Source organism: Schistosoma mansoni, chromosome 1 (assembly GCF_000237925.1).
Source record: "Schistosoma mansoni strain Puerto Rico chromosome 1, complete genome".
In the NCBI taxonomy this organism is placed as follows: domain Eukaryota; kingdom Metazoa; phylum Platyhelminthes; class Trematoda; order Strigeidida; family Schistosomatidae; genus Schistosoma; species Schistosoma mansoni.
The window spans coordinates 14250575-14322663 of record NC_031495.1 but is presented as its reverse complement, the minus strand read 5'-3'; the positions used below and the strand labels follow the sequence as shown (position 1 = coordinate 14322663).

Here is a 72089-nt window from a genome sequence, read left to right as displayed (position 1 = left end):
GTATAGTTTCTTAAAACTATCTTTTAAAAGTAATTGCACTCCTCAGTAACCTCTGTCACTTGTGAATACCGACTTTTGTAGTTCTCCCTGATTTGCGTCTTATAGGATCTTACCACTTTTATAAAGACAATAGGTTCATATTGAATTTAGTTTTCGAATAAAAAGTGAACTTTTTAAGAGAGGAAAATGTATAAACTAATGTTCATTTGGAGATTTTTACTGTTCCCGTTAACCAGCTGACATTCGATTCCTTCCCATCAAATATCATTTGTTATGTGAAAATCCTCTTAGTAGATTTGAACTTCGTATATTTTATTAGGACAATTTTCTAATGTTTATAGACAAATTTTCCTAACGAACAACACATCATTCTAAACATGTCAATATCCCGTAGTATGCTTGTGTGTGATAAGAGTATAAAATCATATCGTCTGTAATAAGGAAGATAAGTATTTTATAAAAGCAAATAAACGTAATTCGTTTTATATTTTGGTATTTAAATTACATGACAGTATATGACTAGAATATCTCTATGGAAAAAAACATTTTCACGCTTCTAATGTGGGTCTTCAAGTTGATACTATGTAAATACATCCAACATCAACAAATCATTTTACAGATCTGTTCTATAACTTTTGAAAATGTGAAATTTTAAGTATTTATCTCCTCATCTTTAACCTAAGTCAGGATGAATAACATATTCTTTTGGTTGTCTTTCCAATAAATGTAAGTAATGTGATCCAGGGTAGTCGTATTTAGCCGTACTTGATATTTTATAAGGAGGTAAGTGATGCCAACTGCAATACATCCAATGGTTTCTTCTTTCTTGCTGAGACAGTAGATCTAAATACTTGAAATGCGTTGAACCATCACTTCGAGAAAATACAGGGTGTGATGTCTTGTTTTGATCCCAGTTAATGCTGCTCAAAATATTTAAATTTAAACGAAGAAGAGCATTATCTCTGTATTATGAAAATGTACCTAGTTAAAAATACTTGAATGTAAGGACTAAGAACCAAGTGAATATTTTGTATCCTGTAATGTGATTATCTTTTATCAGGCCTCAAAAATTCAAAATCTATGTTCTCTTGTCATGTAGATTAATGCCTTTATTCCCCATGTAATTACAATAGTTTCTGGTCAAACTTGAGTTGAAAAAATTCGTTTTGATTAACAAAAGTATTTTCAGTTTATTCTTAAACTAAATTTTCTTGAACTCGCTACAAAATATTAGATAATTAGAGCAGAAGTGATTTTCCTAGTGTGAAAAAGAGATTACTTTCCACAAAGAATAAAAACGAACTTCATATATAATGTGATTGGTGTGTAACAGTCTTACTAAACTGGGAAAGTAATAACAAATCATAAAAAACCACTGCTTTATCTTTATTAAGGAGGCGAAATTGAATAAGAATTGTTATTGAAGGAAAATCTGTTAAAGATCTATAGAAATTGACGTTCTTTTATAACGGTCCCATAAGTCATCAAATAAGTTTGTTTACAAGGTGGATTTTTAATTTGAACTTACCATTTTTATCTGGTTTTGTTGTTCTGACCATTCTGTTTGTTATAATTGTATTTTGCTAATAAACGACCCAGCTATTCCTATTGCTTAGTATTCTTATACAATGACACTCAACAAGACCCCAAATCAGAACACGTTGAACAGGAATGAAATTGTATTCACAATAATAATGGTATGTGAACAGCAATCACTAGTTTGAATAACGTTCATATATTTATAGAATATACATAAGAAGCTTCTAGATTTTTCTCCAATAATTTGCCCGGGCTGATCGGTTTAGAATTAGCCAATCAGCGCGCAGCAACACCATCATGCATGAAACATGCTTTAATCCAATCTATGTCCCTCTAACACTGTACTAACGACAATACTCACATTATTCAAGTGTATATCATATCAGTTCAGATCAACGTGGTAACCTGTAATACAGCAATATTACTGTTATGTTCGCAAGTCCGACTCAGCTACTAATCCACTATGCAATGAGAGAAGGCAATGACTGCAAGACGAACTTTGTTGCCAAAGATAAATAATATTTCTTGTAACTGTCGTAAACAATATGTCCGGACTGGCCCAAAGAGAGATATCTAGGTAAAAGCCCATATTTGGATCTCTTTCTTACCATATAGCCTCACGACAGTATATGATCTGTACGGCCTTGGCTAACATATCAATTATACTTAATTAGGATTTAAGGTATAGAGATTAAAATCACTCTGGAAATTAGTACTTGTGTATGAAGACTTAGAGAGTTAATAGAATCGCCGACCCATTCACAACATCGTGCGAGCACCTGTTTGCATTTTCGCTAATCACAACATATTGACAGATGTTTACTGTAAGTTACTTTTACGGTTTAATCTCTTACTAGTCATAACTGAGTTTTATCAGCCATCTTCATAGAAGTGTTTCTTTCAGACCCTTGCTCCGGGTTCTTAAGGTTAATTTGAAGTGTCATTTAGCCAATATATGTGGTATGTTATTGCATAAAATTATCAGATATGTTTGCCGGTGTTTTATTGTTTTGGGCTGTACATTATTCTACTCATCCTGTCTGGAACGAATCGATCAAGTCATTTTGTTTTTAAGGAACTGGATAAGATATATAAAGAAATATTAAGAAATCATTGTCATAACTGATAAGCACATATTAGCATTTGGTTAGATATTTGAGAGTATGAGGACGACAGTATTGAAATTGTTAAATTAATTGGACTCTAATTCAATCTCTTAACAACATTTCGGCTATCCATAAACCAATATATTATTTAACCTATAATTTGTTTAGGTTGAATGCTAGGAAGGTGTTTGCTGTTATTCACAATGACATTGTTAATGTATATATGTTACTTCTACTCTTTTGTTTTCTAGTCAAAAAATATCAGAAGCTAGCTCACTTCTTAACTCGTTTCATAACGTCTTGAAATTGAGTATCAGTTAGTTGATCTTGTTCGTTTGCCTCACGATAGAGCTTGTCTATTAATTCCAGTGCAGTTGTACGCTCTAAATTTAACAAAATATAGGTGAAATGTTAAAATTGAGTTAGAAATTAATAAGAATTATATGTTCAATTAGTGGAAAATTAAATAAGGGCAAACAGTTTTAGTAACCAAAAATTTCCCTCAACTCACAGGGAAACTTATCGCGTACCACTAAATAAGTCAATAATAGAGTGTTTCGAACATATTTAACTTTCACTACATAAAGAATTCTATATGACACATAAATGCTTACTATGACCGTTAAAAACTCCGATTTCAATAACACCTTTTTATTATCAGGTGTATATTTTGAACTAAAGATGTTAAGTTACATAAATACTGTTGACAAAACTCCGGTAATTTAATTATTGTTTTGATTCTATATGATATGGTATGTGACTCAGAAGTGCGCATCCACGACATTGGGTTTTTGTACCCAGGACCTTCGAGACTCGTAATGAGCCCTTAAACTTAAAATCACTGAGCCGACGTCCAATGGTTTACATGTCTAACTTCAGCCAATTCACAATGTTCTGCAACGGTGTTGCATTGCCGCTACTCGTGACGTGGTTGGTTCTATAGGTCACTGCTTCTCATTATACTCCGGGAACCACCTCTTGAAGCTAGTCACTACTGAACACATGGTTGCTGAAGTTGTATACATACGGACGCAGTGAATTATGGATCAACTCCGCATCAGCTTCCCGTTATACTGTTTTTCATAATCTCAGCAGCAGACAGTCTTTCAGAGTTAATATTACTCACATCTAACTAATGAGACATGAAGGACAGTGTTAGCAACCTGAGGATCTAACTCAGCTGTTACTATGTCATAATATATTTTATACTAAGCCTTTAATTATCCACGCCGCTCACTGGCATACTTATTTAAGTATTTTCCATTTTTGTACTGAACTAATAGATACTTAGAAACGTCCCATCAGGATACGAACGCGATACGGAGCGAAGACAACTTAAACATAGACTGATGAAAAGTTAAAGCAGTGATTTAAATGCTCTCCACCTACCCTTTAGTTGCGTACTTTTACCAAGAAACCTAAATAGGATATCGAAATAATTTCCCCGACTAAATGAAGTAGAAAAAGTCATATCTGATTTCGATCGAACGAAATCTGCAGGCTCTAATGGATTAACCACTAAACTGTTTTGGGAAGGTATATTAGGTTGACTGAGATATCACCTACAGCCTTGCGACTAAACTTTGTCCTATCTAATTGGTCTCGATCGTTGACGATTCCAGTCTACGAAAATGAGAAAAGTCCTTTCGTAGGAGTCAGTTTAAGTAACATTGTCTAAAACGCTGGACTCAATAATCATTCAACCCTTAACTAGAGCTCGTGAAGAGAAAACTTGGAGAAACCAAGCTGGTTTCATAACTGGACATAAATATGTAGGCCAAATATTCACCCTTTGGTGGTTTATGGGATAGAGATACACTCTCCGACGTCCAACTATAATTGTATTCCTTGACCTTAAGGCCGTGTTGCAGTGGCACAAGGGCATTGACTCTTTGTTTCTCTTTAGATCCTAAGTTTTGAGATAACTCAAGTGTTTCTTATTATTCCATCAGTCTATTTTTTCTTGAATTGTATCTTCGGTGTCTAATATTTTCCATTACCATTACTGTTTCCGCCTGAGATTTGCTCTGACTGACCATTCCATTTCGATGTACTATTAGGATGTAGCAACTTGAACTGATGTACACATGCCCCAGGTTCCACGACGCATATGAATGAATTTGTATCACAACTCTACATTTCTGGTAACTGTATAGTCTCGCAATTGAAAAAAATCGTTAAATATGAGAATATAAACATTTACTGTTCAATATACAAATAATTTCTAAATAATTCTTTAGGCTTGTAAACAGGCTCATGAATAACTGAGCTATGATTACTCAATGCATGCTTCAAGGTAATTTGCAAATTAAGACTGTTGTATTTAGTGATTTTTCGAACCATCTACATTGTTTTATAGAATAGATAGACTGTGACTAGCAGCCTAATTTAGGACGCAGGTTTCATCATACTTGAGATTCGTCAGCTGGATGTACTTGCTCTGGTGTTTGAAGAGAAGAGTGATGTGTTGGAGTCCATATGTGATCATCAATACTATGGTGCATGTGCATCTGTCTGACAAGTTCAAAAGAAGGCTGGACGAGCATCTGGGATTTGACTCCAAGCCATGACTTACCTATTCTGTAGAACTTTTAAAAGGATTGAAGTAATCCGCCCAGATTGCATGTATGCCAATAAAAATTCATCAAAATCCAGTCAAAAATACCAACATCAGAATAATTCAAACATTTACAAGTTAAAACATTTCTACCTTGGTTAAAATATAAATCATAATGAACCTGTGGAATATGTACTAGTATACTGCAAAGAATTACACTGAGCACTGACAAATATGTGTACGGATACATTTTCAGCTGAAATGATCTGCTTGCGTGGATTTCAGGTTCCTTATAAATATATTTGCTTTGTGCATCTATGAACAAATTCTGTTTAACATTAAATACAAATAATTAACCATGATTGTTACCACAGCTTCTGTTCTATCGCTAATTCACTATTTTGTATTCACAGATCAATCATTTTGACATAGATACGTTGATTGCAGATTTTTATTTTACGGAATCTATATTTTTTCTAGTTTGTAGAATTAATTTAAACTATCAACTTTACTATTAACAAAACGTTCAATGTTCTCTAAACGTAGTAAATTTCAGTCTTATTCGTTTTTTTTTGTTTCTCCAATCGATTATCTGTTTTCATATTTGAAATCGTTATTTTCCATTTCCTATAATTTTAGAGATAACTTGTAACCAGAATTGCCAATGAATTGCAATCACTTCATTGAACTATACTGAAAATTATTAAGCTTCACATTTACTACTCTCATACATTTACTGAAACATAATTATCCACTTACCTAATGGTGAAGCATCTGTTAACCATCTACGAACATATCGTTCCGCCTTTGGTGACATAATAGTGGATATTGGATCTTTGGAATCGAAATCATAACTGGATGTAGAAGTCATATTTTTCTGAGTTAGGTTCTCCTTCGAATTAGACTTCTATGAATTGGAAACATTTATTGCAATGTTACAGAAACTAGCTGATATAGAATACACTCTAGTTTAATCATCAAATGTAAGTTGGTGGAATATATATCTACAAAATGCCAACTATGAAGAACTCGAACCACATGATAATCGAAATGGAATCGAGTAACCGATTAAATTACAACTTGTTGGATAGAACCAGTTTAAGAATTTGATAAACTTTTATTTCTTTAGCACTGTACCAAAATACTGTTAAAATCCTTAGTTTCTTATCGTTCCTTCAAATAACATGTTTAAGTTAAAAATTTAATCACTATTATAAAATGCGATAACAATTAAATAATATTTATAATCATAGTGCGCATCCACGACCTCGCGCACTGCTGAGGAGTCCCACAATAGGACGAAACGTCAGTCCAGCGCTTCCAGGTTTTCCATGGTGGTCTAGCTTCAATTGACTCATGCTTTCAACTATGAAAATACTGAAATCTCCACGAAACCCCTTCTGATAATATTTATAAGATACCGAAATATTTCATTCTCCAAACTTAATGCATGTATTTAAATAGTAGTCGAAATACTTTTTCACAACAATTTGGATTTAAAAAGTGCTCATTTTTTCCAGATGGCTTCATATATGTTACATTGCCTTAAACATTTTTCTTTGCTCATCGTTTGAAGACCACTCTTTAGCTACAGAGATTGATATAAAAATATAGGTTATTGATTTCCGAATCTGGTAGTAATAAGTCTATCAATAATGAACCACACCACTGACCAACTAAATACAAAATAACTTCATTGAAAGTGTTGTTCGACTTATCTAATACGAAATTATAACTAATTTCTGAAAGTTATTTACCATTGTTTGTTGTTGTGACATTACTTTGTTTTGAAAATAACCACTGATATTGTATAGACTAATCATTTTCACCAACCAGTATGTAAGTGCTACACGAGAAAACAATTGATAAGTAAATTGTTTGAATGTAATACCTAAAAATATTTTAGAGGAAAACTCAACCTGTAGGTATCAAGTCTTTAAAAAAAAGAGGATTTAATTTCGGGAGGATGATAGTGTTCAAATTCTAGCCAAATTAGGCTGAGATACAGACCATGTCTTAACAATATTCATTTCCTTCTTAGATTAATCATTTAGCATAATTGGTCTAATAGAAGACAAAATATTTATTTAAACACATAAATATTGTTACAAAGGGGCACCGAATGCATATGCTCCGCGCAAATCTCATTTGACTCGTGTGAGGGCTGTGATACTGCCTAGGTGCCCAAACTGAAGCAGGTGGGTTTCTTAGGGGGACACACTCTGAGCCTTTGACCTAAAGGTTTGACCCAAAAGGCAGTGGAGCATCGTGAGAAGATGCAGTCCCATGGTAACCAGTGACCAACAATTGGGTCATGCGCCATTTGTTCCCTCAGGATACTGGAGCCCATGTACACCAGTGGTTTGGAATCAGAGTTTGCCAACTCCCCTAGGTGGACCTTCCGTGTCCACCGACCCGGACATTCGCTTTTCGTCCTCTCAGTTTTGTAAACAACACCCCCGCCACGAGAAGGCAGTGAGTAGGACTTCCCTGGCAGTGGCCGTATACGCGTGACCATGTGAGATCATTTCGAGAGGGAGAGCGGACTCTCGGCCGTACCTGGGCATCTGGGGGCAGAAGATAAATAGATTAATCAAAGAAAAATTTATGATCACTATATATATATATATATTGTACAGTAGTGACCATCTAACAATTCTTTTGAGATGATACACATTATTCTCAATTTTGAAATGAGCATTGTTTAAGTGCTGTGTTGATTATATCAACTGTCTTAGAGAATATAACACCTTTAAAAACAATTTTATTTTAATTAAACATATTAATAAATTGATAATCTAACCTTTTTCCCGATACGTTCTCCCAGTATCATCAAAGAATCATCCAATGTCTCCATACATTTTACAAGATCCTCTTTCTTTTGCATCGTTTTATTAGCTTCAACAACTGTAGAATTAGCTTGCAAATTATCACCTGTTTTCACCGTATGTTTATTGCATTCTTTGTCATGTATATACGTCATATGGAAATAGACCAGGAAATTACTTTCATTTTATCAATGTTAATTTTAAGAATTAAGCTGTGTACTAATTACCCTTTACACAATTGATAAAATGTCACTTCATATCAAGCTGACATAATAAAATATATTGTAAGACATTAACTAATAATTTGGATAATTTTTAAACTAATATTAATATTTATTTCCCTGAATTGGAGACATGGAAACAAGAGTACTAATTTTTTTTTAATCAGAAGGGGTTTTGTGGAGATTTCAGTATTTTCATAGTTGAAAGCATGAGTCAATTGAAGCTAGACCATAATGGAAAACCTGGAAGCACTGGACAGCTTTTTCGTCCTATTGTGGGACTCCTCAGCAGTGTGCATCAAACATTGAATATAATTTGCCATAAATGATGACAATTAAAGTAAACAATCAATTATTTTCGCAGAAAAATACCAATTTTTCTGAATCATTACTTTTGTTGTCGTATCTATTATTGATTCAAACGATTTAGAACATCTTTGTACTATAAAGAAATTCTAATCTCCACTTTAAGACAAAGAATGAGCTGTCACTATGATAAAAAAAATACAATGTTAAAAACACTAATAATTCACAGATAATTAAACCGAATGTAAAGTACTATTAAGCTCTAATGTGAAGAATGAGCATCATATAAATGAAGAACAAAAGTCAGCTAAATTTACAATTCTGTTATAATCTCCTTAATTCAAATATACATTGGACTAATCATAAATTCAAACTATAATAAATTCGTACTCAAATAAAATTACTCTCACCTCACTACTATTTTAACTTGAGAAAACTGATTTAATTAAACAATAAAAAGTCATTAGAGATTTGCTTAAATGAAAAATAAAGTTAATATCTCTTCTTGGTCTTTCTTAACTCTGGATTATTAAACAAATCATATCATTTTGTATAATGATTAATAATAGATAACCATTTATTGATGCCTATTTGCTCCAAATCTATACTATTAACTTGTGTATTCAGCATGAGAGTACATTCATGTGTTTTGAATATCCTCCTCATCCATCTGCTCATCAATTTAGCCAAATTTGTAATTCGTATGCGTTATTACATAAAAGTATAGTTTGTTTCAAAATTATTTTCTCTTCCCAGATGTAATTGATCTAAAGTTTTGTTTAAATTCTAATGATACCATACTCCAGTGTAGAATTTCTCATCATATTTGTTACTTGTTTCATAAATAATATCTTAAATTTTTACAAATGACATAGACAGTGATAAAATCTAACCAGTGTAAGGTCCTCCTTAAACTGGTTGTTGAAACTTTTTCTCTTAACTGTATTGTTTACTGTGCATGATAAGCGGTCGTTAGGTTTTTCCCAACTATCTTAACCTTTCATTGTGAATCCAGCAAATTGCTTAACAGGAAGCGATATAGTTATGAATCATGATTTTATTTAGATTTATTGTTATAGCATTGGTTTTTAGAGAAATCTTACCAACCTTGTTGCTCGTTTCTTATTTTTCAATCAGTATAAATATTAATTTTATCGTACTTCATTTTTTAATCTTCCACTTAGTACCCTATTTAATTTTAACAATGTTGAATGAATTTATCACTGTCTGCTCATATGTATGTATGTTTTTTTGAGCATTGATTTTAATATAAATGTTGTTAAATTTGTTCAATGCATCTGACTAAATGATTGAATGACGCTTAAAAGTCTGGAAATCAAAACATGATATTTGTCTACTACGTGGTAGAAATATTAATGGCAAAATAAGTAGTGCATTTATAAACCTCAATTCATGATTTAGTATTGGCATTTACACGCATCGATGTGTAATCCAAGAAGAAATGCTTTCAAAAATAACTACCCTGAGAAACACTGACAAAAATGTACAATAAGCTAGGTAAAAGCTTGTGGTTGTATCAATACAACAATGGTAATCAATGATTCGAAACGTGAACTAAAAACATAAAATATGGAAACTGTTAAAAATAAACAATTTTTCAGTGAACATATAAGAAATGGAGGCAACTGTTAAAAGTTTCAAGAGGATGTAGTCATAATAATAAACATATTAGATGTCACAGATTCATGTAAATACTTAGGAATATCACACAATCAGATGTCATACATTGTATTCTGAAAGATGGTCGACAACCACCAGTTACTGAATATTAGTAAGTAATATATTTAATACACTAAAAGAAATCGAATAACATGAAAACGAAAATAAAATGTCCATGTAGAATTCATTTGTGATGATTTTGACTTACTTGCACACTCATCACACTGTGCATCTGGTCGATCGATCTCTATAGTAATAAGAACCTGATTTGCTCACAAAATCAGAAAGTGTCGAAAAAATTTCCACTAAAATAATACAGATATCTGAATTCACTTATTGTATGTTTGAATCTTCCCATTGATGTTTTTAGGACTGCAACTGGTCAGTCTCTAATTGGCATATGTGCGTATTGCCTCGATATAGCCTAAATTCATCAACTCTAAAATGCAGGTACATCCAGCTGACGAGTCCCAAATAGGATAAAACGCGCGTCCTGGATTCCACTGCTAGCCACTATCCATCTTTGCTTACCATATAGATACCTATTATTATCGGCTTCGGTTAGATTAACGATAATAAGATGGATGACGTTTCCTAAAAATAGATACCTACAAAATTACACTACATTTCTTACCACAACTGTTAATCAAATTTGTGTAGTTTAGACTGATTATAAATGATACAATTTTAATTCTTCGCTTGAATATAGTATCCAACTCAATTTGTGTGGACCAAAATTATTAATGAATAATTCTGAGGATATTGTCACACAGACTTCCTATACATAAACAAAGATGCATAACTGCACAACTTGATCATTTTTAAGAATTCATGAGCGCCTATCTCACTGGATTTTAATGCTCATATTGGTTTTTAAAAAATACACACAGTTTTGCTAACTACCATATCATACAAAATCAATTTTGATATCACAAACAGACATAAGTTAGATATTTACTGAATCCCGGTTAGCATTCAATGGCTGTTTCGTCCTAGTACAAGACTCCTCAGCACTAAATTTTTAGTAACCTACTGGGGGTCAATCGCAGCTGGACTGAAGTTCCTGGTTCCTATACCAGGGTGAGACAGTTGTCCAGAGATTCCTAGTTTTCTGTGGATATCTAACTTGAGTCGGTTCGTGATATCGATAATCTCTACAGACCTCCTACACCGATACAAATAGCTTTAATCCTGCACGGATAAAGTACGGATATTTGCTTTCCGTCATCTAGTAGTTTTTTTGGAATTCGGATTCATTGTGAAAAGTTATTAGGAACAGTATTCAATAAATTGTTTAAAAACTCACCTTTATTCAACGATGTCCTAGTTTGTTCTTCCAATAAAGCAGCCGGAATACTCCATTTCATAAAGACCTAACAAAAAATGTTGAATCTTCGACACAAATATATCCAAGTATGATATCTGAGATACGTATATAGACACACTTTTAATCAATGATGATCACTCATTTTAATGGAAACTTGGGTACAGAAATAATATTTTGCTAAGATTTCGAATTAAATGAATTTGGTACTGTTCAACAATTTATCATGGTTAAATGTGTACATTCCAAGCGAATAATGACCTTACATTAGGAGAAATGTGTGACATAAATCTCACCTATAATATATGTAGGCGTATAGCTGGTTATACTTTAACACTGTATCACTGAATATCACCCTTTTATTTAGATTCTCATTTAGTTGGTAAATTCGTTAATATTCGATTCTGTGACAAATATCAAGATGCAAAGTCCTCAGAAAAGTTTTCTGAGTTATATACGAATAAGTTAAATGACGACTGTAAAGCGATACAGTGTGTATCTCACTAACTGCTTCTTATCTCCTTCATAAACCTGCTTAAATCTTCAGGCGGTTTATCATTTACATTAATGTAAATTAGTATTGATAGTGATTTTTAATATACACTGAATTCGTCTTTTTGAAAAAGCTTGAAAAATGTCACAACATAATAACCTGATAGATGAGCAGATAGTGTTTAGGGGCGTTGTTTGACTATTACAAGAGTGATGTTTTGAGTCCACCTTATTATGTAAATTTTATAGGGATTTCTGTCAAAACAATTTTGTTTTCGCAGTGACACAAGGATAGTGACTTCTGAAAACCTAGTATCACTGGACAGTTGTTCCACGAAAGTATGGGACTATTCAGTAATACAAACCCTTAAATCAACATAGAATTCGGTCTAGGACTTTCAGATTTCGCATTGTATACGATACTATTCAGCTATTGAGCTTAAAACTTATGGGCGTCATTTCTAACTTCAGTCAATTAGTGATATGTTGTCATCCATCGCTGATAATATAGCAGTCATTTTAAATTTGTGTTAGCGTGATGTAGATTGAATCAAAGCACGTTCCGCACAGGATTATGGTCAGCGCTAGTGACCACTTGCAAAAGACCCTATGATCTTATGTAAAAACTATAAATATACTAACGTTTCTCTTATTGTGATTCCTACTTCCATCTAACCATTTTATGTGGAATATAATTATGTTGCTGTTCAACCGTGTGCGAGTAGCTAGGTCGTAACAAAAGAAGCTATAACATTATGTAAACACAATATTTCTACTCACTTTATCATCATTTATTAATTTCAATTCCTTCACCTTAATATTAATAAAAAAAAATATGAATTTAGCTTTCAATTTATTCAGTGAAATATATTATTACTAATATTATTACATTATATCGATATACTTGAGTGATCTGAAACTAAATCGATGATCAATGAAAGCACAAAATAGTCTCTAAAATCGATCTATATCAGGTACATAAACTGTTGTTAGCTGTAGAGACCATCGGGTAGACCTAAAACATTCTGATTAGAAAAAGTCTATAAATGGCCACCCACTTCTATGTATAAACAAATAATGATTAGCATTAAAATAAAACTGTTCATCGGGATTTCGATAGAAATACAAGATTTTAACGGAAGAAAGTTTGTTGACGAAGAGTATTCCCACTTTATTTTCATTAGGCATATTACTTGGTTGAATTTACTCTTATTTATAACCCAATAGAACTTGTACATTATTTGATTAATTAAGTATAAAATAGGTTACTAATAAGTTTATATAATAATCATCTCTTAATGAATGAAATTTACATATACCTTTAAATTTGATGGAAATATCAGCATACTTGACCTTCCAGTAACTATCCTAATTCAAATTTATGTTTATAGAAATCCTGCTTATCTAAATTGACTGCAGTTTAGTGGACGTAAAAAGGATATTTCCCAACGTTATATACTAAAATTATTCTAATGAAAACGATCATAATAAAGTATGTAAATCACCATGACAATTTGGAAGAACAGTTTACTAAGACATTAATTTTAGAAATAGTATTACAGCATTACATGATACTCTCACGATAATCAATGGTAAATGGTATCTTGTACAAGAACTACCATTTTACTAAATATATGTAAACGAGTCAGTGAATTTTTGTAATCTTTATAACATTTTTAAGAACGAGGCATTTTTAACGTTATCACTTTATTTGACTGACATTGTATCACAAACATTGTCAAACAAAAACAAACAAGAATGATCTGTATACCATTTATCGACTGAATGTAAGTACTTGATAGTGATGTACAGGAAGTCCTAAATCTAGGCTTATTACAATCTGACACTCAACTGTAGCGATGATTAGGCTGAATATTTTGATTGAATAATTTTTATTATATTAAACAAACAAGCAATCAGTTTTATAAGCTCAAATAATTAGAAATAAAAAATGTTTGTCGACATGACTTGACAGAAATAATTTTCACCAAAATGTTGATAATCATTACGGACTATTTTAATGACATCACTTTAATCATTTAATGAGTAGATGATATTGTATAAAAAATAAACTTTGAGAAACATTTATTCACTTAGTATTGTTTGTTTGAATCTTCTCATTGATGTTTAGGACTGAAATTAATCAGTCTCTTATTGGTATATATGCATACTGTGCGTATTGCCGCTTAAGAATGATGTCTGATAGATTTATCTAATGACTTAATAATTTATGATTTTTTGCATAATACTCTTTGTACTGGAGTTATTAAGCTGAACTGTATTCAAAATACTTTAGTCATCAAATAGAATAGGCTACACTGTATTATCTACCCAAAAATTATTACTGAGTTGATCATATTGCATAGTTTCCATTTGAATAATAATAAAATCCGGTATCGTTAATATTATGCACTGGGTTTTTTTTATCTTGTAAAGTTAATACAAGAAATTCAAACATTTTTATACTAACTAACAAATCTAAAGCAATTAGTCCCCTTTGATAAATTAAGATAATGTAATAATAATAAGAAGATTATCAGAACTATATGATATATTAGTGATATATTACCATGGTAATGTTAGCTTATTATCCAGAGGGATTAGGTGTCATATTGTTTTCCCATTATTATTATCCTTGTCTATTCTTACCCCCTCCCATTTCCAGTCTAGTTAACCTTTTATTTTTATATATAAATGTTCTTCACAAGTGTATTATGTGTAATCAGATTGTTCGAAATGTATTGCACTAATATATCATCACATAGTTCTGATAATCTTCATCTTCTTATTACATTATCGTAACTAACAAATGATTAAAAATTATGAATAATGGTAACCTCTTACCATTTAGTTTCCTTTCTAATTTTAAATATCTAAAATATAAATATTTGCCATTTATACTTTCTGATTGAACCATATGATTCAATTGTGATATATATTACTTTTCTATTGGTTCTTTCATAATATTTGTACTTATTATTATTATTAGTCACATTATTGTTACTGTTATTATTATTACTATTGTCATTATTATTATTATAGATTACAATTTATCAAATATGTTTTGTTAATTGTGATTTGTAAGTTTAACTAACAAAGTGTAGAAAACAGAAAGTCCAAATGTTATATGGTTTCATTGTGAAACGCTTGCAAATATACCCGAAAAATTGTTTATTTTGAAACATTAATTTTGATAACAGTTTAAAAGTAATATTTTCATAGTTGAAAGCATGAGTCAATTGAAGCTAGACCACCAAAGAAACACCTGGAAGCACTGGATGGCGAGATCGTGGATGAGCACTGCTGAGGAGTCCTACAATAGAACGAAACGGTCGTCCAGTGCTTCCAGGTTTACCTTGGTGATTTAGCTTCAATTGACTCATGCTTTCAACTATGAAAATACTGAAATTTCCACAAAATCCCTTCTGATATTAAAAGTAATATTTATTTTTACCTTTTGAATATGACTCAATAATCTAGGTTTTTTTAATGAGTAGTGATAGTGATTTAACAGGTAATACATTCAATTTATTTATACTTTGAGACTTATCTATGCTAAATTTAGAATAAAACGGAAAGATTCGTTGGCAGAATTCAGTCAAAGAGCTAATTCATACAAAGACATCCGAAGAAGATCATCAATTACCTCTGAATTACAGTTGGAGCTGGCTGATGATTGTTAGCTTGAGTGTAATCTAAGGTCAGGGAGATTCGATCAAATGCATTCAACCTCATAACACTACAAGATGATGAATGTAAATAATAGCTACTGACGAATGGCAACCTAGGGTGAATCCTATTCTATGGTTTATTCTGGGTTTTCTACGATCGCCCGGCAGATTAGTATGCACTACCGATTATTTATTTAACCAGACTTTGAGCAATGAAATATCACTTCTTTCAGACACTTGGTACATGTAATAATATATAAATGCATAGTACGTAAAACTCAATGTATGCTAATATTGACGAGGATTTAAAAAAAAATCCTACTTGACCACCTGTAAAGTTGTGCGTGTATTGACCATAAGTACCAAATAAGAAAAGTGCTTTCCTCAATATTTGAGTCATGCAAAATTAACCTTCTCGATACTATGTACAAAGTACACTCATCTTTATACGGTGATAGAATATATTTGTTTTTCGTTTGATAACCTCGATGAATAAAACATCAGGGGTCGGTTACTGGAAGCTTGTACTAATACAAATACTTCTACTACTTTACTATCCTGGTATTTATCTTGATCATCTTATCATGCTTTACTAATTTGTTAAAATTAGTACGATCTTTCGCAAATTTTTATAATAAAGTTACGTATTAGGAAGACATTACAAGGGAGCACCATTTTGCACAACCCAATCGATTATAAAAGTCATTTGGCATTCACAAACTTAATATACTACTATTTTAAACATTGCACATGACGATCATGTCACTAACCGAAGGACACTTCATCATGAAATTGTAGATTACATCAGAATTAAGGTTGGGCATATACATACGTAGACAAGGCTGTGATAAAGTGATCGAGGATTCATATATTATATTCATCACTTAGATGATACGGCACAGGATTCGAACATGTGGATTTTCACCAAGACAGACAGACAAACAACATGGAAATTGAAATATTGTAGCAGGTAAGTAGGTTACTAGTAACTTCGTCGTTGAATTTGACCTCAACTTGACATCTTATTAACAGAAGATACTACCCACTAATTGTAAAATGCATCATCGAGTCACTCTATCTTGTTCTTATCCTTCGAATTCTGGATATAGTTTTTCACTCCTCATGCTACTCGTAAAATTCACATCCATTATTTACAGCTTGCTTCTGCAAAGCGTCACGAATTTGCTATGTATCAAACCTTTCTTCCTATTTCATACTATTAACAGATTGTTTATAATTATACTTTGAAATGAAAAACGAAGCCGTGTCTCCTTGTCAATCCTGTTTAATACTTCACCTACTGCAATTTTATTTCGTAACATAACAATCCAGCTTCAGCGACTTGTGAAATATCCAAAATATAAGTGAAAAATAACCAGTGCAGCTACATTGGTTCTTTAAGAATGGAAACCATCGAACGTCACTTTATCACGCCTGTTGAACACACGTGCATCATGACTTCCTCCACATCACAATTTTCTACTTAACAAAAACAAGTAGCTCAAGTAGTTGCTAACTTATTTTTGAGAAACCTAGTGAGCATGATTCACACTTGCAGTGATCCAATCGTAGACACTCGCGTTCGTGTCAGGTGCTTTAACACTTTCTTTCCTGTGATCATATTTATTCCTCTTTCTAGTATCTAGTCTTTACTACACGTGTTACTGATATTTTGTGCATTTCTAGTATCTCTTTGACAGCCGTACATTGATTTCTGTGCTGCAATTAATGGAAGGACGCGATCTACATCGGCTACGTTTTTGACATCACTTACAACCTTACGGCTAGAAGTTTACATACTTCATTAATGTTGCTTTCCTCGACAGGTCACATCTTCACGTTTCGCAATTTCACGCATGACCTGAGTGCCGATCAGAACCTGTTTGAGCACCACATATCACGTAAGTACCACTAGTGATATCTGATTTTCTTAAGTACAAATTTTTGATGTGCACGATATTTAGTAGGCTGTTTTCTTAGGACATTTTCTTCATGAATATTCACTAGGACTTTAAGCCGCTTGGAAAGGTATCAGTATCCTCGAATCAGGCGATCATTTTCGCTATCTACAGGAAGGAGCTACACAATTCAAGTATCAATTATTCAGGTGCCAGTTTGGTCCGGTTACTAAACTATTGACATCCGTTATACTCCGTAGGTTATGGAAAACTACAACCGACTTACATTTAGATCGCGGAATTATCAAGTATTTGTATTCAGAGAAATTATGCCACGCTTATTACAGGCAAACAATTCATTTTCATGTGAAGAATTGAATTTTCATACTACGCGTTATTTTCCCACGCCGAGACGGTCAAAGAGGATATTGTCAGTTAACATATATATATTTAATATGTTGTCACAACTACTCTGTCGGAGGTCGTGAACCCCTTTTGAACTCAGACGCTGTTAGATATAGATCCAAACAGAAACTAGTGTGGATCCCAGTATTCTTTTCTGATGCATTTCTCATAAAAGCTAGATGAATTTTCTTAACTAAATCAAACCTTTCTTGAATGCATATTCGACTGAACTGTATCTCGTATTAAATAATATTCTTAACCATTATTCTACTGATTACACGAACTTTCTCCACAATATTATTTTTGAATCAAACATTTTGGTGCCCTATGTACCAGGATTCGTTTTTTATAAATAGTAGAACCTTACGGAACTTCAGAATTTTACTGGTTATATGAACTGCTCACTTCTTGAAAATGACTATACATAAATTTTCTAATTCCGACGACCATTCCTTATCAGATGTGACTAATATACGAATGATTCCAAACATTTAACTTCCCACATATTAAGATTAATAATAATAGTTAATACAGAAAAATAATACTATTAAAAAGCAAAATTGTTTTGAAGATTAATTTTTGAAAAAAAAACAGATTACTAAATGAGAATTTACTTGAAATAAATAAAGAAAGAAATTGATAATAGCATCACAACTCCCCATTAGTATATGGATTTATACAAGTTAATCATACTGGGATAGAATTATAGCCTAATTACATCATAGAAACCTAATATAAAAGTATGTGAAAACTACTAATATCAAGATGCAAAAAAGTATGTATTTGACGTAGGCCGATTGAAGGTTGAGTGAGTGGGCATCTTGACGGTATTTCTTGGACATTGTAGACAAGTTGGATGCTCGAGAGTCCAAGGCTACAAACAATTTCAGATAAAATAGAAGTGTACCTAGAGTAACTCAGTAAAATACTTTTGACTGAGACAATTCAATTTCGAAATGATATGAAAACCATTGCCTTAGAAAATAATATATTTTTAACATTTCACAAAAAATAACGAGTGTGGTAGACGCTACTCACAAGAGTGCTCGTACGTAGTACTTAGCGGAACGCGGTCTCGAGGTTGTCAGTCACCAGGCAGAGAGAGAAGAATTAGTACATTAAAAGCACGAGGTAGGCGGAACACTTGAAGATCAGATAAGAAAATATTTTGGATTAGGGAACACACTGCAAGATGCAAATGGATGATCGGAGGCCATGTACACGTATTATGTAAACACTGTAATCTCTCACAATAATTTGGTACTTTCAATTTATTGAGTGAAATATATCATTATTAATATTATTACATTATATCGATATACTTGAATGATCTGAAACTAAATCGATGATCAATGAAAGCATAAAATAGTCCCTAAAATCGATCTATATCAGGCACATAAACTAATGTTAGCTATAGAGATCATGTACTCTAAGTAGTCTAACATTATTCAAGTGATTTCATCGTGTAGACCCATAACATTTTTTGTGCAAGTAGTTCTGATTAGAAAAAGTCTATAAATGACCACCCACTACTATATATAAATAACTAATGATTAGTATTAAAATAAAACTGTTCATCGGGATTTCGATAGAAATACACTCATTCCTTCTACCCAGTCTTGTTCTACGACAGTATTGAAATTATTCTTGAAAAAAATAGTTGCCGCCTCGATCCAACAAATCCCATCGCTAAGAGATTTATCATCACTACGGACATCCAATGGAATGGCGACTCCTTATAATGCTTTTCCTTCTGTTTATGACAAACGTGCCCCATCAAATCAAACATTCAAGAAAAAATGTTCGGTGGCAAAGGCCACCAAAATGTGAACATGATTTCAGTATAATTAAAATAACTGCTGAGAATGAGAAAAAATGTTCCTCACACCGTAAACGACTGTTACATAGTAATGTTACCTATCAACGTGAAACCACTTCTAAATCAAACTACTTAAACGTTTATATTCTCAATCACTAAACAAAACTTATCGCCAAGTTTAGAAGAATTCGATGATAAACTTAACTACGTAAAACAATTCGGTTTCCTGAAGCATTTAAAGGTCTAGTTTACCGAACAAGAACTCAAGCTACTCTGTATATGAAGCCAGATAGCACATTCATGTTTTGCTTGAAACACCTAGTACCTTGCATCATAACTGCCTTAGTTGACGTAGGAAACAAAACAGCAAGTAAATAACAATTTATATTATTTTAAAAAAATGGTGCTTTTTATACAGCCTCTCTTTTCGGTAACTAATGATCATACATAAATAATAATTATTGTAAAATCCTTTATTGCTGGATATATCTCGAAGTTGAGTGAAATACATAAAAAACTCAGAATATTGTATTAAAATAACTAAGAACAACATTTCAGTCATTTTATTTACTATAGGGTTGACAATTTTCAATTGTAAGAACAAGCACTAGTTACAACATAACCAAACTTATCAACTTTGACTGTACATACGATAACGACTATTTAGTCAACTAACTGAACAGGCTGCTTAGAAATATCTTTAAAACTAACTGTTATTGTGTGACTCAATGATGCTAAATCTTATTGTAACACTGATAACTATTTCTTGAAGCAAATACATAGAATTGCCAATGGTTTGATAAGATTAAATAAATGGTTGTATGAACTTCATGAAATGCAGTTTCCGAAAATTTTCTTTACTTTTTATTTACATGTTATGTATCTACGTTGAATAGTAATCTGTCCAGTTACCATACGACGTAGGTGAATAACCTTAAATAACTTTAGGAGTTAGAAGCGTACTTCATTAAATCTAAACTTACTTGAAAGTGCTTCACCACGTCACCACGTTGCAATACATCATCAATATTCTGTACCATGATTCTTTGTACGTCTTGTAATGCTACATTTAATTGACTAAGATTGGATGACCGACTATCACTATAGATTTTTTGAGTTTTGTGTATAATGTGATCTAATAAAATGAACAAAGTTAAGCAACAAATTTACCAAAATCAAGAAATGCGTAAGGTCTTGAAACTGTTTGTATTTGTTGGTAGTATTTGCCGTAAAATTCTGTTTGTATGGCCTCTAAAAATGCAAAGGCTTTTGTACGACTGAACTGTGAGTCTGTAAGAATAATGTAGCAAACACCACGATCTAGCAGATAATGAAACAAGTAAGGACCAGCAATAAGAGAGCATCTAGAAGGAGAAGTAGGAGTCATACGACAAACGAGTGCTTTTGCTTGATTTTGATACTGGAATATTTCACGATTTAGCTGAAATAAAAAGGGACAAAATCTAACAAAGTTGTTTTAAGAATAGCACAATAAAAATTATTTCCCACAAGTAATTTAAACTCAATGTGATACATAAAAAATAATTTTTGAATTGCTTTGTAACTAACTTATTTTCAAAACTCCAAGTCATCCGAAAACAATTGGTTGAAACTGGATTAAACACAACTTTACATTGTCACTACATAATAAAGAAAGGGGAGAGTATTATATCGATCGGATGCGTGCCCTGTTTGATATATGGGCGTGATAAGACCGTTAATTGGAGAACGGTGAATTTATTGATCGCCTAATGATACACAAAAGCTCTATGAGCAGTCTTGAGCAATTATCAGTCCTGCTTTCTCTGTAGCTCAGCCAGTTAAGTCCAGAACACCAATAACAGCCTCTGCAATATGAATCATTATTATTAAACATACTGGGTTTATATACCAACCAAACTGACCACATCGTACCATAAAATAGAAAATAACATTTGTACAAGATTTGGCCGAATGTGGCTGTGAATAGGGGGGACAGTAATTAATGGACTGGGCATAACTCAAGAATGGTAAATCATATAACAATAGTTCATAAGTCAAAATAAAGCTTATGGTAAAAGGAACACGAATATGAATAGTTTAGTTACTTAACAATTATACAATAGAATATATACATATCACATTGGTCCATAAATAGTCTTCAAAGTTACCATTCATAATTCTCCACGGGATATAACAGAGAGTTATAATGGGCAGAAGATTTTGATCAGATGTTTAAGTTTACTTTGACAACAAGTTGGATATAACATTGAAATTTACATCTACTTACACGATGAAATGAGCAACTAGTTGCATTGCTTTGGTAACAAAGACAGGACTAAAATTTCACACATAGTGCAAAGGAAATAAGAATCTCATACGAAAAGTGATAAATAGTCAAATGAATAAACATTTAGAATAAGAGTAAAAGTATCAGGAGCCAATATCATCACTAGTTAACTTATATTATTTAGCATTACAGTATAAAATCTACAATAACGATATCTGGTACTCTCTTTGGCGTTAGATGCTGCTACTAGGCTTTCCCACAGGTAAGATAACGGTGACCGGCTAATGCGGCTTTGTGTAGACTACAACTTGTTTCTGAGCAGCTCCGACTTTCAGTACGGTCATCATCGATAACCACTTGATGTCTTACCTCTGCAACTCAAGCCAGAACTCATATTGGCCATATCGTGATTATCTACAGGTGGCGTGACTGTGCACAAGACCGTTGCTTCCCTTAGAGTACCTATTTGGACTCAGATAATGGTTGGATTTTCGCAAAGCTTATCTTGAGTCTTAGTGGTCAGCAAATGTATAGTCCTGAATAAGTCTATATGAACGAATCGGCCGTAGCTTCCTCCGAAGTCAGGTTCAGAGCAATCGGCAAATCCATCAGAAAATGATGAGTATTAATTGCGTTTGAATAGTGGCATGAAAATAGCGGGTTACATCCTGTGGCTTTTTGAAACGTCTTGCTCATGGGCAATGAATTTCTGCAGATTAGTCACTATTTAAAGTATACCAGTATTCTCCAATGAATCAAGAGTTTGATGATAAATGTTAATTTTTAATTAAATGACCCAAAGTTTGCGTAAAGACAGAGATCAGCGACGACTGATACAAATAGCGAGATGGAGACCCTCAATGAAATGCTACTCTTGAAGCTCCAAAAAGCAATAGGACTTAAGACTTACTCCCGGCTTTTTTTAAGGATGGAGAACTTCTAGTCAAGTAACTGACTGGGTTATTCGGAAAGGTTTGGAAAATATAGTGTACCATTATCCTGAAATGAATTAATAGTTGTCCATATATTTAAAAAGGAACTGCGTTGCCTACTCAACAACTATAGGGAGATAAGTTTAATTTGATTGCGTCTTAACAGTTAGCTTCCGCTATACTTTGCAGATTGTTCAATAACCGTGAAGAATTGACTTGCGAGAAGCAAACTAGCTTTCGTTCTGGTTCTGGATGAATTGATTATATCCTTTCCCACCGTCACATGTTAGGACACTAATATACTGATTACAGGCCAACAATCGTTGTCTTTTGGTATTAGAGATGCCTTTGATTCGTTAGATAGCACTGTCCTTTGAGATTTTCTGTCGGAAGGTGTGGCTGAGAAATTGATTAACATCTTGAATGGTTTGTACACAAACAACTCAGAGTGATAGCACATAATCATCTTTTTCTACTGCTCCTTTTGAATAGTGGGGTTAGACAGGGTTGTCCAATCACACCATTCCCCTTTAACCATGCCGTCGATGACATCCTGAGAACAACTCTGATGAAAGAGGGTGGAGTAGAGTGGATCTGGAGAAAATATCGACCTTGAGTATGTGAATGATGTTGTCTTACTTTTTGGTGACAACCAAGACATGCAAACGCCACTTTTTCGATTAGCAACCAATGCCCATAGTTATGGTATGTCCTTTGCATGTTCAAAATGTTAAGTACTTTTGCAAGACTGACCAAAGTCTGGGCTTAAACTCGCTCTTGGTGAACTGCTAGTAGTTGAAAAGCTCGCTTCAGTGACAGTAATTTTGCTCTATCATCTTGTAACCTACATTGTTCGAGTTGGAGATATTCAGCAACTATTTGTGTTTGATCATCATTGTCTCCAAAGGATTTTTGACATTTATTGGCAACAATAATTTGAAAATACCAAGGTTCGGCCATGAACCTTCGGGGATGGTGACGATAATTAGCTTAGTATCACCACCTTGAAACACTAACTTTAGAGGCTTCAATACGTTAAAAATATCACCCCAGAGGCTTCTACAGCATGCATTAATTTTTGACATTAGGATGGAGTGGAAAAAGTAAAGAGGTGGTTAACTTAAGACATAGTCCCGTTGTATGGGAAAAAGCCAAGTATGAATGGCATTTTCGGATTAATATGGCTCCGTGGCTCGGATTCTAGAAATGATACAAATCAGTGGCTTGTGGAATTATTAGACATGCCTCAACAAAAGTCGGTGAGGATCCTGTTGCAGCTTTCTTTAACATCCTTCATAGTAATGAAAGGTACCCCCTTGAATGAAAAAATATCTTTCTCGCTATATATTTCACTGGCCGATTCCTTTATTTTTTCGTGTTTTTATTTCACTATTTTTGTGGCGTTTACATATTTTGGTGCCGTTGTACCAGTATTTGTGTTAATTAAAATAAGTAGAAAGAAACTCCAGAAATGCGACTACTAGATCACGCTGCTCGACTCTCCACATCTGTCAAAGGTTTCTCAAATCCGAGTTACAGAATGTTTTAATGTCCCAGTTAGTCTATTGTTTGAAAGAAACTTTGCATAGCTCTGTGTAATGTTACATTTACTTTCTGTAGGTCTATTATAAGGTCGTTTTCTTTGTGCATGGTTTTATTACGATGTTAATTTTTTTACTAACCCTCAACAATTCCTAACTACTATTTAAAACTATCCTTCCCATCTTTTATGTTTTGGCTGACAATCACAACTCACCGTCATTGAATATGTGCTTGGTTAATTTATGTGTAGGCAACTATCGTTATCAGACAAGATAATTTTTGCTGTACATTCCTTGAGTTGGTTACTACATGAAATAATAATTTTTCAGATGCCAAAATAATGACTCTATACTTTTCAAGAGTAGGTGGCACTTTAATGTGGTGGTTAGGGCTAACTATTATCACGATCCAACTAAGGCCATTTGGCCAAAACATTTATTAGCCGAGTATGTCACATAGGTCAGTTAAAAAATGCACTTATTTATTTGAACACACTAATATTGTTAAAAAGGTGCACCGAGTACATATGCGCCACACAAGTCACTTGATTTGTGTGTGGGCTGTGATACTACCCGGGTGTCCAGACCAAAGCAGGTGGTTTTCTTATGGGGCCATACCCGGAGCCTTCAACGTAATGGTCTGATCCACAAGGAAGTGGAGCAACGTCAGGAAATGCAGTCGCATGGTAGCCGGTGACCAACAACAGGTTCATACGCCATTTGTTCTCTCGGAATCCTGGAGCCCATGTTCACCACTGGTTTGAAGTCAGGGTTTTCCAACTCCCTTAGGTGAATCTTCCATATCCACCAACTCGATCAAAGCGCCATGCATTCGCTTTTCATCCTCTCAATTTCGTAAACAACAGTAATGCCGCGAGAAGGCAGTGAGTAGGACTTCCCTGGCAGTGGCCGTATACGCGTGGTCGTGTGAGGGCATTTCGAGAGGGAGAGCGGACTCTCCCTACCCTTGGCCGTACCAATCAAAAGCGATGACTTCCAAGTTCGGAGATGCCAGTATTAAAGAAATTAATTTACCAAATACAGATTAATGTACAAGGCACTATGCGACACTTGCTGTGAAGGTTATCTGACGTTATTGATATATCTGTGATCATATCTTTGAGGTCAAATATGTTCTTAAGCATTTCTCAAGTCTAAAACTCATTAAAAAACAGGTAGAACGTAACCATTGCTCTAAAAATCTGTCTAAGGACTAGATAATACAACTATACTACCAAGCAGTAATCAGTTTTACATTAATCCCTTGTCCTGAATACCGCCAGTACTTATAATTATCTAATCAAACCACTCCTACCTTAAGAATATGTCTGATATGTAGGCATGGACATAAAAACTGGCACTCCTGTACTTTTCCCTGGTCCATATATGGTAGATATTTCATAGGGAATTTAGCTTGGTGATCTAACCTGGTAGTAAAAGTTGTGACGAACCTACCTGGAGTGTGATGATCAAATACCTAGTTAACAATGATCATAAAAACATTCAGGTTGATATCACCTACAACAACGAAAATGTTCACTACTTTACTTTCCGTACAAATGCCGGAGCCTTTAAGATTCACTAGACGTCTCCCTTTGCCACACTCATATTCCGTATTAGCTGCCAGGTTTATTCTGTTTAGTTTTAACCAGATGGTTATCAAAACCTTTCGTATTTCTTTTGACCATCAGTTACCTTGATGATCTAGAGTAGTACTTGTGCAGTATGTCCGGTACTAGGTTTTAATGCCATCCTATAATCATATACGACTTCGTCTTCGGAGTTCCGAACCATGTTTGATGTGGGCACTAGACATACTAGAGGTCAACTATAACCACTGTAGCTATTGAAGATTAATTGTTTAGAAACACACCATCTACGGTGGTCGAGACGTTATCCAACTTTAGCTAACATTTATCCCTGAAACAACTTATAAAGAGAAAGACAGATGTATTAATCATCCCAGACCAGCGTACAATATCAGGTCAGGAAGTATTCTTGCCAACGTTTTACAAAGCCATTCCTGACGAAAACTTACTGTTTAGGAGTCAAATATACATCCATATACGTACCTACAGCTCGCGATTTTATTCTTGGGTAAGATGCTGTAATGGTGCGGATTTACTAAGTATTAGGACTCCTACAAATATTGAGTATTTCATCAAGTTATTTTAAACATCAAACGGAAAGTAGGACATGAATCAACATTGTTATAATAATAATAATTATTATTATCGAAATCCTGAAACATAGAAAAGGAGTTTTCGGGAGTGAGTCTACTCTCCCACAAACACATAAACTACTTGATTTCTGTTGTAGTTCAGAATTCTAGCTACGATTTAATTTTGATGGATTCCGGCATCGTGAACATCAATTGCAGTGACAAGTATTGAGCTGTTACGCCCATTTACCTTGTTTTCTTAGTAATTATGGTTATTTCAGTGAAGTCAAATGGTGGTTCAAACGGTCAACCTTCGATTTTGTCTGTAATAAAATTGTAACTAACGCAAAAACAAAGATTCACATGAATACACCAAACAATATTATTAAGCAGATAAGTGATTCTTACCTGTTCGTCATCTTGAATAGTTGCTGCAAGTGGGAGCCCATCGGCTACCCTAGCAATTAGAGTAAGGTATATCATGAGAAATCTGACTGGTGAAGTTGTGCAAGAACAGGTTATGGGGGTGTCAGAAGTCTTGCTTCGATAACTCCTTAAAACGACAGGGATGAAATACCGACTGATTTTGGGTATAACACAGGTAAATATCCTTTTTTAAGAGTTGGAATCCTTGAGATATTCAAATACGTACACGTGGATCATTTAGTAAGCAGTGAGTGACCTTGTAAGGGCTGTACTTTCAATAAACAATATCTTTGTGATGAGGTTGGATGACCCTATCGACTGCTTTGAGCTTTTTTCTTAACTTTACACTATGGTTCCGGGTTTTCTGTTCTGTCTAATGCGGGTGGTCTAGCTACTCGGTATCACAGATTTTGGTGAGTTATATTGGTACTTAGGAGTTAATATTTTTTAGGTGTATGATTGTTCTTGGGCAGTGAGATTCCTAAGACCAGTAGCTATCATATTACCGGGTAGGATTTTATTTTTTAGCATGATAAGGATTATAATTTCACAATGTAGAGGAGCAAAGAGAAGACAACAGTCAAAATTAGTAAGGAAATAGAGTACACAAAAAATGTGAACAGACAAAAGTCTTATCGTAATAAATAGATGGCGTTGATAAGGGGTGAGGCAATCAAATATCGGCTAACAATAATGGTGACATTGCTGATAATAGCGGTATGATAAGGTATGAAGCACGTATCAAGCACAGCTGTTCCTGACGAAGGACAGTAGTGCATAAATTAGTGCATGATTATTTAGTCTCCTTTCCGAAGTTGTCCGCCGAAGGACAATCATCATATGGGCTTGAAGAGGCCCACTAGTTAAGAAAAAAACCATGACGCCACCCTGGTATCAGCTCCTCGATATACAATTTTAGTACAGAATTTTCGATCTTGTAACCAATTCCTTGACCAAGAAAAGTGATGATCTGTAAACACTATTTGGGTGATTTCAGCCAGTAGATCAGAATATGCGAAATGTTAAACAGCCAGATAAAGTCCAGAAATAGTGCAAGTATAGGAACTTTTCGATCTCAAAAATTTGTCCGACCGTCCCGCACTAATGAAGCGTTCGTGGCACGTTATCTGCCTTTTCTGAAACCGTATTGCTCCTCGTGAAAGAGTTTATGGACGTCTAAAGACCCTCCTGCCTTTTAATCTACTGGACTTACTAGTGCCTTCGAAATTGTTGTGACCGGTGCTACAGGCCTACAGCAGCTTCCATTCTTTTTGTCCACACAATTGGTCAGTTGCGACAGGATTGCTAAGCTTCATTCATTTAGTGATATTTTAGTCAGATGAATGAATAAAAATGTCACGTATTCGATTACAAGAGATTCAACACATACATACCCTGTGTCCTAACAATTAAAAGGCTAATTGGATTCGGGCTTTAGTAACTTTCCAAGTACTAATATCTATGGTGTTACTTACATAATGCTCATCCCTATTGTCGTTTAAGAAACACTTCTACAATTGATTGATCACTGGGCGGTGATCAATGTCAAGTACATCAGGTCCTTTTTGTTTCAGATCGATTTTCATCGACCAAGTTGTAATGTGGCCACCAGTCTAGATGACTCGACTTGCTGGCGAGTGCCAAGTAGCGCGAAACTTAGGTCCAGGGATTCCTGTTAACCACCCTCAACCATCATCTTAAGAAGCCCTTGTTTAAACTACGTAACTCTTTGCATGATTTGGTCGCTTGGCAAAGTGAGTTTTGAGAACTTTAGCCATTTCGTAGTCAGTGAATTTTTGTTTAAGTTCTTGTTATTCGTCCCTAACCAATACTCGCGCATTGCGAATTCAATATATATATATATATATATAGTACATTTAGATGTGCTTAACTTGTTCTACTTGCATTAAAGTGTACCATTTCGGAATTCTTGGTTGGCAAACCGATTCAAATTGTATTGGCGTCTCAATGGAGCATGTGACCGGACAGTTGGAAATACATTCAGATGCTGAAGCTTTCGAGGATTAAATGGAAATAAAGTCTGGAGTATGACTAGAAAAGATGTTAAGGAAGATAAAGTTGTGGTTCATCTCATTGCATTTATTGGGAAAGATGCCCCGCAGCTTGCTTAAAAATTCGACGTTTCCAGATAAGTCTATTTCACTTCGCTACGCAACTCTCAAAGAGCTACTGGCAAATCATGTATAGTTAAAAATTTTCGAGTCAAATGAAAAAGCGAAAATTCATAAATTGATTCGTCGAGCCAACCAGGAGTTCAGAGAATTTGCTATTGAATTTCAGAAACAAGCCACCAAGTTCAGGCTTCGTGATAAACTCCGTGCGCATCTGTGTGATCGAGCGGTCTCAAGAATTACCATGACAAATCTGGAACGGGGGCTTATACAAATGCCGAAGTGTTTCTTTCAAGGAGCTAGAACTGCTTGTATTAGTTACGACGCAGTGCATGAAGTTAACTTCAATGATATCAAGAATCCTACCACATAACTTAGTTGTCCCGATCCGATAAGTGCTCAGGGTAATATGCCAAGGAGTCAATTAACGATAATCCTTGTTCTCGTGGAGACATGTGAAATGATTCACCTAGGAGTTGCAAAGTAGGTTACAGATTTGAGAACAGGTTTGGTAAATATTTATCTTCTGGTAGATTTCACTTATGTGATTCACATGTCTTGGGGACTTGTTAACTATGGTATTTAAGTGGAAAAATTTCACACGGCTCCAGAGACCTCTCATTCTAATGCACAGCTAAGAAGTTTCAGGACCTAGAAAACAGACACCAGTTCTACTACTACCGCAAAATTCAAAAATCCGAAGAGTAGGTAAATGATTTCATTGCAGAATTACCAGATCGTATGCATCCGAAACAGCAACAAAATTGCCTAAACAAACATTTAGTCCAAATTAGGAACGTTTACAGCCTGACGATGTTGCATGCTATCGAGGACTCGACTTCCCGCAGTCTACAAAAGGTCTACTATGAAAGGACTGATAAGTTTATTGTTCATCAGCTCGCGCATTCATATCTGAATAAGGTCTTTTTTATCTCTCAGTGGTGCTTCATGGATGTATAAAGTCTTCCACCTCTTTCAGAGCTTCCTTTTCAAGTGTGACTCCGTTGGTGCTCACTATATTACATATCGCGATCTTGCTTTATTCATATTTCTGCTTTATCCATTGTTACACTCACTGTCCTTATCTACACTTGTTGATGTGTATGTGATATGAAGGTCAAGTCATCTACAAAGTTCGAATCTTTCAGCTCCCTTCAAGGTATCCACTATAGTCCTTGATCCCCTTGACATGTGGAAGTTTTCATAATCCAGTTGGCATACAAAATGGGGAAAGATGAGAAATGGTAGCAATGTTCAGTGCACTTGTGAGCTGGTCTGCATGCACGACTTTAAAAGTGACACAGGTAATCGCAGTGTGTGGGTGTGCCACTTCGATTTCCGGTGGGTTCATAGGGACTCATATACTCAAAAGCTCTCCAAAGGATTCTGCCAGGCTGTTTTCTCGCCTTCGTGTTTCCACCTCTCGCGGATTTTTCAAATGCAGTGATCACATCTCTGTAGTCCTGCTTGTGATCTGTAGTACTTCTGTTTACTTGTTTGCTTGGTTTTGTATATTTACCTTATGTATTCGGTTTTTCCACCTTTGTTTGACTGTCGCTGACTGTTATTCAGTTTTTTGAATCTACCAAGATCCTTTATCTATATCCAAGTAAAACAAAAAAGGGATGAACGACTACATTTATGAAAAACAAAATCAAACTGCAAACAACCCTTCAGTTATATGTAGTGACAAGCCTTAGTGGACACTGCCAAATACCTGTTACTTTCTTTTTCCAGAAGACTCAAAAACATTTAGGTCAAACGACTTTTACTAGCTCATCATTTATTCTAATCATTGATCAGACTTCTCCTTCTTCTCAACATACAAAAGCTGTACAAAATTAATGGATTGGATCACCAAACCAAACAGCATCGGAAACTGAAAGACACGCGCAGCTATAAGCTGCTAGCTCAGGAATGTGCGATGGTTATCACTATTTCACCATAATGCGCTGAAAATTACAACGAAACTTTGGAATGAAGTATACTGCCTGTAGGAAGGCTTTTAATTTTAAACTCAAACGCCGTTCCAGCAGCAATATACTATTAAGATAACCATTCTTTCCGTTTCTCTGTCTTTGCTTTTGTTTAAGTTGCCGTCAAAGTCAAAGCGCGGTTTCTCTCCTGGCATCGACTAATGTCGGTAAATAGGAAGAACAGGGTTGTCCAAGTCACAAATGTGTCGCCGTCTGCGACATCTGAACAGTTACGCACATTGTTTGGTCATGTGGGAGTCTTGGAGGAAGTCGTAGTTTACCCATCGGACGATAAGGAAGAGTTGGCCAGCAAGGTAATTTCTAATAAGGTTACATTACGGTGCAGGTTTGCTATATACGCTACCAAGAACCTATAAATGCCGAAGTTGCACTGCATCTGAACAATACTGTCTTCCTCGACAGGGCGCTGATAGTCCTCCCGCTGTCGGGTGACCGTGATACTATTCCTGACGAAAAGTATGCCAATCTCGTTAGAGCACCTCCAAATACTGCTGCTGGCGTTCTCCCACGCACTGCTGATTGGCCCCTTGATGTTATTAGCATGGTGGTTGGTCGTCCTGGTGAGCAGGTGATACACACTATGGAACCTCGTCTTTCCAGTCTGGCATTCCCTCTATACCCGCCTCTTCCTGCCACTACTGACGGCAGTCGCATAGAAGAAATCCGAAGAACAATTTTGGTTACGAATCTTGACCCAAAGACAACAGGCGATCAGGTACGTTCTAGAGATGCTCATGACAAAAGAAATATCAGAAATCTGCTCAGGATGATTTATGGCCGTTATGGTTAGTGAGGTTAGTAAATATGTACGCCTCACAGCAGTGTGTACAAGTGGAGAATATCGGAAGAATATCGGAGCACTATAAAGTGTGGAATTCCCTCAAAATCTCCCGAATAGCGTAATAAGTTTAATTCTAAGGCTTTTGCATTTGTGCGTCTCAAGTTATTGACTTCAGGTGTTTTGTATATGCTTCGAATAAATTACCAATAGTACCTAACAATTCCTCTGTGCTTTTTGTGTATCGTGTTTTCCAGCCCTACTGGTCATCGACAGTGTGCCATCGCAACAGCACTACACCTTATCGATACGTAAATAATGCTCTTGTGACTGCGATTCCAAAAGGGTCGGTGGCTTTTCTGTACATTTTTGTCTTTTCTTTTTTGTTTTTACTAATTAGTTATCACTGCGTGAGGCCAAACAGGGCCCTCTACCCTGCTAAGACATCCAATTTGGTATACAATTTTTATAGGATATTCCTATGCTGTACCTGATTCTGCGATTTCAAGGGGTTCGCATCTGACTCAAGGTAACTAACAGGGTTACCTAAGTGCTAGTCATGCATATCCTGTTTTTCACCAGTTAGCTTTGCATTATAAGTTCTCATTTGGCAATATCCATCCATTTTATTCGTTTTCTTTCAAGTCAATTTGATTTCAGGTACTAGAGTTCTTCAACAAACATGCCGAAGTACGCTGTGTACGGATGGCGGGGACTGACTTTGATCGAGCTGCTTATGTGGAGTTCACTCAACAACCGTCAATCATTAAGGCTTTCGGCTTAATGGGGGCCACCCTAAACGGCCGCCAGGTTTGTAACTCTTTATAACTAATTTGTTGCAGATAATGGTACAACATTCCAACTGTGCGATTATTAAACCTGCCAACAATGTTGCTATGCTTGATGAGACATCAAAGCGCTCAGCCACAAACGAACAGGCGTCAAGTGTTGGTGGTCACAGTAAGTTTATTTCAGTGGAGTTAGTTATAACGACTATTCCATGTAATATGTGAACTTATGGCACGTCTTATTGGAAGTGGAGAATTTCGTACAGTTAGCTGTTGTGTCGTGCTAAAGCGTGGATTTCCGTCCCTACTAAGTATAAACGTGCATGTTCAGACTACACTGCTCTAGAAACATGCCACCACATTCCCTCCCACTTCAGTCTATCTTGTATAAAACATACAAATTGTGAAAGTTTTCCAACTGGTTCATATTGATATTTTGTAATTTGAAACGCTTTAGAGACCTTGACCACTTTAAATTCAGGGTAGAAAGACGTGGGCGTCCAAGCGAATCCAGTGGCTTTCCTTTAGTTGAGGTTCGCCGACCCAAATGCTCGTGCACTGAATAGTCTCTTACTAAATGTTGGGTTCCTTGTTGCTGGTTAAGTGTGACAACTGGAACCAATGCGCACATACCGGGTTTTACATTGTGTATAACAGGGACAGAATCAAGCCCAATGGCGTAGGTGTATACACTCTTTGTGTACCCTTAAACCGTGAGATTAGAATTGCTTTATGCCTTTATTTCTACGAACTAATTCTTATACACAATCTTCCTTTTATATATTACTACCATTAAAGTAACAATGAATTTGATGTTCATCTTGTGCTAATGAGGGGTGGCAGCTTGGACCGATGCGTATATATGTTTACTGGTCAGCAGGCTGTGAAACTTAAAGTACTAATACTTCGCAAAACACCCGGGATCTCTGGGTTTTTCATAGACCTTAGTCAACAAATTGGTGTTTCTGAAGTATACTACTTCCGAGGGCCTCGTACATCAACTTGGCAACCCAAAGCAAATGGCCGTAATTTGAATAAGTCTAGATCTAGGTAAAACGCATCTGTGTTCATAAGGTTAGGCAGATATTCCTATCAAGAAAACGAAAAGAAATAAGGGACAAATATTGTTTGTCTGTTCTTCAAGGCTACACACTAGTATGTTTTTCGTAAGATTGAAATTGATAACAGTAGGGTGAGGCTAGGTAACTACCACAAATTCAAGTGATGGAAATAGTGCCGGATCAATAACAAAGTAATTCATGAATAAAAAGGATGGAGATGTCGTTCGTAAGTAGTGAATGGGCTGGAACGTCAGGAAAAAATCATAACATAGAGAATCGGCATCTCATAAGAAGACAAATAATGATTGTTACTCGAGAGGAAATATTGCGACTATCCAAAACCACCTAAAACAGTCCATGTGTTTTGTTAATCAGTTCCTTGAAGTTCTATTTACTTTACTAACGTCTTTTGATTACATTGTTGGCCATACATCTTTGGATTTGTTACCACTTATTTTTATAATATCCTTATTTAATATTCACTTTATTGCTAAGAATTCCCGTGGTGTAAATTCGAACAGTAATGTTTCCGATTGTTGAAATCCAACAATCTCCATAACCCCGCACTGACAGTGATGTTTTCAGTTAGATTACTAAGCTTTATTCGAATGTGCAGTAACCTTTGTGTACATTTAACAAAATATAAGGGCAATATATAGGTCACTGATGACAATCATTTTATTATTTATTTTATTTAAACACATAAATATTGGTACAAGGAAGCACCAGATAAATATGCGCCTCATAAATCTCATTCGATTTGTGTGAGGGCTGTGATACTGCCCACATGCCCAGACTGAAGCAGGTGGTTTTCTTAGGGGGCCACACCCGGAGCCTTTGACCTAAAGGTCTAGTCCACAAGGCAGTGGAGCATCGTGAGGAGATGCAGTCCCATGGTAGCCGGTGACCAACAGTTGGTTCATACGCCATCTGTTCCTTCAGGATACTGGAGCCCATGTGCACCATTGGTTTGGAATGAGGGTTTTCCAACTCCCCTAGGTGGATCCTCCACATCCACCAATCAAGCAAACAACATGCCTAATTGCAACAATTATTATCATTGACCCACGAATTCTTATTGGTTTTATGCTCTTGTATATCGCTTATTAGAGTATGACCTAGTGAAAATCTAACTGATGACAAAATCACCCACTTATGTGTTCTGACTTCCTCCTTATTGTTCAACTTGTTGCTTAATTATAGTTTGTTGGATTAAAACGTCATCCCTTTAGTTACTAAGAAGCACTTGTTTGAAGCAGGTGTGGTTTTAATGTTCACTGTTAACTTAAACGGTCTCAGCTAACATGCCATATATCCTTTCTTTTCTATTCCTAACAACTGACGTTACACAAATAGTAGGCTCTATCGACTACAGTGTACTATCAGAAATATGTTTTCCCTCAGTGTTCTGTGAGTAAAATTCGGTCACCGAAGTAACTCAAAGTATCCATTGTGTACGAGCGAACGATGCTCTTTCAACTTTAATTGTACTGCTTGTTTCTGCAATGAATATTCGTGCGTTCGACCATTAAATCCTTTAAAAATATTTAATATTGAGTTTCGATCCACTCTCTCGTACCAGTTATTAAGATGAATTACTCAAGTTTCTTTATGTATTTTTGTGTGATCAAGGTAGCAAAAACAGTGATCGAAGGCGCTCACGTTCCCGATCCCGTGCTCGACGTTCTCGATCCAGACGCAGATCAACTTCAAGAAGATATCGTAGTCGATCTAGAGACAGGAGACGCTCCCATTCTCGTCACAGTCGAGATAGAAGACGGTCTCCGACGCAGTCCCGCTCCAGGTCTCGTGGACATCGTCACCGCACACGTTCGCGAAGCAGGGATTATCGGAGAAGTGATCATGCTAGGTCAAGGTAAGTCCACGTCAGCTTTTTTTAACAGTGACTTATTCAGGAACACCAGTTTAAAATGTCTAAAGCACAAGCCTAGATAATGACCTGTTAAATAAGCCAGTGTTTTGGCTGCAAGGTATTAAGAGACATTATGTCAAGCGCAGGGCGTAGATGTTATCTTGATACGGTGGTCCAGATTGTGTGATGTGATGGCTTATGCTAGGTGAAACATTCATCATCCTTAAACCTAGAGTACTGGGAGGTTGCTTAATGATTTTGAAGTCCAAAAAGCAGGGTCACACTGCTAAATACTGTGAACGTTTTACGGGTGGCCAACATTTTCAACGATGCCACCTTCAATTAGACCAGTGGGATTCAATCACTAGTTTCAAAATGACATTATTTAACGAACATACAATGAGTTAAAATCATTGTGTCAGAATATCATACGGTTTCGTGCGATAAATATCATTTAGATGATGTAATCAGACTTAGGTAGTGTTAACCATTGTTTAACTACGCCATTACAAAATCTATTTGGGAATGTTGGCAACCAAAAGTTGTGAATTATCTGTACTCCCTGAGAAGTAAGCACGCTCATTGCGTTCCTTATCACCTTTTATTTTGTTTGATTATCTTCAACTCCTATATTCCTCAGGTGCAACAAAGTGCTAACAATCTTAATGGTACTGGTAGAAAGTTGGCGTTCCAATTGACAATTGTGTTGGCTCTGTACTTATGAATTAAACTAAGGATATAGACCAAAAAGAGTACACTGTAGTACATAGTTTTCATGCTTCACTGACTGCAATGACAGGAAGATTCATTTTCTAATATGTTGATAAAATTATGTTGAACTCCACTAGAGTATTCAGGTTTAAGTCTCTGTAAACCAGATTGTGAAAAGTCGGATGGGTTTTTATAGTATATGTAGGTCAGTATCCTAGCCATCGTTAGGAACTCGTAACTATGGAGGTGACAACATACAATTTTTCCTTGTGTTTTCGAACACAGTATATAAGTGAATTTCCAATGCAAAAACTATTTTCTGTCCTGACGCTGAGTTCAGTATCAATACTATTACGACTTAATATAGCTTTAAGTATATTACTTTTGCTAATACGAACTGATAGACTGTCAGATCTGGCTGGCGACTCCATAGAAGGTCTTGCACCTGTCGATAAGACCACAATTTTCGTTCTGTCGTTCGTTCACGAAAATTTTGGCATTAATTATCAACTGTTTTACTACTCCAGGTCTCACAATCGCAAAAAGCATCGGCATTCTCGTTCGCACTCCAGTCGTCGATACTCACGTAGTCGATCTAAAGGTCACCGAGGCGACCACCGTGACCGGCAGAACAGAAACACCCGTGAAAGGGATCGAACACGAGACCGCGACAGGGATCGTGAGAAAATCCGAGAAAGAGAACGCGAAAAAGAACGTGAGCGAAATCGTGGACCTGATCGCAGAGATCGTGAAAAATATCGTCACAGTGAAAGAGATTCTGATGACAGACGGGATTCCAAGCCGAAGAAACATCGAGATGTTCCAACGAAGCAAAGTCACAGCAACGGAGCAGTTCGACAGGAAAAAAGAGAAAAGAATCCCGAAGTTAACAATCGTTCGAGTGCAACTTTGGATGAGGTTCAATCCTCAAAGAAAAGCAAACATACAGACAGTATCAGCAGTTGCAGTGACAGTGAAGATGAAAATAGTAAGATTTGTCCTGCTGAAAGTATGGAAAATGGAAAGACCCAGAGTGATGATGACACTCAGTCTAGTAACGAGCAACCGCCCAAACCTACAGTTGTAGGGGTGAAGCTAGCAGGCCCTGAAGATATGGACCATTTATCTCCCGACAACGTACAATCAGAGTTACCCCTCATTTCACATATTTCACCTGAAAGCGACTCATCTGGTGAAGCTATGGACACAGAGGCATAATTTATCCATTGTATACCTTAATTTCGCTAACCAATGTATTATATGTAACCTTCCGTTTTATTTTTAAATCTGATGTGGCGGGGACCATGCAAACAGTCAGGGTTCATTATGGTGTAAAGATACTGTGACAGCAAACAACTTTCCCTGAATGGGATAAAAATAATCTGAACAAAGCAGTAAGAGCAGAACCAATTTTTTTCATTTTTACGAAAACAATCAGAAGTTGAGAATTAGTTCAGCGACATGTTGTGGAGTGCACAGTTGTACAGTTGTGTCCCCTTCCGAACAGGTTTTGGTTACATTCATGATTGCTTGATGAACAGATTGGTAGTAACTATGGATCTGGTCAGCAGAACGACGACGAACCAACCTTCGTAACTGTTGGGAACATAGTTTGTTCATGTCAGAAAGGCATAGCTTGTCTGGATCCGATAAGTAATTATTGAAATCCACCTAAGGAAAAAATAAGAGTAACACTGAGTTGAACAGCTCAGTTTTGCTCTGATGAGTAGTAGTCGTTATAAATGTAGTTTCGTTTCAAGGGAGAGTGATGCATAAACACTGAGACCGATGATTATGAATAGAGAGCTATAAGCAATTGGAAATATTACTTGAAAAAACTAGGCGATCCAAGTAGCGCTGACTGGCTACATGTTTGAAAGTAATAAATCTAGCGATGGGCTTTTTACACCTATGCGTTTAGTTATCATCGCACGACTACAGGTATGTCAGTTGCCAGCGTTGTTAACGCCATGTGTTAGCCGTGTCCATTATTAACTAATCAAATCCTTGTTTAGGCGCCCACTCTATAAAAACTTGTAGGGTAGACGTTGTTTGGACCTTACAGTGAAACTACGAGAAATATGGGTATCATGAATCATCTATCGTTTAAAGATGAACTAGAAGCTAGGTTAGACCAGTCATATAAGATGGACTTTCAAGAAAACTTGAATCACCGTGTGCCCATGTCGTTGGAAGATCGTAAAGCCTTGGATGCTATGTCCAAATATATACATTAAGTGGACAGGCATTACCAAATGGCTCTGCCCTAGCGTCACTAACAAAGCTTATTTAATAATAGAAAACTAGCGATGGGTAGATTAAGTTCCTTAATAAACCGGCTCGTCTGTGACCAGAGGTTGCGAAAGGAATATGTTAATGTGATGGTACAGTATGTTGAACGGAGCTACGTCGTAAAAGCTACAGAGAACTCTATTGTGTCGGGTTTGGTGACTACCCCACCACCCTGTCTTCCATCCGAAGAAACCTTATAAGCTAAGAGTCGTATTCGATTGTGCAGCACAACACACTGGGACGTCCCTGAATAAAAACATGTATTTTGGTTCAAGTTTAGTTAACAATCTGGCAGATATCTTCACAAGATTTCGGAGACGGCTAACAGGTCTCACGACATATTGAAGCTGTTTCATCAAGTGATTGTCCCTGCCATAGGATCGCGATGCCCTTAGATTTTCATGGAGGCTGCAGTGACATAAGAACTGAACCAGAAACCTATAGGATGAAAGTATGATTTTTGGTGTGACCTCATCAAGTTGCGCAACACCTCTACAAAGAACTATCCTAGATAAGAAGGCTAGGTTTTCCAAATGTATAATACAGACAGCAAAGAGACAGTTTATTGGGCAATTTATTAAATAGTGTTGATACGTTAGAAAAAGCTAATTTAGTATATCCTCAACTGAAGGAAATGTTACGTTTAGAGGGCTTTAATCTGACCAAATGGGCCAGAAACAATGTTGAATTAATGAAGTTTATTCCAGAAGACCGCATGGAAAGAAACGAAAGGAGTCCAGGAATAGAGTGGAATGTTCGAACGGATAAGGTCTTAAGGGTGTGCGAATTCGATACGAGCATTTCGTCGTATGTAACTTCTATATAATCAACCCAGTTGGGTTTATAGCTCCAGTTGTTTTAGCAGTTAAATTAGTTCTGCAAAATACTTGTCCACAAAATCTTGCATGGGACGCAGAGCTTCTTAGGGAGTGCTTTATGAAATGGGACTGTTGGCCCAGAGGTATGAGGCGCCTAAGTAAAATGTTACTTCCCAGATGTCTCATACTAGAATCGTAGAAACCACTGGTTACCCAGATTCGTTGCTTTGCCGATGTCTCAGAATTTGCATGTGGTGTATGCTCGTTTTGAAGATGTCTCCCGTCCAGTTCATTGTTCCTTTCTACTAGCTAAGTCAGGGTTGCCCCATCGAAACCTATAACCATTCCTAGAATGGAATTAACAGTCGCTGTGCTGTGTGTTAAGATTAGAAAACATGTAGAACAAAAATTGCGTATCCCTATCTCTCTTGTCACTTATTGGACGGATTCATTTATTGTAATTCATTGTATAAGAAATACAACCAGATTTGAGAGATTCGTAAGCAATAGGTCAGCAATGATTCACGAATTGTCTACAGCAAACCAATGGGGATATGTTAAAAGTGAACAGAATCCTGAGGATCATGCTTCGTGTTGATTGTCGTTAATGATAGCATTATGCTAAATATGTGGTTTCAAGGACCGAACTTTTTATGTCAGAACGAAGGTGACTGGCTAAATTCACGCGAAGAGGAGGAACATGTTTTAGCCCATTTGTTTACAGAAGAGTTAGGCGCAACACGAGCGGGAAGTCATTTATACCAATTTTTGTATCAATTTAGTAATTGTTATACCTGGTCGAAAATGCTGAGAATATTCGCTCTGTGCACACTGTTCGTCCACAATGTGAGGATGAGATTAGACAGAAGACAGTCAATTCTTGGTAGAATGAGATTGGAAGAAATTGATAGTGCGAAGTAGAATATAATTAAATTGGTTCAAATGATCCCATTCCCCATGGAGATGGAAACGCTAAGACACATACAGCATAAAAACGAATCCCGACCGTTGCTGCTACCTTGACGTGGTGGTCGGACTTGCCTATCGTGATGAACCAATCGAGCTATGCTGGCTGGAACAATCGTTTCTCAAGGTCCCACCATGCCAGGCAGGTCGGTTAAAGAGCGATAAGACTAAAAGCAGCAATCCCAAGGTCCGAAGGCGAAGTCGTACTGCTGACTGTACAGAGGTGTGACAGCAGTAAGGTGTTTCCTTCAGACAACCAGCATGACAGCGATGCTGCCTTCCCACAAGGAGGGGTGGGGTTAGAAAAGGTCGACCCTAAAAATGCACACCTCGCCTTATCCCACGGATTTCCGTCTCCAGCGGTAAGGTCCTTTGAAGAACAGAGCTAACACTTCAAAAATCCCTCACAAGAAGACCGTGCGTGACCAGCCTCTAGCAGTTGTCCCTTAGGCACTGCCGTCACGCTCCCAGGTCGTTCAGACCAACACTAATCCAACTTCCTTTCCAGGTCCCTCAAGAAATACCCTTCGAAGGTGTGGGCAGCCGGGAAGTGATAAATGCCCTCATACCCGTAACAGCACACGACACCAAGTTGGTCACTTTCAAATCCTTCCTACAACTCCTAATAACTCTCTTATTTCCACGACTAACCCTTCTCACGTCCTTTTATCACCTCGCACCACTAAGGCAAACGATTCGTGTACACAGAACGTTATTCCAGGTCTTCTGAAACCTCGCTCTAAATTACATGTAGGAGCTTTTAACGTCCGAACATTGTGCCAAATAGGACAACAGGCCTCCTTAGCTAGGACTCTAGAATCTTACACCATCGATGTATGCTGCGTCTCCGTAACGCGCATACAAGATCCGACTAGCGTCATTCATTTGACCTCACCTAATCGAAATAAAGAACCATCTCGATACACGCTTCGTGTATCTGGAAGCCCTGATGCTGCTTCCCATGACCTCGCTGGAGTAGGTATAGCATTAAGTCCTAGGGCAGAACTAGCTCTTTTAGACTGGATCCCAGTAGACAGTCGTCTATGCGCTGTCCGACTAAACGGATCAGTAAGGACTCGGAAAGATAGGGAAACTCGTCGTTGTCTCTTCGTCATCTCTGCCTACTCTCCCACTGACTGTAGCTCAGACGATATAAAAGATGAGTTTTACAGGAAACTTTCTGACCTTCTCCGAAAAGCTAGGCGTTCTGATATAGTAATAGTGGCTGGTGACTTTAATGCTCAAGTAGGTAAACTAAGCGAAAGGGAAAGACACCTGGGAGGATCTTATGGTGTTGTGGCTAAAAGAACAGATAATGGCGACCATCTGTTGCAGCTATGCTCAGATAACCGCCTGTTTCTTGCAAATACTAACTTTAAGCACAAGGGAAAACATTGGCATGGCGGCCCCCGAATTCGTCCCAACGTTGGACCCAATTAGATCACATTGCTATCAGCTACCGATGGAGGAGCTCGATAGAAGACTGTCGCTCATTCTGGAGAACATGTTTAGATTCAGATCATGCTCTAGTGCGAGCACGTATCTGTCTGAGTCTTACTGGACGTAGGAAAGACACTGCAGGGAAACCTCTTAGGGTTTTACTTAATGATAGCCAAGCTAAGAATATATTTCAGGAACAACTAGAAAAACAGTTAGGCAGTCATGTAAGTTGTGCCCACCCCGAGGCAGCGTGGAATGACATCCGAAAAGCTGTGGAAACAACAGTGATATCTGCTAGTACGGTAAACCATAAGGTTAAGGAGAAAAAATGGATCTTGGCAGCATCTACCGCACTGATAAATGCTCGGAAACTCATCCCACCTGGCTCTGAACGTAACGAAGAGCAGAGTCAGCTTAAGCGCAGGCTAATAAGAAGCCTACGCAATAATCGTGAACAGTGGTGGGTAGCGAAAGCAAGAGGGATTGAAAAGGCAGCGGCAATAGGTAACAGCAGACAACTGTTCAGACTTGTTAAAGAAACTGGTATTAGGAACACAACTGTCAGCGAAACTATCTCAGATAAAGATGAACATATTCATTCTCAATCCAGGAGATTGGATCGATGAGCAGAACACTTCAGGGATCAGTTCAACTGGCCTTCAGCCACACTTCAGTTACCCACGATCCCCAGTCGTCCTGAATGGCAAATTGAGGTAAGTCCTCCAACTCTCTACGAGGTTGAAAAAGCTATAGGAAATCTGAAGCGAAGGAGAGCAGCAGGCCCTGACAGGTTTACTCCTGAGATTTTTAAGGATGGTGGTCCAATATTAGCAGCGATATTGACTGAGGTCTTAGGTAGAATCTGAGAACTGGACGTAATTCCATCTGACTGGTCCCAATCACTGATTGTGCCAGTCTATAAAAAAGTAGAAAAGTCCTCCTGTGACAATCACAGAAGAATCAGTTTGACTAATATAGTGTCTAAAATATTAGCTTCAATAATACTTGGACGCCTAACCAAAGCTCGTGAAGAGCAGACTAGAGAAAACCAGGCTGGTTTCCGACCTGGACGTGGTTGCATAGACCAGATATTCACTCTACGTCAGGTCCTAGAACATAGACATACATTCAGACGTCCCACAATCGTAGTATTTCTTGACCTTAAGGCGGCATTCGACTCCGTTGATCGTGAGGTTCTATGGCAGTGTTTGTCAGTGAAAGGAGTACCAAAGAAGTACATTAACCTCATAAAGGCTCTCTACTCGAACACAACTGGTCGAGTTAGAGCTTATGGCGAACTGTCATCATTGATTGCCTTAAGTGGTGTTCGTCAGGGCTGTTCACTTTCCCCATTCTTGTTTAACTTTGTCGTTGACATGCTTTTAGAGATAACACTTCCATCATCTAAATCTCCTGGAGTAGAACATTTGCCGGGAGGCTCACTTGTTGACTTGGAATACGCCGACGATATAGTTTTATTCGGTGAAGACTCTGACAAAATGCAGAGTCTTCTGACCACTATAAGCAACAATGCAGGCATGTGCGGGATGTGATTCTCTCCCTCGAAGTGCAAAATGTTACTTCAGGATTGGGTCGCATCGACACCTGAACTAATGTTAGGGAGTGAAGTAGTTGAGCGTGTTGACAGCCTCACTTATCTTGGGAGTCTCATCAGCCCTTGTGGTCTGGTGTGTGACGAAATCTCAGCACGGATACAGAAGGCTCGTCTAGCTTTCGCCAACTTGCGTCATTTATGGCGTAGGCGAGATAACCTTCTAGCAACCAAATGACGGTTTTATTGTGCAGCAGTTCATTACGTCCTACTTTATGGCAGTGAAACATGACCGGTAAGAGTAGAGGATATTCGTAGGCTGCTAGTTTTCGATCATAGGTGTCTTCAAATCATAGCTCGTATATCCTAGGACCACCGGGTAAGTAATGTAGTTGTTAAGAAACGGGTACTAGATAAGAATGGCAAATCGATTGATGAAGTAGTGAAACTTGACCAGTTGAGATGTCTGGGACACGTGTTACATATGCCCAACCACCGACTGCCACGACGTGCAATGTTTCATGGTGTAGGAGTAGGTTGGAAGAAAGCTAGGGGCGGCCAGACCAAAACGTGGCACAAATCCATGAAGTCACTGACAACTGGACTGAGCCATGCTGGTAGGTGTAGACTACCTGGTTGGGATTCGCGAGATGATAGCAATTGATGGTTAGAGACCTTGAATGAAATGGCTCAAAATCTTTTGCAATGGCGAAGGTGCGTCTGCTCTTTGTGTTCTACCAAATTCTAATCTTCTGAATTCTTCGTGTCTCTATTCTTTTTCTCTTTTCAAATTTATTTCACTGGACTATACTCCTTCAATAAGATCTTTAAACCCTAATCTTTCACATTATTGCTTATACTCTTACTACTTCTACCACTATGGGATTTGAATAGACAACTGCATCTCTGTGTTAACGTGGTGTGGCAACTCGAACTGATGTACGTATGTACGACGTTCTACGTTGTGACTGACTGACTGACTAAAAACGAGCAAGGAAATACATGTGAATCTCAAGAAAGACCGAGGAGAGTAGGTGGATCTGTTTCTAATAAGGAAATGACACTCCATCTAATGTCTGCTGGTAAGAAGTAGCGTCGCGCGTAGTAGCCGGATAAAGAATCTTAATACCTTCGTAACAGATGACGTCATTCGAGTAGGGGGATGACTTTGAAATATCTGCTTATACTTCCTAGCAATCATTTTGTTACTAACGTGATCGTAATGCACTACCATCTACAGAACGCGCTCTCGTATTACTCACATCCTGAAAAGCCCTCGCAAAGAGTTCTGAGTCCTGAGACGGTGCTTCCTATGCAGGAGACCCAACACTACGCCGTGCACAGAGATTGTGGTTCCACTATCCAAATGTCGCTTGGAAGCTTACGCACCACCATTCAATTCTGATGGTATAGACTATTTTGGACCATCTTACGTTAAGAGAATGTGAGTCGTTGAAAAACGACACGGTTATTTGTCCACCCGCCTGTTTATTAGAGCAGTTCACATCGAAATGTCCAACATCTTGGATACTGACTCATTCTTATGCGCTCTCTCGAGATTCGTTGATAGGAGGGGTCACCCAAAACATGTGTTCAGCAACAACGGTTCAAACTTTAGAGGAACCGATGCCAGTTTTAGACAGATTGTATGTAGTTGGGACCGGAATAAGATAGCAAATGCCTTTTTGGAAAGAGGTTGTGAATGGCATACCAACCCCTCAAGATCTAGTCATCGAGGCAGTGTATGGGAACGTATCATAAAGTCAATAAGACTTCTACAATCACTACTGTTTCAGAAGGTATTGACAGACGAGTCTTTGCAGGCGTTTTCAATAAGGGCTGAAGGAATATTGAACAACCGACCACTCGTGTAAAGCTAGTTAATGACTGTGATAGTCTGGATGTATTTACGCCAAATAAGTTATTGTTAGTTTACAGAGGTGTATCATTCGACAAAGCGCAGATGAGTAAAACGGGTTTACATAACAGGAGATGGAAGGAAGCTCAGCAACTAGCCAACCTATTCTGCAACAGATGGCTACGGGAGGATCTCCCAACCATTCAGGTGAGATACGAGTGGTTGGACAATGAGAAGAAACCTACAACCAGGAGATTTAGTGTTAATAAACAATACTGGCTCACCGAGAAATCTGTGGCCGAAGGCCATGGTTAGACTGATCAATTATGGTCCAGATGGATAAGTCAGAACAGTTCGACTGAAGATAGAAACCGAAGAGATCAGTCGGGATATACGAAACCTGTGCCTATTAAAAGAGACCGATTATTTGAGCGCCAAAGCATCGAAGCCTGGACGTGGTGTCCGCTTGGGGAAATGTATCGCGTTGATAGTTCTAGTAGTACATCAGTAGGGCAAGTTAAATCCTACGGTATGTATATGTGGTTTGCAATTTTATGGATTCAAGAATGAGATACTAAATATCAATAATAATTTACTATCTGGAAAATCAACATTAATTTCGTGCCAGGTGATTTGAGATGGTCAACAAGAAACAACAGGTCTCGCGATACTTAGCACTTGGTTAAGCAGAGATCTGCAATTTCGGAGGGACTTGTGTTGGACAGGGGCAGGTGTCACTTAATTAACAATTTGAGGTGGTTATGACTGGTCTACTCACGTCTAGCTTTGGTAGTTGTAAACTCAAAGAGCGTAGTCTTATTCAACAAATCAACAAATCAATCAGCTATCAAAATATCGGGAGATATAATAAACAAATAATAACACCAAACAAAGGCTACTGAAATATGTATGGTGTATTTTGAAGTAGCACTGTTTACTAAATCTACAATAGGGCTAAACGACTTACCAGCATGTCATGAAATTGGGATATCGTGTGCTGAGGTACATTAGGATCCTGAGCAGTGTCAAGTCTTTGATTTATTAACAAAAGACCTGTCCTTTCGAGTATAAAGGAAACTTGTGCAACAACCAATGAATTCAAACAGTTATCTAACTTCAGTGCAACTTGTTCAACTTGACTAGCACTGAAGGGAACCTCTGAAAGACTGACCTGAATAACATTGAAACAGTTAGCTAAGTATATTGATACTGAAGGGTTATCAGGTGGATTAGTGGGTAGTTGGTCGTCCAGATGTCTTATGTGCGATAGGGAGTTAAGGTTGAGTAAGCTAGCAGACTTTTCGCAGTAAGTGATCAAAGGGGATACCAAACAATCGATCACCTGAAATGAAGAAAAATGTCCGTAGGAAAAGAAACGGTAAATAAGTAAGAAATCAGGAAAACACTGTCTTGTACACAACAAACGTACGAGGTAACCGCATATAGTTTGAATGGACTCGTAATAATAACTCTTATTGAAAATCAATCACTCTAGTCATCAAATAAAGAAGGAAGAGAGCAGCGGCATGTTGAGTGGACGTCCTGTTAAATAAAATAGGCTTTTCCGACTCTGCCATAATGTAATACGGCATCTGTGTAACTATATTGTGTTCTTAGGACGTTTAGTGTCCGTAGTTAACTAAGAGCATTATGTCGATAATGATTGATGAAATCTTGAACCTTAATTAAGTTCGTACGTATTCATGTAGTTATATGCGTTATTGAATAAGGAAATAGAATAAGTCAAATATTAGTGTTACTGGGAACATATTTCATGAGTCCGTTGATGTAGACGATCAAAGACGCAAACCGGAGAAGGCAAAACTTTGAAATCTTACTTGTTATAGGTGTTACCCTAACTCGAAGCAGACAATAAATAATACGGGTAAGAAGGTGGACGTTAGATCAGTTAGTGTACAGACATACAGGTATCGAATTAACAAGGTCACGAATAAAGGTGTACATATACCGATCACAAGTGCTTAAGAGAATGGAATTATTATTTATCTGAATCATCAACAGCTAAAATAGGCTCACTTAGGGGTTATAATAGACAATTACTAAACATGTTACTGTAGTGGAAGATCCTGCAGGTCCTCAACCGATGTTTTACCAAAAACCATTTGGTGTACCAACAAAATATTAGTATCTTCTCAAATATCTTTCTTTTCAGAAGCAAAAAAAAAAGATTATATGTGTATGGAATGAACTACGGTTTTTTTCGTTTCCATGGTCATATCTGAATTTCTAAATATTGTAGTATCGTACTACTGAAATATGACATCCGCAGTTTTCGCTTAGACACAAGTGTTAAGATCAAAAAAGGACCATTCTTTTTGTGGACCTTATCAATCGTCAGTCAGTCACAACGTAGGACCAGGCACATTTATGCATCGGTCCAAGTTACCTCGTTGGCACAACAAGATGAACACCGGATTCATAGAAATAGTTAATTTAGTGGTGGTAGTATATAAAAGATAGGTTGTATATAAGGATATAGTATAGCAAGGAAGAACGATATGAAGCAATTTTAATCTCAAGGTTTAAGGGAAGATAAAGAGTGTATACATCTACGCCATTGTGATCGATTCTGAGCCATGTCACCTAGAGTCTCCAACCATTGGTTACCTTATCAATCGACCACATAATAACTGTAAAATCTTCATGAATGTCTTTTGTTTTCAAAAAAGACTAATAACTAGATATGTGTTTGTAATAAAGAAATTATAGTGATCTCTTGATAACAAAAAAATATGCACAATGAAGTGTGAGGTCAGAAGGATTTTCGTGCTTCTAAAGATAAATCAAGATGAGTAACAGCTCTAAATGTTAAGAGCATAGAGAAAACACTTATATAACTTAGTAGACATGGTTTTTTTGTAGTTATACTGATCGTTTATTTTGAATATATATATATATATATAGTTAAATCACTATGGACACTTAAAATGCTAGTTTTTAAACTTTCAAACATAAGATTCACAACGTAGAACGTCGTACATACGTACATCAGTTCGAGTTGCCACACCACGTTAACACAGAGATGCAGTTGTCTATTCAAATCCCATAGTGGTAGAAGTAGTAAGAGTATAAGCAATAATGTGAAAGATTAGGGTTTAAAGATCTTATTGAAGGAGTATAGTCCAGTGAAATAAATTTGAAAAGAGAAAAAGAATAGAGACACGAAGAATTCAGAAGATTAGAATTTGGTAGAACACAAAGAGCAGACGCACCTTCGCCATTGCAAAAGATTTTGAGCCATTTCATTCAAGGTCTCTAACCATCAATTGCTATCATCTCGCGAATCCCAACCAGGTAGTCTACACCTACCAGCATGGCTCAGTCCAGTTGTCAGTGACTTCATGGATTTGTGCCACGTTTTGGTCTGGCCGCCCCTAGCTTTCTTCCAACCTACTCCTACACCATGAAACATTGCACGTCGTGGCAGTCGGTGGTTGGGCATATGTAACACGTGTCCCAGACATCTCAACTGGTCAAGTTTCACTACTTCATCAATCGATTTGCCATTCTTATCTAGTACCCGTTTCTTAACAACTACATTACTTACCCGGTGGTCCTAGGATATACGAGCTATGATTTGAAGACACCTATGATAGAATACATAAGATTCACTTAATCAGAATCTCAATACATCCAATAGACGACTTAATGTAAAACAATAACTGTAGATTTAAAAGTTAGGTTTGGAGACGGTTTGTAAAAAGGCCCACTCATTCAAACAGTGGTTGTACCGAAAAGTTTTGCTACGTTAATATACAATATACCTCTGCGCGTTCGGCTTTCACTTCATCGTTCGGTAGTAATGAAATATCTTGATCACCGACCATTTGGATAAGTAATTGCAGAGTGTCAGTGATTAGTTCATTCGGAGATAAATTTAAGTTTGGATGATCAGGCTAATATAAATTGTAAAGAAAATGAGAAAGAAACAAAAACTGACTGACAGATGATTCTATTAATTGTAAGAAAATAATTTTTTCAAGAAAAAAGTTATTACATCACTGACTGACTTCTGGCAATCTATGACAACTTGGGGAAGAATCAGACTGATGTGAACAGAGAAACAAGAAGTCTTGACAAACTACTGAAGCTATTTTTGGGGACGTTATTTCGTTTAGTTCAAAGCTTGTAAAACACTAACATTTATTTTTGTCCCTAGTTTATTTCTACAGACCATAGGCTTTCATTTGATGTATGTTTCACTGCCATAGCCTTTTCTGTTCCAAAGCTATTGTAATTTAAACATAATATTTTGTAATCTATTTTCTAACCTAATCCCCAGTTTTGGACGTAATTGTATTTCCCTAATTATTGTACGTTGTGGTCGGGTTAGTCATCTATTTATTCATGTATCTTTGTACAATGATCTGAATCAGGAACCAGATCGGAACTGGAAATAAATCGAGTAGTGTTCCAGTTGACTTGTCTTCTCTCTCGCGCGCGCGTGCTTGTCAGCCAATCAGGTGGTAGTATAGTTTCCGTCTCTCTATCCCAGACAGTTGGTCACATTTCGAAATCACACGTACTAGCCTTCAAGGTTAAACCAGTCAGCCTATCGCATCAAGGTCTTAATCTAGATTAGACAAGTTATCATTGCATAGACGTGGGTAGACAGATCAAGGACATAACACAACTGATGGTTAGACAGAATATTTCCTTAAGACAAATATTGACAAAAACATAATAAAAGATATGTAGTTCGAAATATTGATCCCCTTACAAAATGCAGGTCGTCCTCATGAGATAAAAACACTTGACAGAGATGAAACAAACTGACTTGGTGTAGATTATTGTCCGTTTGTTGGAGTTAAATTCCTATGAATGGTTTTTACAATCACAACTTATCCCAGGAAGTTCAGCCTTACAAAATGTCAGTAATAGAATAAAGCATATTATCGAGAACATCCAAATATGAACAGCTAAACATACCAAATACAGGTGATTTTTGAGATATTAACATTTACAGAAGAATATTGAATTTTCAAATAGATCAGATTTAACAAAAACTATAGGTATTAATATTTTTATAAGTCATGTTCAATGTCTACTGGGTGAGTTACACTGACGAATATGGACATCCTGTTTTCATTCCTGCACTAACCTTATGCTGAAATATTGAGAGTCGGGTGAGTTTTTGTTCGAGTCATTAAAACAAAAGTAACTATAAACATTTTGTCCCCTTCTTTGTTGGCATAATGTTTATCAGGTATATAATTTAGTTTTTGATAGTGAATTCCAAGGTATTTTCTTGACAACATATCAATAGTTAATCTAGGAAAACCTACTCGCTGGAAATTTTATGGCATTAACTGAGTGCTCTTTTTTATTCTTCTGTTACAATTTGCAAACAGATATTTCATAGTAATAGACAAAACTTATTACTGTGCAATTCATAAAGCTCAGAATAGCATAACAGGAAAATAGGTATGCAGTCCTTCAATTCAAGGTACCACTTATTTGTGAACGTTTGTATTGACTACTGTAACCTCATTACGATTGAGCCATACACTATATAACACCTATAGAATTTAATAAAAAAGAAAATCATAACTTGAAATTCTCACTTGTTCTAGAGTTTGTTTAACAAATTGTTTGAGTGTGCTGAGTAATAACCTTTTACAGAGCTTCTGAACTTCATCTAGGCATAAATTTAGTGAGGCAGTAGATTTAATTAGTGATCTAGATAAAAACGATGAAAACAGAACTTAAATTCAAATAAAATGATACACAATTTATTGAAGGTCGGTTTCAAAAAAAATTTTACTATCAACATAAAACTAATACAGTTAATCGGTCGCATAACACACTTGTACACTGAAAAATGAGCTAGACTAAAAATAAAAATGAATTATACTAAGTGCCAGCACGAACAGAAGGGTGTGAGGTGAATTTCATAACCGTCACTCAGTAACCGAGTCCGGTGCTTATGTCTCTTAGTAACGGATTATGAAATATCTCGTAGGTATTGAAGTACTAAGTTTCCGAGACGATTTATTGGTTTGGTTATGTTAGTGTGTAAATGTTCTTTGTGTTTTGAAACTTCAAGTGATGATGTTTTGATAAAACTATGGTAGTCATGTTTGATCCCACTTTCCAGAATAAGAAAATGAGTATATTGAATTAGCTTGCCTGGAATTACCATTCTCATGCTAGAGAAACCCAGTTGTGTGAAATCCGAACACTTGGTTAGATATCTAGTTGAGTCTTTCTTACCATTTAATTATCTATCTGATTGGTTAACAAGATGTTTCTAATACGTCTTAACTGGTAGAAATACTTAAAACTGATTAGACAATGAAGGATATTCTCGTTGGTTAGTATCTTCTCAGATGCAACAGAAACTTTATGTAATAAGATAAATATATGGTATATGCTACTTATATCTGTCAATATAAGTAGTATATAACGTCAATCAGAAGCGAAATGCCTGGCGGCAGAAGATTGGGAAGATCGAATCGAAGAGGACGAGAACAGAGAGTAATTGTAGTGGCAATGAAGGAACTATGAAGTTTGAGACAATTGATGGAGTATTTGCAAATGGAATATTGAATGTATGATCTTCACATTTTACGAAAGAACTTCGTAATTTCATGTTAAACAATAAATTGGTTGTCTCCACTTGAGATTTCGTTTACTACCAATATGTAAATTTACATCGAAACATAATGATGATTTTATACAACACATACTCTATGGGTTTTCTTTAATAAGTCGACTTGGTTTAGCTAAGAATGATACTGGTCATTTTTAAGTGAAGCCCGTAGAATAATCTAACTGCTTTCCTGAGATAAAAATACATTACCAGCTATGATGTTCATAACTTCGAATCTCCGACTTGACTACAAGGGCCCGTTCTTAAAAACCCACTACTGTACATTATAAATCAGGATAATTCACGAAAACGGGGTTTATTAATCTAATCAATCCACTTATATTAATTTGTTGGTAAACAATTTTTTTCTTGTCATAAAATGGGATTAACTGAGGAAATACTGTTAATCAGAAGATTGGGGAATTACTTTGTCCAAGTTTACGACTTTTAAGAACTATGTATCAACTCAATACATAAGTGAAATCGAGAATATTTACATTTCGTGATAATCGTTTAATCTCGGTTACATTTTACAATTTCATTGGATTTGCACTACTCCCAAGATGTTCTAGGGGGCAATAGTAACTATCGCTTTCTTAACTTGGTTGACTTCGGATATCTATCTATCTAGCAAGATATCTCAAGTCTATTACGTTGTCAGTATCCTTATGTTTTTGTGTATTACTTTATTTGTGGTAGGGGATACAATGGTTACTAACAGAATTCTAACGGTGTATATCACATGATAAGTATTTCTTTTTAGTAAAAAGCTGTTACTGAAGAGCACTAGCAAATCAACAGATAGGTCTTATACACATACATACACAATCTCAGAGATATCAATAAAATTTTGATTTATTAACTACAATCACACTTACATAAATGTATGTTGATAAAATCTCATAATATTATTCATTTTATATAATGTAACGGCATCATGATGAGATACCAACATGTTTTCAATGTTCAACTAAATAGTAAAAAAATTATTCTCAACTAATTGTTAAGTATATTTAATCTAAATCCAAAGCATATATATATTTAAATCAACAATATCCTTACAAAAGAAAAATTTTTCACTACTTAGAAAACAATCTTACATCCTAATATAACAGAGGAGTTTAAAACGGATGGGTTTTTCTGAGGTTCGGAGCGAATCACGTGATAATACGATACCATAAGATTTGATACACTAGCTATTATAACTGGGGGAACTCTAGATGAGTAGACCAAATTAAATCTGAACACACGATCAACAATTGTGAACTAGAGAATAGATCAGACTAACAGTTTGACACAAAATACAGAGCAGTCGAACGGTGTAAAATCCGAATACACTTACAGTGAAATCAATAGTGGAAAAGAATTTACAATATTATAAAGTGTCTCATACATTTAGCATAGATACTTGTCTATCTACGCTCGTTAACCAATAAAAGCCCAATATCATATGACATCATATTTTTATTTTAAAATCATATACAAACTTAACTACATTGATGTAGAATGCAGTTGTTTGTTACTTAGTACATAAAATGAAAAGGAAAAGAGAACATGTACCATAACAGAAGGAATTGATTTACACATTCAAGATAGTAGCAGTACAAAGCAGCATAAAGATTAAAATTATTTGAAACTAAGGTTAATAAAGATCAATCAAATCTTCCAGAGAAAGAAAGATCACAATGAATTATGAAGAAACGTATAATTACACTGATAAACCCAATGTTTAATGGAAGGTCTAACGTCTTTACTTTCTTGCAAAATGAGTGAGTCTACCTTTACACCCGACAGTCAAAATTTACTGCTGTTGCATCGCTGGGTTGTTTGTTTAATCTGCCGTTGTTCATTGGGACTTCACAATCTACCGAATGAATTACCAACATTTAGGTATATGATGACGTCTTTTATGAAGTCTTACGACGACTCGACTGATGGGTTCAAATCATCTCCAGATGGACAAAACAATACACGTATTCTCACAAGCATTCTTCAAGTATCATACTAATAAAGATTATCTCCATTATCGTTTGGGGTTCGCGCGATTATAGTAAGCAATGATCAGAAATTTTGGTGGACATGACTTAGAACCGTTTACGATGGTGCAGGTGCATTCACTGTTTGTCTTCTATTAGAATCTGAGTCCTGAGTTTTCCTTATACTTCTACTATCTATCACTAATCTACTCTATTGCTACTGATACTGTTACTAATTCTACTACTCTAGGATTTGTTTTAATAATTCCATCTGGCTGTGCCTATGTTCTACTTGGTCTCTCAGCATCTGTAAATTATTCCTTGACTCAAACTGATCATATTATGATCAGCTACTGATTCCCCGATTGTATGAAGAACTTCTGTTCATTTAGGAGTACTTATCTGGATTACGATAATGCCCTAATAAGAACTAATCTGAATCACTATCAGCAAGAAGTCTTTTGTCAGTGAAGATTTTAAGGTCGATAGCACACCAGTAAGTAACCTTCAAGGGAGTCTCCAACGCTGGACACAGGACTTCATAGGTAATTACACCAGTACGTTGACCCAGGAACGTTGGTCGAACCGTCTTGTGCTCAGTGAACCAACGGATCGGAGGTCCGTAAACAATTTTAAATTCTGAAGCATTTTATGTCAAAAGTAACAGACAACCAACTCTTGGCTTCTTCAGTGATGGACAAGAATTTATCATCATAATGATCAACGTAAAACCTGACATACATCATTTCACGTCCCCATACGACATTAGCGCAGCGAGATAAAATTACTTCGAGATGAATCCCATAGCAGACGTAGTGACAGTAAAAAAAGGTAAGTGTAGAAGAAGAAAAAAGATATGGAGAGATTTTGGGACTATGGTTCTAAATGATGACAAGAAGTGAATGTACCTCCGCCATTGAGAACGGTTTTCAGCCTTATCATACAAAGCTTCTTGTAATTTGGTTACAATAATCACGCGGACACCAACCAGGTAGTCTATCACCTGTTAACATAGCTCAAACTAAATGCCCGCGACTTCATGCATTGGTGTCACATCTTGGTTTAACTACAACTAATTCCATCTCAACCTACTGCTACATCACACAATATTGACCGTGACGATAGGCGGTAGTTGGGCATACGTAATACATGTCCTAACCACTACAGTTAATAAAGTTTACTACCTCACTAATCGAATTTTCATCTTTACCTGGCACTCTATCCTTAAACTCTGCATTACTTACTCAGTGGTCTCAAAATACCAGAGCAATGCTTCGGACATATAGTTATAAGTAAACGTAATCCGTAGATTATTTGAAGATATTTGGAATATAGTATATTCCATTACATTGAAATAAAGCAATTGTAGTTCCCGTCTTTAGAAAGAACCGCGTACTTAATACAAGTCTGCTCCCAAACTATTGGCTTCTATCACACTCCTCAGAATGTGTGTCTCTAGTGAAAAGTGGGCTCTTGAGAAACAGTTCGGCTTCCCGTTCAGGTTTTGGATACATTGATGACATTTTCACCTAACACAAAATGTTGGGGCGTCGCAACACTTGTTGCAAATCAACAATTGTTGTGCTTATTTACATCAGGCCCATCCGCGAATTGTTGAACAGCGACTAAAGATAATTCATCTTGAGTGTATGTTTTTCATTGAACTGTGTCGTTTACTGTAAACTATTTACAATTACTGATGGCACAACACTTCGCTTGTCCGAACAATGTGGGACACTGGGAGGAACAATCGAACGACTACGGAAGAGAGGTGATACAAATTGGCAGTGCTCGAAATAAGTGAAACACATTGGACCCCAACTGAACAGAAAAGATTAGATTTAGGAGAGATATTGTTGTACTCTGGTCATGAAGATGCTTCGCAAACACAAGAACTTGCACTGATGTTATCCAGAGAAGAACGAAAAGCACTTATAGAGTGGGAATCTCATTGATCTATAACCATAAAACGATCCTTCAAAACAAAGAAGGAGGGAATCACAATAAATGTTATCCAGTGTTATGCACCCACCAATTATAGAAATAACGATAAAGATCAGTTTAACGAGAGGTAGCAGTTCATCGTAGAGAGATGCTCAGGAAAGAACCTGAACATCCTGATAGGAGACATAAACGCCAATGTCGGAATGCATAACAACGGTTATGAAGATATCATTGGAAGACATGGACTGGGAGAGAGAAACAAAAATGATGACAAATTTGCAAATTTATGTGCATTCAAGAAATGGTTATAGGCGACACAATAATACGCCACAAACACATACACAAAGCTACATGAATCTCACCAGATCACACTATAGGGAATCAAACTGATCATATTTGTATCGCTAGACATTCAGAAGGCCAATGGGAAATGTGAGAACCAAGAGAGGAGCTGACATAGCTTCATATCACCACCTGGTGGTTGCCAAGATGAAACGGAAGCTAAAGAAACATTAGAAAACTGGATTAACAGTATTACAAAGGTTTGATACAGCCTTCCTTTGAGATACTGACAAACTCAACGAATTCAAAATAATTCTCAACAACAGGTTCCAAGCCTTACAGGATCTACTCAAAGACGAGGAAACCAAGATGGAGAACAACTGGGAAGGCATCACATAAGCACTAACTTCAAAGTGCCATGTGCTGGGCTGCAAGAAGCATCGTCATGAAGAATGGATCTATCGAAATCTTGGGCAGGATTCAAGAGGGGAAGTACAAGAAGACAGCAGTTAACAACAGTCGGACAAGAACAGAGAAAGTCAAGGCAAAGACCGAATACATAGAAGCGAGCAAGCAAGTGAAGATAAGCATTAGATGCAGATGTAAAGGCGAGGATTGGCAAAGGGCCGCATTCCTATAGTTGAAGAACATATGGAACTCAAAACAACTGTCTCCAAGCCAATATCAAAGTGAGAATCTTCTATACGAACGTCAAGATAGTTCTATCGTATAGAGCCGAAACTTGGAGAACTACTACAACCATTATTAAAAAAGTCCAAGTATTTATAAACAATTGTTTACGCAAGATACTCAATGTTCTTTGTCCGGATACTGTCAGCAATAATCTACTGTGGGAGAGAATGGACCAACTTCCAGCTGATAGGAAATTAGGAAAAGTCACTAGAGGTGAGTAGGATATACATTGCGGAAATCATAAATTGTACCACAAGGAGAGCCCTAACTTGCATGCCTGAAGAGAAAAGGAAAAGAGGAAGACCGAGGAAAACATCGCGTCAAAAAATGGAAGCGGACATCAGAAGAATGCATGGCAACTGGAAACAACCAGAAAGGATTGCTCAGGACAGGTTTCGGTGAAGAATCTTGGTGAGCGGCCTATGCTTCTTCACAAGGGGTAACAGGCGTAAGTTGAATTTTAAAAGCAAGGAGTAGATTACATTCTCAAACATGAGACATCGATAGAATTTCTCCCAGTTGTACCAGTAAGAAAGTAAGATGAAGTAATCTGAACTATTCTGATTATTTAAAGTAGAGGGACTTTTCCTAGCATTGGAATCCTAAATGCGTGTTTCGTTCCATTTAGGGCTTGTCAGCTGGGTGTACTTGGATCACAATGTTGGTATTCATAGCCGTATTCAAATGCAGTAGCATTACCTCGAATTCCCAGCGTGTTATCCATTGGTTTGTTGAGTTCAGATAAACATTAACTTGTTCAATGTGTATGATAATTATATCATTATTAGTATGTGTTGGAGTTATCACAATTTTGATATTCAAAACTGAATTTTTACCAGTTCTATGATTATGTTCCCACTTTTACAGTCGATTATGCATAACAAAGAATTGCACATAAACAATTCACAATAAAATCAAAATTTATGTTACCGCCTTTACTACACAGAGATGAAATAACAAATAAAGTTCTGGGAGTAGCATAACCATGAAGAGAAACTCCTATATGCACTTTACTTAAAGATACAACTAATTTACCAAATAATTTTTAATGCGTTTGTCTTTGAGTCACACTTTTGCTAGGACTGATGATACTGGCGGTATAATAGATAAAAATACTAAAGCAGCTGGTGAGAAAAAACATATAAGAGCCTTCCGATCGGACGTAATGACAAACTTACTTTAAGGTGAGAGCATAAACTCTCGGTAATTGTATCCAAACAAATGATCTTCAAGTCTGCAATTACTAAGAAAATGAAAAAATCAAATACCAATTAATATAGTTCAAAGGGACGAGTTCTTAGTCAGTCAATACTATATAGAACCTAGCAGCTATATCCTTCGGTTCAAGTTAACAAACGATATCAGTAGCCAGATACAATTAATAGGATGAGTAGCAAAATGATCGAGGTATATATGATTTTGGAAAACATAAAGGTATGAATCAAGAAATGAAAATAAGGGATGAAAACATGCAATAGAAATCATAGAATAATATAGACAGGAGCAAAAAAAGATGAAAAATAAATCTTCACCACCGCGACCAACTATTATATATGCCGCGTAATAATTCCAAGCCCTGATAACAAATCATGCGCGAGTTCCAGCTAAGTGTCGAAACCTACATCGCTTAGACCACCAGTCAAAGACTTGATTAATTAAGGATGAGCCTTGATCTGTTAGCTGTCTGTAGTTTACGCCTATGCCAGCTGGTACTGTATATCAGAGCAGGCCACGAATAGAAAATCATAAGACGACTCCTAACTATCCTTATAGAAGAAGTTTTATAGTCAGATCAATCAACTCGGTATTTTCACCTACTACTCAACGTCTAAATCCAAAACTATTATCTTTGTGTCTTCACCCTACGTTTTAGATTCAGCGACCGCGAATAGTCCAAGCTTACATACTATTACTTACTATTATTAATGTTATTACTGAGCACACTGGGTTATCTTTATTTGAATTTGGAAACTTCTCATAACCAGAATTTCTTAACATTCTGGAATAAAATTAGTCGGAGGAAAGAATACCCCCATTCTGACTAATAAGAAACAAGTTTCTAGTAATCTGACATTCAGCTAGGAAGTGGTATTTCCAGTAGTAACTGTCATTTCATTTGATTTGTGTCGATAGTTGTCCCTATCTTTAAAAAGGCTTCACGTCGTTCCTGTAACAACTGTCGGGGGATAAGTCTACTTCCGATTGCTTCCAAACTATTGGCTTCTATCATTCTTCGTAGGTTGTTTAAAACCCGAGAACGATTGACTCGCGAGGAGCAGGCTGGTTTTCGTTCTCGTCGAGGATGTATTGATCATATCTTCACCCTACGCCAAATGTTAGAACACCGTCATACTTATCGCAGGCCAACAATCGTAGTGTTTCTTGATATCAGGGCTGCCTTCGATTCGTTGGACAGGACTGTTCTCTGGGATTGTCTATTGAAGAAGGGTGTGCCTGAGAAGTTTATTAACATCTTGAAGGCCTCGTACACGAACACCTGAGGCAGAGTGAGGGCATACAACCACCTTTCTCCTTTGTTCCATTCAAGCAGCGGGGTTAGGCAGGGTTGCCCAATCTCACCATTCCTCTTCAACTTTGCTATCGATGACGTTCTGGAAACAGCTCTGATAGATGCAGGTAATGATGGTGTGGATCTGCTGCCTGGAGAAAGACTTCTCGATCTTGAGTATGGGATGATATTGTCTTACTGTGCGATAATACCCAAGCCATGCAATCGGCACTTAATCAGTTGGCAATCAGTGTCCATAGGTACGGTATGTGTTTCGCACCTTCGAAGTGGAAAGTACTTCTACAAGACTGGCAGGATTCTAATCTTGTACTCACCCTGCGCGGTGAGCAGATTGAAGTAGTTGAGAAGTTCGTGTATCTAGGTAGCTGCATAAGTACTGGTGGTGGCGTGAGTGATGAGATCGATGCACGTATAATGAAAGCCAGAGCGGTTTATGCTAATCTGGGCCATCTTTGGCGCCTTCGTGATGTTAGTCTAGCTGTAAAAGTTTGGATCTACAACGCGTCGGTGAGAGCAGTTATGCTCTATGCTTGTGAAACCTGGCCTCTCCGAGTTGAGGATGTTAGACGACTCTCTGTGTTCGATCATCGTTGTCTCCGAAGGATTACTGACATCCAGTGGCAACACCATATTATTAATGCAGTGGTTAGGTATCGTGTGTTCGGGCACAGCGACGACAATTCAACTGGTGTCATCATCTTGAAACATCGACTTCGGTGGCTTGAACATGTTCTACGAATGTTGTCTCAGAGAATTCCTCGTCGCGCATTATTCGCCAACTCTGGGACTGGTTTGAAAGAGCAAAGAGGTGGTCAGTGCATGACATGGTGTCGTGGTATTAAAGAAAGCTGCAAAGGGCTGGCTTCTGTTGGTTCTTCCCGAATCCCTGGTTGGGGTGCAACACAGTGGCTAGCAACATTATCAGATATGGCTTAGAATAGAAACCAATGGAGATCCTGCTGTAACTTTACTGTAATTTCTTCATAAAAAATGGATGTAACTTCTTCAAGTGAAAGAATTCTTTCCGGTTGTACCTTTGCTGATTGAACTGCTTATACCATTATTATTGTTTCACTACCATACACTAATTTCTGTTCGTTATTGTTCCTCTTTTTCTTATACGCACCTTACATTCTTTATCTCTTCACATTCTCATTGTTATTGTGTGGCGCATGTGTATCTGGTGCCTCTGTACCAATTTTTATGTATTCACATAAACAAATAATATAGGAAGTGGTATTTCTGATAAGTTTGTAAACTGCAGAGAACTGAGAACAGTTTACCCGACCGTTGCTGCTACCTTGACGTGGTGGTCGGGCTTGCCTATCGTGATGAACCAATCGAGCTATTCTGGCTGGAACAATCGTTTCTCAAGGTCCCACCATGCCAGGCAGGTCGGTTAAAGAGCGATAAGACTAAAAGCAGCAATCCCAAGGTCCGAAGGCGAAGTCGTACTGCTGACTGTACAGAGGTGTGACAGCAGTAAGGTGTTTCCTTCAGACAACCAGCATGACAGCGATGCTGCCTTCCCACAAGGAGGGGTGGGGTTAGAAAAGGTCGACCCTAAAAATGCACACCTCGCCTTATCCCACGGATTTCCGTCTCCAGCGGTAAGGTCCTTTGAAGAACAGAGCTAACACTTCAAAAATCCCTCACAAGAAGACCGTGCGTGACCAGCCTCTAGCAGTTGTCCCTTGAGCACTGCGGTCACGCTCCCAGGTCGTTCAGACCAACACTAATCCAACTTCTTTTTCAGGTCCCTCAAGAAATACCCTTCGAAGGTGTGGGCAGCCGGGAAGTGATAAATGCCCTCATACCCGTAACAGCACACGACACCAAGTTGGTCACTTTCAAATCCTTCCTACAACTCCTAATAACTCTCTTATTTCCACGACTAACCCTTCTCACGTCCTTTTATCACCTCGCACCGCTAGGGCAAACGATTCGTGTACACGGAACGTTATTCCTGGTCTCCTGAAACCTCGCTCTAAATTACATGTAGGAGCTTTTAATGTCCGAACATTGTGCCAAATAGGACAACAGGCCTCCTTAGCTAGGACTCTGGAATCTTACACCATCGATGTATGCTGCGTCTCCGAAACGCGCATACAAGATCCGACTAGCGTCATTCATTTGACCTCACCTAATCGAAATAAAGAACCATCTCGATACACGCTTCGTGTATCTGGAAGCCCTGATGCTGCTTCCCATGACCTCGCTGGAGTAGGTATAGCATTAAGTCCTAGGGCAGAACTAGCTCTTTTAGACTGGATCCCAGTAGACAGTCGTCTATGCGCTGTCCGACTAAACGGATCAGTAAGGACCCGGAAAGATAGGGAAACTCGTCGTTGTCTCTTCGTCATCTCTGCCTACTCTCCCACTGACTGTAGCTCAGACGATATAAAAGATGAGTTTTACAGGAAACTTTCTGACCTTCTCCGAAAAGCTAGGCGTTCTGATATAGTAATAGTGGCTGGTGACTTTAATGCTCAAGTAGGTAAACTAAGCGAAAGGGAAAGACACCTGGGAGGATCTTATGGTGTCGTGGCTAAAAGAACAGATAATGGAGACCGTCTGTTGCAGCTGTGCTCAGATAACCGCCTGTTTCTTGCAAATACTAACTTTAAGCATAAGGAAAAACATCTTTTGACATGGCGGCCCCCGAATTCGTCCCAACTTCAGTTACCCACGATCCCCAGTCGTCCTGAATGGCAAATTGAGGTAAGTCCTCCAACTCTCTACGAGGTTGAAAAAGCTATAGGAAATCTGAAGCGAGGGAGAGCCGCAGGCCCTGACAGGTTAACTCCTGAGATTTTTAAGGATGGTGGTCCAATATTAGCAGCGATATTGACTGAGGTCTTAGGTAGAATCTGAGAACTGGACGTAATTCCATCTGACTGGTCCCAATCACTGATTGTGCCAGTCTATAAAAAAGTAGAAAAGTCCTCCTGTGACAATCACAGAAGAATCAGTTTGACTAATATAGTGTCTAAAATATTAGCTTCAATAATACTTGGACGCCTAACCAAAGCTCGTGAAGAGCAGACTAGAGAAAACCAGGCTGGTTTCCGACCTGGACGTGGTTGCATAGACCAGATATTCACTCTACGTCAGGTCCTAGAACATAGACATACATTCAGACGTCCCACAATCGTAGTATTTCTTGACCTTAAGGCGGCATTCGACTCCGTTGATCGTGAGGTTCTATGGCAGTGTTTGTCAGTGAAAGGAGTACCAAAGAAGTACATTAACCTCATAAAGGCTCTCTACTCGAACACAACTGGTCGAGTTAGAGCTTATGGCGAACTGTCATCATTGATTGCCTTAAGTGGTGTTCGTCAGGGCTGTTCACTTTCCCCATTCTTGTTTAACTTTGTCGTCGACATGCTTTTGGAGATAACACTTTCATCATCTAAATCTCCTGGAGTTGAACTTTTACCAGGAGGCTCACTTGTTGACTTAGAATACGCCGACGATATAGTTTTATTCGGTGAAGACTCTGACAAAATGCAGAGTCTTTTGACCACTATAAGCAACAATGCAGGCATGTGCGGGATGTGATTCTCTCCCTCGAAGTGCAAAATGTTACTTCAGGATTGGGTCGCATCGACACCTGAACTAATGTTAGGGAGTGAAGTAGTTGAGCGTGTTGACAGCTTCACTTATCTTGGGAGTCTCATCAACCCTTGTGGTCTGGTGTGTGACGAAATCTCAGCACGGATACAGAAGGCTCGTCTAGCTTTCGCCAACTTGCGTCATTTATGGCGTAGGCGAGATAACCTTCTAGCAACCAAATGACGGTTTTATTGTGCAGCAGTTCATTACGTCCTACTTTATGGCAGTGAAACATGACCGGTAATAGTAGAGGATATTCGTAGGCTGCTAGTTTTCGATCATAGGTGTCTTCAAATCATAGCTCGTATATCCTAGGACCACCGGGTAAGTAATGTAGTTGTTAAGAAACGGGTACTAGATAAGGATGGCAAATCGATTGATGAAGTAGTGAAACTTGATCAGTTGAGATGGCTGGGACACGTGTTACATATGCCCAACCACCGACTGCCACGACATGCAATGTTTCATGGTGTAGGAGCAGGTTGGAAGAAAGCTAGGGGCGACCAGACCAAAACATGGCATAAATCCATGAAGTCACTGACAACTGGACTGGGCCATGTTGGTAGGTGTAGATTACCTGGTTGGGATTCGCGAGATGATAGCAATTGATGGTTAGAGACCTTGAATGACATGGCTCAAAATCGTTTGCAATGGCGAAGGTGCATCCACTCTTTGTGTTCTACCAAATTCTAATCTTCTGAATTCTTCATGTCTGTATCCTTTTTCTCTTTCCAAATTTATTTCATTGTATTATACTCCTTCAATAGCATCTTCAAACCCTAATCTTTCACATTAATGCTTATACTCTTACTACTTCTACCAATATAGGATTTGAATCGACAACTTCATCTCTGTGCTAATGTGGTATGGCAACTCGAACTGATGTACGTACGTACGAAGTTCTACGTTGTGACTGACTGACTGACTGAGAACAGTTTATTTGTAATGTTGGAACTTTGATATTTATCTTGCGCATTGAGAGAGATATATTGAGATGTGGCATGGAATTAACACGTTTTCGGTTCGGTTAAACTTGAGACTGGTAAAATAAAACAGGCGATATTCTGAGTTATCCATGAGTTTTGTGGTAAAAATTCTGTATATTATTTCAAATTTTATTTTCAGCTTTTTGTGAAAGTTCTTCTCTCTCAAAGAAGACAGTCCACAAACACTTTTATTTCTTGGTTAATAATTCATGTAGTCATCAGCTTCTCTGATACAGGAAGACAACATGTGGACGCATTTCACAGAATCGACTGAGAGAAATAGCCTCCTCGATTAAACTATTAAACAATTGTATCCTAAACTTAATTTAATTGAAGAAAAACTGAACTGGTGATTATCAACAATCTTGTTGACTTTTAGAATTATTAAGTACTCATGGATTTGAAACGAAATCCAATGAAAATCAGGCTAGTAGTGAGGACCTATCTTGGTGTCATATTTGAGCCCTATGGGATTATGGAGAAGTATAGATAAACTCTGGAGCAATGAGGCTATGAACCTCAATGTTTTGAGACGGACATATCACCGTTTCAACACTAGTCCGGGCTACGAAAGAAAGCTGTAGGCTGTAAGTCTAGACACAATTGTTAAACAAACATGGATCATAATAAATTAACCAAGAAATACAAAGTATTCATACGTGTATCGTGACAGTCCTTGGATAAACTATTTATATACTCTTTCTCCGATGCTGTAATTTGATGAACACAAGCAAGTACATCACTCACAAGTCGTCCATGATCACGTGATTTTTCTCTTATGTCCATCGTATAAACTGTGCCAACAGAATGATTCCTGACAGTGGAATTCGAGTCAAGTTCAACTGTGAGAACATCAAGAAAAGATTTAACAGAAGCCTTGCGACGAGCACCAGCGTATTCATCAAGAGCATACCTGTATTGGCAAAGAAAGAATAGTTTTTAAATATTATGCTAGACATAATAGTTAGTGACATTTTTCTAAAAAAATATGAAACACAGAACAAAGGACCAAGATTTAATAAGGAACAAAAAACAGCTTCATTTAGATATGGGACACATACATAGCTTAAACACCTAGTGACCTACAAAGTTTACCAGAAGGGACTATTATCATTACTTATGTAAAACTATGCAAACACATTATTTTGAAAATAATAGAATTTGATGTAACTTCGTTCTAACATATTACACCTAGGAACACTAGTTGCAGAATTAAGACTATGCTGAGCTAAATTTATTTTAAGTATACATCATAACAATATGAAAGAATATCATAAATACAGGTCAGTGATGATATGAAGACAGCAGCCTACATTTTGATTTTGGTTACTGATATGTCGGTAGAAGTGTAAACAGGAAAAGTGTTGTTAAATATTCCACATATTATTACACAAGTTTGCCGTCAACTTAAATATTAATAATTTAAATGTATGATCCCACGGTTGTTTCTACAAATGTGTTTAGAGTAGAATCTACTACATATTGTCAAATTGTTTAAATAACGCTAACCCATATATAAAAAGCTAAACTTAAACAACTAGAAGGACATTAGGACGAACTGCAAATAAAAACCGATTTCTCACTACCTGCCTAAGGTATAATTATGATGGTCGGTCTAAGGAAATAGAGATTCCATAAAGTTTAGAAGCTTACCAGAACTGTGGTAGAAAAAATAGATTACAGCCAGTCTTTTCAGTTCATATACATCTCGAACCTGTAGTATAATTGAATTAAATTGTTGCTACATGACCTCCAAGATGAAGATTTGATATCTTTATAATTTCGAGATTCTTAGTGCATATCGTTCTAACACCACAAAAATGTCTGGGGATATTGATTTCTTGGTGGATACATGGCGGTATAGCACGCCCAATAACTTTTACCTTGCAAGACTTACTTGCGCAAAACAATATAGACATTTGCTAGTAATGTTATCGTTAATAATTTTTTTAGTCAAACTGGTTTCATTCCGAGGTTTGTAAAAAATGACATCTTAAAAGATGTTGAGTTACTGAAATCATTCAAATGTTCCAAACCTGATGACACATCTAAAATTTTATGTATGAAATGTGTTGATGTTTTTTGTTCCATTGATCATAATATTAAAAAGTTAACACTAAACGCGAACCACAAATGAGAATTTAGATAAAGTAGAATGACTAAAAGTTTCAGCGCCATTCTTGTAAAAAACATGTGAAATATTGTTTGTTTGAGCGAACACTGTTTGTCGTTCCTGATCTACATACTTTTAATTAATATCGAGGGAAACTTCCTATTTAACTAACCACATGATGAAGTTACGTCTTCTTGCTATTATCCAAAACAACATGTACTGTTATGAATAATCAATCCTTGGATGACTCCCGTTCTTCTTTACTAGGATAACTTACTTTTAGCTGGATTCTTGAGAAAAGACTACGCTGAATATATATATTGAGATGAGAAACAGTTGAGATTAATGTAAATTATATACGGGTTCGTACTTTCATAATTGAGATACATTTTTTGTAGAGGCTATCGATACTACCCAGTTGCCGAGGATAAACTAGGTATTATGGAGCTAGGACTTGCAACCAAACAGGTGAAAACTGATGACTTTAACGATTAAGACATCGCCCCGTATTAAAAAATCATGAAGGCAGAAGTAACACTAAAGATAAGGACTAATCGCATTACAAGTTAGTCATACTTTTTGAAAACTCAAATTATGCCAGCAGATGTATGACTGAAAATATTAAAGTTTGCTTAAATTGGATTGCATTCTACACGATGTATTTAATTTCAAGATCTGTTAAAAGAGTGACAGTATAGATCATTGTAAATATGCACCAAAATGAAATGAACATCACAGTCTTTAACAGACAGTCAGACAGCTGTTATGAACATCCAACCGACAAAATAAAATTACCAACCACTGGTAAGGATAGACTTAGCTCCGATAAGGCGACTGTTTATTCCAAACATTCAACCTGTTAAAGCACACGGAATACTAATCGATATTAAAAATGTATTAAACATAATCGCTACACTAGCTCTGACAAATCACATTCCAACTCTCATAATGGAACATATCTTCCGGACAAAAAGTGATAAGAATATCAGAGGAAATTAATACTTTTGCTTAGAGTATAAAAACTAATAGGCTTAAGTGTTTACTTTAGAAGAACTGGTTTATTTTGTAACTCTGACAAAGCACGTTGAAGATAGGGAGATATTTCAGGTGTTTCTTGAACCTGTTTCATGCATTCATCTATCGAAGGATTAGGAAAAGTGAAATGATTTACTTTGAACCCATTCATAAAGATTTTCATATGCCGTGTCCAAAATTTCTGTTGCTTCATTCATCAGTGAGCAGCTAAAGAATAAAAGAACCATAGTTATGTTACCTGAGGGTTAATTCGTTTGACTGCAATAAATCTTTACACATATTTTTTATTTCTTTGCCACGTAAAAGAGCTGAAAAAAATGTGTCATCTGCATGGCTAATTTTAGAGGACAATATTTGTGCATCTTTTGCAGAGATTTGGTATGAGCCAACTAACAGTTCCAGTAAATAAGCTTTGATCTCCGCCACTTTACTGTAAATGAATCGCAACGAAAGATAGGATGCTTAAAAGGGCTTACCTGTCAGATTTCAACTGTTGTGCCTCTTCCACTAAACATACCGTCTCCGATTTAACAGACTTAGTTAATGAGGTGATAAAACTCAAAGGAACCTACAGTCAATGTTCCATTCACTCTAAGGCATGTTTCTAAAATACTGTTTATACAAGTATCTAGAGAGTCTAGACGCTGAAAACTGAGTTAGAAAAGATGAAAACAACATACCTTCTTAACATCACCAAACGATGTTAGAAGATCTTGATAGTAATTTAACTGAATTTTTTCCAAATTGCTACGAAGGGTCCTGCGATTGCTAATGGAGTTGTTTGCCATGAGAGGAAAAATAGAGTCTAGTCCATTTAGTAACGGCTACAAAGCATTACAATAAATAATAATATTACTCCTTCATTCTCTGGCATTCCATTTACGATCCTCTGTATTTTCAGTAACAAAGGGTTTTGATCCATTTGATTTACTGATCTTTGAATACCATTAATTCTAGTTAGGTTTGAGCTAGTCAATGTAGCCTGAAACACATTACCAGTATATTAGTAATAGAAAAATTGTTTGAAAGTTTACTTGGACAGCTTATAATGGGATATTAAATGTCTATCAAGTATGTAAACGAAAATACCTCGAAGTAACTTTTAGGCAGACAGGCATTTGCGAATTTGCCAGGCCCTACGAAATATCAGCGTTACTAACATCTACACAACGTACACAAAGCAGAATGGTCTTAAACAAACTTTTTGGAAATACAACAACTTTGCGCTTTAAGCATTAACGTAATTACAAATTGATTTTATCGTTGAAGGAAAGTCAAAAGATCAGAACGAAAACCCCTGAGCCGTCCTAATAATGCACGAAGTCACTAGTTATTTTTAATTTTTTTAAACAAGACGAACAAAAACCATATTGTGGATCGAAATTTTACATGACAATAATTGACATCGTGAAGTCGTTTCGTCAAAATGTCAGTTCTTTTTTATGCATCGGTTGGACTAAATAAGAGTGAATGAAACACTACACATAAATACAGGAGGACGTTTAGTTGGTATTTAGGCACTACCAACTGGATTATGCAGATAAGACTTTACAGAGCATCTTTTACAATTCTTACTATTGGACGAAGAAAAATAACTAAATAATCTTCGACTAGTCATGGCTTGTTCGGTAATACCTCGTTTTCCATGTTTGAGTATATTATAGATTTGTACACGTTAAAATGATGCATCAAGCGAACCAGTTATTGATAAATCACTCCATTATTGTAAATGCAGAGAAACTGATTTAGCCAACTACAATGTCGTAAATATATGGACAATCGATAAGGAATGTTGATAGTGAACTACGTACTATTTTGCTTCGTAACACAATACAATTATTAGCATGTTTGAAAATATAATCTACTCCTTGTTTTTGAGATTCCAGAAGTCACTAGAAGTTCCTTAGCATCTAGGTCGATAAACCTGTCAGGTATTGAAAGTCCTTAAAATGTTCGGACAACACGGCACAGAAAATGAGCTACACTAAGTGTAAATATTTTACAGTAAACGACACAGTTCAATGAAAAACATACACTCAAGATGAATTATCTTTAGTCGCTGTTCAACAATTCGCGGATGGGCCTGATGTAAATAAGCACAACAATTGTTGATTTGCAACAAGTGTTGCGACGCCCCAACATTTTGTGTTAGGTGAAAATGTCATCAATGTATCCAAAACCTGAACGGGAAGCCGAACTGTTTCTCATGAGCCCACTTTTCACTAGAGACACACATTCTGAGGAGTGTGATAGAAGCCAATAGTTTGGGAGCAGACTTGTATTAAGTACGCGGTTCTTTCTAAAGACGGGAACTACAATTGCTTTATTTCAATGTAATGGAATATACTATATTCCAAATATCTTCAAATAATCTACGGATTACGTTTACTTATAACTATATGTCCGAAGCATTGCTCTGGTATTTTGAGACCACTGAGCATGGAATGCGGAGCTAAAGCACACTTATAATTCTACTTGTGGAGCTTTGTTTTTAGACTAAATAAGTTCACAGCGCTTCACATTCGTCTTTTGTTTCAGAACAGCGAAATTGAAGATTAGGTCGAGTATTTGACTTAATGGGCTGGAACAAAAGCACTTCCACGTTTTATTAATTATGAACATGAGAAAGCATAGACTTGTTAGAACAATTTTTTAGCTTTTCTACATAATCCAACATAAAGTAATTCACATCAAATACACTGACGACGCGTCGACCTTGAGCGTCTCTCAAGGCGATTTATTTGAATTTAGTCGTTGCTAAATATTTGTCTGTTTTGTAAATATAAACAAATCGCTTTTCACTAGCTCGTCACTCTATTTTAAAAAACGGTTCGAGATGGCTAGCAGCACACATTTAGTTATTCCGGCTAGGCATACCCCAACGCTCATTGTTTATTCGAGGGATCATTATGTATCTTACTTTTACATCCAATGTGTGTTGAAGACAATTTAATCAATCATTACCACATGACTTGATAACCGTTCGGTTGGTCAAGACAAAGGTGTACTGGGATTAATAAAAGGTTGAAGATATTTAGAGAAGGGACAAGAGACGAAGCTAAAATTTGAATAAATATCGGAAAAGCACAAAGTATCTAGTGTCTTGTCGCCCCTGAATAACTTAAGGCACAGTGTGGTATTCTGACCGTCACATCAATAGATGTCATAAAGTTAGGTTTAAGCCCATAAAAGTTGTTGTGGGGTGACATTAATACATCGGGAAGACCTACTGCAAAATGTTCATGACGATTTACCAGATGTGTTGTGAAACAGTCTAATTAGTTTACCGTTGTTATAAAGCGATTATTAGAAGGCGCTTAACCTAAATGGCAGACGTGCATGTTGGGCTACTGTTTCAGGGGTTAGAAGAAGCTTTGTCGCTGTGTGCTGCACGGGCGGTGCAATCCAACAACAAAGGATAATCTATAAGTTAAATGAATTTAACCCCTCAACAATGTTCAACCACTTGTAGAGGAACAGATAAAGTTATGGTATGACAAAATTCACAATTTTTACCATCGCTAGAATGGTTGTATTTGAAGATTTTTCGGATTAAAGAGCACAGCAATAAAGAACAATATGTTGCGACTGCTAAAAAGTTGTAACGAGACAAAGCTACAGAGGAAAAGTTGACATTAGAGAATTGAAGACCATTCATTTAGATAGAAAGTATGTCACAAAAGAATAGTGTTTAGAAACGTTAATAGCCTTGTTGTTCTTTATCGACTGCTTTTCGTTATCCTTCGTTTCACGTCAAATACGGTTACAACATATGAACTGAGGGTTGGGCGTCGATGCAATATTGTGAATTACAATAGTATAGAAGATGGGTTTCTAAACAGAGTATTAGGACTCAGTAAGATACAACGTCAGACAAATGTCCATGGTTTTTGTGTGTTGGTATATGATTGGATACACGCGTGGATTAGCACGAAAAAAAAAGTAAGCTGAAAATGTCTGCCCTGGGTCTCATAAAATTAGAGGCCTCACTCTCCAGCCCGAAGATATAATGAAAAGTACGGTGGGAAATACTAAGGAGAGGTGACCATCAACCTTTCCTCAGTGAATACTTATGCTTTTGTGTTTGTCATAACTTTTGGAGTTGAAAGCCAGTAATATGCATGTATTTTGTGAGTGACAGTTAGTTGTAGCATATTCGTTCTAAGGGGTGATGATTATCAACCCTCGAAGGTGCGTAAATTTACCTACATGTGTGCTATTGGACGCATAAGTGGAAACTTGTGTGTTACCGGTTTATTTGTGGGCTATTCCTGCTCCCGGTGCGACATTCGTGCGTTTAGACACGAGAGTAAATATTCACCCACAAAATCACACCTGCACGGTAGGTTTGTGAGCCATAAGAAACAGAAAACATTTCCAGAAAAGCCAATAGAGTTCACCTGATAGGTCTTGGCTAACCCTAAAACCGTTAGGACACAGTACAAAAAGAATGAGTTTGTGCAGTAGATTGAAGCAAATAGTCCAATCGGACAAAACTGTTTGCTTACAGAGGGGCTCCAGCCCTAAGATGTAGCATAGAGAGAGGTAGTCATCGGGAGGATCAGCTTTAGGGATTTCGCGAGTGAATTACTGTCGTATTCCTAAAATCTTCGGTTTATTAGATAGGCATAAGAAATAGGTGCAAGAATTTATAACTACGAAAGCCTAATAAGTAAGAAAGCGTGTATTGAGTAAAAGAGTGAAGACAAACAATTATCTAGATATCAGTGAAGCAACAACTGACCGTCGTTTGCTAATAAATCCAGTAGGACATTGTAACGAATCACAGAGTATTAGTCCACAAATAAAAATGAATAAATGCACATGATATGATTCTAGGTGAGAACTGACAGTAGAATAA

At 36.9% G+C, this 72089-nt stretch overlaps 4 protein-coding genes across 5 annotated transcripts; 1 reads left to right on the top strand and 3 right to left on the bottom strand.

The window, feature by feature from the left end:
- Positions 1–435: 435 nt before the first annotated feature.
- Smp_035290 (hypothetical protein) lies at positions 436–12864 on the bottom strand. The gene is made up of 6 exons (XM_018793356.1): positions 12834–12864; positions 11544–11610; positions 8006–8163; positions 5962–6109; positions 2923–3028; positions 436–920 (listed from the first exon to the last, which is right to left on the bottom strand). Exons 2-6 carry the CDS (start codon positions 11602–11604, stop codon positions 674–676), a joined length of 720 nt encoding a protein of 239 aa, XP_018647877.1. The 5' UTR covers positions 11605–11610; positions 12834–12864; the 3' UTR covers positions 436–673.
- Positions 12865–18552: 5688 nt separating this feature from the next.
- Smp_035300.1 (putative snare protein sec22) lies at positions 18553–27428 on the bottom strand (the record flags this gene model as incomplete). Of its 2 annotated transcripts, none has more annotated exons than XM_018793354.1 (4): positions 18553–18901; positions 20838–20974; positions 21010–21287; positions 27158–27232. In XM_018793354.1, 4 exons carry the CDS (start codon positions 27230–27232, stop codon positions 18747–18749), a joined length of 645 nt encoding a protein of 214 aa, XP_018647876.1. The 2 variants fall into 2 exon arrangements, with proteins under 2 accessions (XP_018647876.1, XP_018647875.1); XM_018793355.1 differs by lacking the exon at positions 18553–18901 and adding an exon at positions 20711–20796 and having other exon boundaries at positions 27158–27428.
- Positions 27429–31414: 3986 nt separating this feature from the next.
- On the top strand, positions 31415–37786 carry Smp_035310 (putative sfrs11 protein). Its single transcript, XM_018793352.1, has 6 exons — positions 31415–31597; positions 31630–32019; positions 32743–32892; positions 32925–33042; positions 35564–35807; positions 37043–37786. The coding sequence occupies exons 1-6, from the start codon at positions 31445–31447 to the stop codon at positions 37731–37733; spliced, it is 1746 nt and encodes a 581-aa protein (XP_018647874.1). The 5' UTR covers positions 31415–31444; the 3' UTR covers positions 37734–37786.
- Positions 37787–37949: 163 nt separating this feature from the next.
- Positions 37950–68150, bottom strand: Smp_141220 (putative component of oligomeric golgi complex; the record flags this gene model as incomplete). Its single annotated transcript, XM_018793351.1, has 14 exons — positions 37950–38186; positions 46409–46783; positions 49227–49358; positions 51027–51141; positions 52933–53024; positions 58128–58183; positions 64740–64993; positions 67237–67330; positions 67365–67435; positions 67467–67658; positions 67705–67763; positions 67801–67872; positions 67909–68052; positions 68085–68150. The coding sequence occupies 14 exons, from the start codon at positions 68148–68150 to the stop codon at positions 37950–37952; spliced, it is 1959 nt and encodes a 652-aa protein (XP_018647873.1).
- Positions 68151–72089: the final 3939 nt, after the last annotated feature.

Coding starts and splice junctions, on each gene's coding strand:
- Smp_035290 (XM_018793356.1), bottom strand. CDS start 11,604: ATGAAATGGAGTATTCCGGCTGCTTTATTGGAAGAACAAACTAGGACA. Junction 6,110..8,005: donor GAGAACGTATCGGGAAAAAG/GTTAGATTATCA, acceptor TCCAATTCATAG/AAGTCTAATTCGAAGGAGAA. Junction 921..2,922: donor GTTATGAAACGAGTTAAGAA/GTGAGCTAGCTT, acceptor TATTTTGAGCAG/CATTAACTGGGATCAAAACA.
- Smp_035310 (XM_018793352.1), top strand. CDS start 31,445: ATGTCGGTAAATAGGAAGAACAGGGTTGTCCAAGTCACAAATGTGTCG. Junction 31,598..31,629: donor AGGAAGAGTTGGCCAGCAAG/GTAATTTCTAAT, acceptor ATTACGGTGCAG/GTTTGCTATATACGCTACCA. Junction 32,020..32,742: donor CAAAGACAACAGGCGATCAG/GTACGTTCTAGA, acceptor ATTTGATTTCAG/GTACTAGAGTTCTTCAACAA.